Below are 60948 nucleotides of genomic sequence, written 5' to 3'. Positions count from 1 at the left end.
CTTTAGCTGTGAGTCCACAGCTTTAGCTTCAACTCTCTAGAGCTTGAAAGTGCATTTCAGATTTCCACAGCTATAGCTGCAGATCCACAGCTATAGCTCCAACTTTCTGGACCTCTATATCCTTCCCAGACTTCCACAGCTCGAGCTCCAGATCCACAACTATGGCTGTGGATCTCTGCCTTGCCAAAAATCCTGCAAAAATGAGGAAATTCCTTAAGATTGCTACTACTCCTCTACTCTTATAGTATAACTTAATTCTTTAAATTAAAGGGGTGAAATAACATATATATTATCTACAATTACCCAAAAAGAGTACAAAAAGTTGAGTGTGAAACAAGCCTAAAAGACACTCAATAACTGCCCTAACTTAATCTCTTGTTGGTCCCCAACAAGATACCAATCAAAAACCAAAAAGGTTACTTCCTACCATGAGATTTCTTCTGTATCAACAATAGGTAAACACTCAATCAATTCACCATCAAAAACCATTTTCTACTCACTGAGGTGCCCGCAAAACCAATCATGCTTAACCAAAAAGATTGCAAGATAAATCATGACACAAACATTACAAACCAATAATTGAACATACTCTAGAATGACTCTCCAGGGTGAGTGTTTCTCTCAATTCCACTCATCATTTCTATGAACATAAGCATTGATATCATCTCTTCATTACTGCTCCTTGAGAGAAAATTAAGGATCACAAGGACTTTTTAAGGGTTCTACTGAGGCTTGGTTAACAAGGGAATGTGGTTTTTCATATTAACAAGGTTTAAACTTAAAGGAGTAAAATGAAAATGACCCAAACATTCCACCTTGTTCACTCTTAATATTCAACTCCAACCAAATCTCTCAGCCCAAAATCTTCCTCTCATTACATACCCTTTTTCCTTAAAATTTGCTGCCTAGATTTTAAGAGACCCCTCTCTCTTTTAAGACTATTTATACATGTGCTTGTTCATTTTTCTTTTGATTTGATTTTTTTGATTTTTTTTGATTTTTTATTTTTTGATTTTATTTTTTGATTTTTTTAATGAGTATGATAATGATAAAATGAAACTAACAAGCACACTTAAATTTGAGCAGTGAAAATGATGGAGGGGTGACTCTTCCCTTCAACTTGCATTGGCTTACTTTCTCCATTTTCTTTCAACTTGGCAATTCTTACCAACTACCCCAACTTAATCCCCAATTCATTTTCATTTACTCTCAAGAATTTGGCCAGGGTGATCAGTTGGTATTTGGAAAAGGTTTAAGGTGATTTGAAGGTTAAGGCTCAAACAGGTTTTAAAGGATGGATTCAATTATGGCTGGCTGTTTGGCTCTAGGCTTAAAAAGATTTTAGTTATTTACAATGGAATGCCTTGATCCTGTCCAAAACTTTATCACAAGAACAATCATTCAAGACTCAACCAATGCAAACACATATGCTATGATGATGGCTCTCAAAGTATAAGTGTATATGATAGATGCACTGTTTAGTCTCTCTCACTCACCAGCTTGGCTAAATATTCAATTACTGATTTTTCATGCCATGCTAATCAAATATCTCACAACTTCATGATCAAACAAATTGGATGAGTACAACCACAAAGCAAGTCTCAAAACAACCATTTTAAGGTGAATCAAAAGATGTGTTTTCCCTTTTTGTTGATGTAAAAGCCATCTCATTTCCTACCTTTCAACAAACCATTTTTTTTTATTGTTAATTCACAAAAAGTATATAAACCACCAGATAGTTCAAACAATTAACAAAATAGAAACTAAAACAACTGTAATTTAAAATGACATAAAATTAAAGTGGAACTTCTCTTCCTCAAAACAAGGGTGACAGCGACCCTCCATCCTCTCCTTTTCATCATTGCTTGCTCATGCTCCTGCTCCCCACCATGAAGTTGTTCACCTTGATCTCCTTGATCTCCACCCCCTCCAGAAAATATAGGACTGTCCCCAGGCCACTTCAGATGGTGGTGGTGGGGTTGGTGCAACTGAGATTTTATGAGTGGCTTTAGAGCTTCCGCCTGAACCGCTACCTCTTGAATGAACTATCTGAACCGCCACAAGTTGATTATACAAACAAAACACAATTCTTCATGGGGCATAAGGAATGATCAATAAACATTCTAACATGTGAAGCACTAAAGTTATTTCAAAGCCACCAATGAACAAGCAAATATTTCCTATTTTCTTCCATGATCAATGATTTCACACTTTGGATAAAGAACACATATTCACTTAGGCATTTGATCAAGCAATTGATGGACATGATAATGAGAAACAACATGCATGTGAATTCTTTTCATGCAAGGCTCAAAATTCTTCACAAAATGGAACATTTCAGTGACCACCTTTTTCAAAGCTTTCATTATGTTCAAATCAAATACTTTTCTCATTCAGGAATTTCTTCAAACACAAAACAGGAAAAAAATATGAATGCTCATGCATGTCCACATTGAAGACTCAAATACCCAACTTCATGCTTTTCACATGTGTGTACTTCCAATTCAACCAAGAAGATTCAGAAATGATGAAAGACTATGAAGAGAGTTCATGCAAAGTAGAAAAGAGAAGAGAAGAGTGAAGACTTTACCTTGCAATGCCAATAAAAATGGAGTCTTTTGTGTTTATGTGCACAATGGATGATGCAAAATGATGGTTTTATGTAGATAATGAAGAGGGGAGATGAAACGTGAGGAAGTTAATGAGTTCGTGAGTGGGAGAGGAAGAGAAACGAAGAGGTGGAGGTTAGAGTAGAGAGAAAACCGATCCAAAATGTCTCCACTCTTTATTTAAAAGAAAAAAAAAACCTCATGAATTTGAGGTTGGAAATGTATTCCAGAAAAGTGGCGCTAAGGCTGGGATTTTGGCGCTTGAGCGCTGGGATTTATGTTGTAGGGCAGAAACTTGGCGTTAAAGCCATGGGATTGGCGCTTCAGCGCCAAGATTTAAACATATCACAAGCGTAAATCCGAGATATGGCGCTATGGCTGTGGGTCTTGGTGGTGAGAGTATGAAGTTTAATGGAGATTTCAGGGAGTTGGCGCCATAGCTGTAGAAGCTGGCGCTGTAGCTGTGAAAATTTTCATATACAATTGTGCTACAACAGAAACCTAGCGCTATGGTTGTGAATGTAGCGCTTCAACGCCAAGATTTAAACCTCACAAGCTTCAACAGTGATATGGCGCTATGGCCGTGTATCTTGACGCTGCAGCTGTGGAGTTTTTGAACTCAAAAGAGACCTTGGTAGCAAGTTAGCGCCATAGCTGTAGAATCTGGCGCTGCAGCTGTAACGACCCGGCTGGTCACTACACACTGTATAGCACACTAAAACACCAGACAGATAGAACAAGTATATAAATATAGGATCTAGAATATATAAATATACAAGATTCCAGTCTGACTAGAGTTAAAGTGTACCAAGGAAAATTACAACCAAATGCTACTATCCCAAGTAGCTACAAGCAAAAATATCCACACAAGCAAATTAACTCCAAAGTCCGCCGGAGACTCATCCCAAGAAGCCCACCTATTCCTGTTCTGCTCCCATACATAGTATGATCATTGCAGTTCCAACCACATGGAAAACATGCAAGGGTAAGCTAGTATTCTTTAAAAATCAAAACATACTAGTAAAGGATTAGCAATGTAAATAAATCCATCGTTATAATTATCAACACATCTGCACAGCTTATATTGTTCAACAACATCAGCACCGTAATGCGGTTATATCAACACTGCTTAGTAGCAGCAATAGCACCACTCTAGTGGCTATAACAACACCGACTTAGCGGCAACAACAGCACCACTCTAGTGGCTTTAACAACACCGACTTAGCGGCAACAACAGCACCACTCTAGTGGCTATAACAACACCGACTTAGCGGCAACAACAGCACCACAATAGTGGCTAATAACAACACCGACTTAGCGGCAACAACAGCACCACAATAGTGGCTAATAACAACACCGACTTAGCGGCAACAACAGCAGCAACAACACCACCTCAAGTGGGTATAATCAGCATACAGTTCAGCATTATATAGTACAGCAAATCAGCATACAACACAGCTAAGTAGTATTCAACACAACTTACTACTCATAACTCAGTTCAACATCTTTATAGTACAATACTGTTAAAAATCAACATATAATTCAGCTCGACTTAACAACAAAATTTGACACAGTTCAAAAATATTTATTTATTATTAATCATCAAATAATTTCAAAAACTAACTTCCCTTACTTGGATAATCCTGAACCAAAACTCGGGCAGAACCTCCTCCTCTCTCTTCCTTAGATAGGAACCGAAATTTGAGCAGAACCTCCTCCTCTTTCTCCTCTTTTCTTTATTCTGACAGAACCACCTCTACCGGATTCCTCTTCCTCTTTCTCCTCCTTTCCTTTCCTCCCTCTTTCTCTAAGGATTTTCTCTTCCCAAGGTATGAATTTTCATAACTCCCCAAGCCCCTATTTATAGCAATTCTGGCTCACCTACCCGGTACGGCCGTTCCAAAAATCGGAACGCCCGTTCTGGGCTTGAAAAATCTACGCAAATTTTTGAACTGGAACGGCCCGTTCCAAAACCGGAACGGCCCGTTCCCAATTCCAGCAGAACGGCCCGTACTCCTTTTGAAACGGCCCGTTCTCCCTTTAGAACGGCCCGTTTCACAATCAGAACGGCCCGTTCTCCTTGTCGGAACGGCCGTTCTGAGCCCGTTCTCAATCAAGATTTTCAGTGAAATTTTAAAGCTTGGAACGGCCCGTTTTGCTTTTGGAACGGCCCGTTCCAAGTTACCAAAACACCCTTCAAACTTTTAAAAATTGCGAAAATGCCATTTTTAATAATAAATAATAATAATAATAAAAAAAATAAGGTATTACAATTCTCCCCAACAACAAAAATTTTCGTCCTCGAAAATTCACTTACTTAGAAGAGATTTGGGTATTGTTCACTGAACTGACTTTCTACTTCCCAAGTTGCCTCACCCGTAGTTGCATCCCAAAGAATTTTCACCAATTTTATGGACTTGCCACGAAGCTCCTTCAACTTATGATCAATTATAGCTACCGGTTTCTTTTCATAAGTCAGATTTTCCTTCACCTGCACCTCATCCATCTCTACCACATGACTCGGGTCATGAACATACTTCCTCAGCTGGGACACATGAAATACATCGTGTAAGTTTGAAAGAGACGGTGGCAAAGCCAACCGATAAGCAACCGGACCCACACGCTGTATTATTTGATAGGGACCCACGAATCTTGGTGTTAACTTCCGAGTCTTCAGCGCTCTACCCACACCAGAAGTCGGAGTCACCTTCAGAAACACATGTTCCCCCTCAGCAAACTCTAAAGGCTTACGCCTTTTGTCAGCATATGATTTCTGCCTACTCTGAGCAGTCCTCATTTTCTCCTGAATCATCTTCACCTTCTCAGTAGTCTGTAGGATCAACTCCGGTCCCACAACCACTGACTCACCATCCTGATACCAGCACAGAGGAGTCCTACATCTCCTGCCATATAAGGCTTCAAACGGCGCCATCCCAATACTAGCATGGAAACTGTTGTTGTAAGTAAACTCCACAAGCGGTAATACTTCCTCCCAACTACCCAAGTGATCTAACATACAAGCCCTTAGCAGATCCTCCAAGGACTGGATTGTCCTCTCTGACTGACCATCCGTCTGTGGATGATAAGCAGAACTCAGCTTCAGCTTTGTGCCTAAAGCTCGGTGTAGACTCTGCCAGAATCTGGAAGTGAACCTCGGATCTCGGTCGGAAATAATACTGGAAGGCACCCCGTGCAACCGAACTATCTCCCTTATATACAACTGCGTCAGCTTCTCTAAGGACCACTTGATGTTGACAGGCAAGAAATGCGCACACTTGGTCAACCGATCAACAATCACCCAGATAGCATCATTATTTCTAGATGACCTAGGCAACCGCACGATGAAATCCATAGTAATGCTATCCCATTTCCACTCGGGAATCTCAATCTGTTGCATTAACCCACTAGGCTTTTGATGTTCAACCTTTGCCTTCTGACAGGTTAAACAGGCCACCACATACTCAGCTATCTCTCTCTTCATACCAGACCACCAGAAAGTCTTCTTGAGGTCTTGGTACATCTTAGTCATACCTGGATGTATGCTAAGTTTGCTCTTGTGACCTTCCTCTAGCACAGCTCTCCTTAGCTCAGCATCCTGAGGTAGGCAAATCCTGCCTCTGAACCTTAAGATCCCATCCTCTCCCAGCTCAAAGCCTACAGCTTTATCGGTACCCAACATCCCAAGAAGCTTCACCAGTTCGGTGTCTTGCAACTGCTTAAGTCCAACTTGCCTCAAGAACTCATTAGTTATGGTAACTGCCCCACAACTAATGTGATCCTGAGCTAACTCCACACAGAGATTCAAATCTCTGAACTTCTCAATCAACTCCAGCTCTCTAATCATCATACTTGTCATGTGGATGGATTTCCTACTCAGCGCATCTGCCACCACATTGGCCTTGCCTGGATGATACATCAACTGAAAATCAAAATCCTTCAGAAACTCCATCCACCGCCTCTGTCTCATGTTCAGCTCCTTCTGATCAAACAGATACTTCAGACTTTTGTGATCACTGAAGACACTGAATCGAGCTCCATACAAGTAATGCCTCCAAGTCTTTAAGGCAAACACCACAGCTGCTAACTCCAGATCATGAGTGGGATAGTTCCTCTCATGAGTTTTCAGTTGCCTTGAAGCATACGCCACCACTTTCCCGTTTTGCATCAACACACACCCCAGACCCTGATGAGAAGCATCACAGTATACATCAAAAGGCTCACCAGAATTCGGTAACACCAACACAGGAGAAGTAGTCAACCTTCTCTTCAACTCCTCAAAGCTCCGTTCACAGGCATCTGTCCAAATAAACGGCTGCTCCTTCCTCGTCAACTGGGTCAGAGGCGCTACTATCCTAGAGAACCCTTCAATGAACCTCCGATAGTATCCCGCTAAGCCCACAAAGCTCCGTATATCCGTGACAGTCCTCGGGCGTTCCCACTGTAATACCGACTCCACCTTAGCCGGATCAACAGCAATCCCCTTAGCTGAGATCACGTGGCCCAAGAACTTCACCTCATCCAACCAAAACTCACATTTTGAAAGCTTAGCATACAATTGCTTCGCTTTCAAAATCTCCAACACTGTCCTCAAGTGCTCTCCATGTTCCTCCGGGGTTCTTGAATAAACTAAGATATCATCAATAAATACTACCACGAATTTATCCAAGAACGGCCGGAAGATCCTGTTCATGTAGTCCATGAACACAGCGGGGGCGTTGGTCACACCGAACGGCATCACAACATATTCATAGTGACCATACCTAGTCCTGAAAGCAGTCTTCGGTATGTCACCCTCCTTCACCCTAATCTGGTGATATCCTGACCTCAAGTCAATCTTAGAAAACACCGTCGCGCCCCTCACTTGATCCATTAAGTCATCTATCCGGGGAAGTGGATATTTGTTTTTAATGGTCAATTTGTTCAGCTGCCTGTAATCAACACACAGTCGACTACCCCCATCCTTCTTCTTTACCAATAACACAGGAGCACCCCACGGCGAAACACTCGGTCGCACCAACTGTTTTTCCAATAAGTCCTCCAACTGATCTTTCAGCTCAGCCAGCTCAGCAGGAGCCATCCTATAGGGAGCTACTGACACTGGTCCCGCACTTGGAACCAGGTCAATGCTGAACTCCATCTCCCTAACAGGAGGCAACCCAGGCACCTCGTCAGGGAACACCTCGGCATACTCCTTCACCACATCGATACCAGCTAAGATCCTCTCGGTCTCCACACTCGTGGTAGCAAGCAGAAGACAGCACTCTGCCCCATCCCTCAGCAAGGACTCAGCTTGAACAGCTGAGATCAACAGCTCATCCTCCTCTTGAGGGAAGATTAACCGCTTATTGGCACAGTCTATAAGGATGCGATTGGCAGACAACCAATCCATTCCTAAGATTATGTCAATATCCACCAAAGGTAAACAAATCAAGTTCACCTTGTACTTCTTCTCATACACCACAATTGGACAACCCACGCACAATTCAGAAGCAATCACAGAAGTAGAAGCGGGCGTCGACACAAGTAGTCTCAACCCCAACTCACACACAGGCACACCCAACAAAGCAGCACATGCATATGATATAAATGAATGCGTAGCACCAGAATCAAATAGAATCATCACATCCTTACCAGCGGCCTTGCCCTTCCCCTTCACAAGATCAGAAGAAGTCGAAGCCTCAGCACCCGTCAAAGTAAATACCCTACCAGCAGTAGTAGGTCTGTCACCCCTCTGTGTATCAGCTCTCTGTGCACCACTCCTCTGAGTATCAGCCCTCTGTACACTACTCCTCTGAGTGCTCCTCTCTGGTCTATCCCCCGTAGGACAATTTGCCGATTCGTGGCCCATCTGATGACATTTGAAGCAACGGTTCTCCGTGTGTGGACAGTCCCTGATAAAGTGGGGTCCAGCACACCTGAAACATCTCAGAGTGGCACCTCCACTCTGTCTATCTCCACTAGCAGCACTGAAAGATTGCCTATAAACAGAACCCCCTCGCTGTGGTTGGGGCCTGTCATATGGTTTCCTCTGACTCTCACCCTTCTTGGACCCATATGGTCCTCCAATAGTCCTTACAGTACGGTTGCCACCTTCCAACTGCTCAACCACCTTCGCCTTCTCCACTAAGGCTGGGAACTCCGTGATGGCCATAGGCACCACCATCCTCTTCAGCTCATATCTCAATCCATCTGCAAATTTCCTGCATTTCCAAGCCTCAGGCATAACCTGCGGATAAAAACGGGCCAGGTGCTCGAATTTTATCGCATACTCAGAAACTGTCATCCCACCCTGATGCAGTCGCATAAATTCAACCTCCTTGGCGTGCCTTACACTGTCAGGAAAGTATTTCTCCATGAACACTGTCCTGAAACACTCCCAGTCAACGGTAACTCCTCTAGTAACAAGCATCTGATAGGTGCCTCTCCACCAATGCTCAGCCTCTCCCACAAGCATGTACACAGCATATGCTAACCTCCTCTCTGGAGGACATCCCAGTACGGTAAAGATCTTCTCTAATTCACGGATCCAGCGGTCAGCTACCTCTGAATCCCCATCTCCAGTAAACTGCGGAGGGTTACACTTTCGGAACTCAGCAAGATCCCGGCTCTCCTGTGACCCTGCAGGTCTTGCTGCACTAACTGCAGCTCTCTCAACCTCCATCCTAGCAAAATAGGCATTTTGTTGTTGCATAGCCATGGCCAACATCTCGAGGGCACGGGCTATCTGCTCATTTGTCCTAGTCATCTTCTACAAAGATAACAACTTCTTTAGTAAACAGTAACTAAGCCACACAAGCACAACAAATCACCACAACAATTAACACAACAATCAACACAACAAGATAACACAACACAGAGTTTAGCACAACAAAAGCCTAAAGGAACCACCCCCAAAGAGTGTCCATTAGACTCGAACTGCTCTGATACCATTAAGTGTAACGACCCGGCTGGTCACTACACACTGTATAGCACACTAAAACACCAGACAGATAGAACAAGTATATAAATATAGGATCTAGAATATATAAATATACAAGATTCCAGTCTGACTAGAGTTAAAGTGTACCAAGGAAAATTACAACCAAATGCTACTATCCCAAGTAGCTACAAGCAAAAATATCCACACAAGCAAATTAACTCCAAAGTCCGCCGGAGACTCATCCCAAGAAGCCCACCTATTCCTGTTCTGCTCCCATACATAGTATGATCATTGCAGTTCCAACCACATGGAAAACATGCAAGGGTAAGCTAGTATTCTTTAAAAATCAAAACATACTAGTAAAGGATTAGCAATGTAAATAAATCCATCGTTATAATTATCAACACATCTGCACAGCTTATATTGTTCAACAACATCAGCACCGTAATGCGGTTATATCAACACTGCTTAGTAGCAGCAATAGCACCACTCTAGTGGCTATAACAACACCGACTTAGCGGCAACAACAGCACCACTCTAGTGGCTTTAACAACACCGACTTAGCGGCAACAACAGCACCACTCTAGTGGCTATAACAACACCGACTTAGCGGCAACAACAGCACCACAATAGTGGCTAATAACAACACCGACTTAGCGGCAACAACAGCACCACAATAGTGGCTAATAACAACACCGACTTAGCGGCAACAACAGCAGCAACAACACCACCTCAAGTGGGTATAATCAGCATACAGTTCAGCATTATATAGTACAGCAAATCAGCATACAACACAGCTAAGTAGTATTCAACACAACTTACTACTCATAACTCAGTTCAACATCTTTATAGTACAATACTGTTAAAAATCAACATATAATTCAGCTCGACTTAACAACAAAATTTGACACAGTTCAAAAATATTTATTTATTATTAATCATCAAATAATTTCAAAAACTAACTTCCCTTACTTGGATAATCCTGAACCAAAACTCGGGCAGAACCTCCTCCTCTCTCTTCCTTAGATAGGAACCGAAATTTGAGCAGAACCTCCTCCTCTTTCTCCTCTTTTCTTTATTCTGACAGAACCACCTCTACCGGATTCCTCTTCCTCTTTCTCCTCCTTTCCTTTCCTCCCTCTTTCTCTAAGGATTTTCTCTTCCCAAGGTATGAATTTTCATAACTCCCCAAGCCCCTATTTATAGCAATTCTGGCTCACCTACCCGGTACGGCCGTTCCAAAAATCGGAACGCCCGTTCTGGGCTTGAAAAATCTACGCAAATTTTTGAACTGGAACGGCCCGTTCCAAAACCGGAACGGCCCGTTCCCAATTCCAGCAGAACGGCCCGTACTCCTTTTGAAACGGCCCGTTCTCCCTTTAGAACGGCCCGTTTCACAATCAGAACGGCCCGTTCTCCTTGTCGGAACGGCCGTTCTGAGCCCGTTCTCAATCAAGATTTTCAGTGAAATTTTAAAGCTTGGAACGGCCCGTTTTGCTTTTGGAACGGCCCGTTCCAAGTTACCAAAACACCCTTCAAACTTTTAAAAATTGCGAAAATGCCATTTTTAATAATAAATAATAATAATAATAAAAAAAATAAGGTATTACAGCAGCTATGGAATTTAGTATGCAAACTGGGCTCAAACAGAGACGTAGCGCCATGGCTGTGAGCCTAGTGCTGCAGCTGTGGTAATGTTCACATATAAAAGGAATTTGGTAGAGAAATGGCGCTAGAGCGATGAAAGTGGCGCTGCAGCTATGGAACTTTTACACACATAAAGATGCCAACAGAGGGTTGGCACTATAGCTTCAAAATTGGCGCTCCAGCGCAAGGACTTAGAATTGAAATTCTAAGCTAGAAATCACCTCTTCCTAAATCCTATTGAGAGTATACGTTAATATTATTCATTTCCAAGGCACAAAACTTGAGATCTTGAACATGAAAACCAAACTCATTGTACCTCACATTCTTAAACTGCCCATTACTAACATAACATCTCTACCAACTACCAATGCCTTCATAACTAAAGATATATTTGAGTTAGTCTTAAGATTCCAACAGTACAAATATACTTTACTATTATTACCTACTAAACATCAACATCAACATGAAATTAGCCATCAACAACAAACATATCAAAATCTAGACTATTACACACTAAGTATTAGAATACTCAAAAACTCAAGACCCACAAACTGCACAACCAGCAATAAGGCATCAAAAGGAATTCCAAAACATCACAAAGGATTTCACTACTATTCCACACTAGACATCAAGTTCAACATGTACTTAACCATCAAGCAACAATAATATAAACACAGCCACAACCCATCATAACACCACAAACAACATTGAATCAAACCTCCCTATGAACAAAGATATTTCACTCCACACTCCACATTATCAAAATAATCACAGACCCATCACCCAAAATAATGCAGCACCACTAAAAAGCAACAAAATAACATCCCCAAATCTTCACACACAGAACACAAACAGAACCTCAACAAGATCAGCAATGTTAACACATTCCGAAACATGCCAATCATCAAGCACATTCATTCTGAAATCAAACAACTCTATGCACAAAAACTCTTAACTACTCACTATTCAAACTAAAACTTAGAATCTAAAATAGAAATTAAAACAAGAACATGCTAATTTAGTGTCTTTAGCTTGACAATCCTGATTGCTCATGGCTCCTTCAAATGTGTGCTGGTAGTGAATCTCTCAACTTCACCACCCAAATAATGCTTGAGCCTCTGACCATTAACTAACCACGTCCTTCCAGAGGCAGGATCTTTCAGCTCAATATCTCCATGTGATTTGACAGATTTAATTACAAATGGGCCTGACCACTTAGTTTTGAGTTTGCCCAGAAATAACTTCAATCTAGAGTTGAACAGTAACACTAATTGGCCGGGTTTGAAGCTCCTTTTTAAAATCTTCTTATTATGATATGCTTTGATTCTCTGCTTGCAGTGCTTAGAAGACTCATAAGCATTAAACCTCATTTCTTCAAGTTCAAGAAGCTGTAACTTTCTGTGTTTTCTATCTACATTATCATCCAATTCCAGCTTCACTACTTGATCTTTTTCCTCCTTCTTCAATTCTTCTTTTGACTGGACATTGGCAGAAGAGTTTTCTCTTTTATTTAGTGCATCAATAACATCTTGAACCTCTTCATTTATGACCTTATCCAATTCTTCATTAGAAATAAGCAAAGCCTTCTCCAATGGCGATGAGCTCTTGAAATCATTTTGAGCTTCCAAGTACACATCATCTAATACATCAATTCTAAAGCAATCTTTGTTGCCTTTTGGACACTTCATTGCTTCAAATACATTGAAACTCACTTCCTCATCTTGGACCCTAACCTTCATCTTTCCATCATCCATGTCAATGATAACTCTAGCTGTTTTCATAAAGGGTCTGCCCAATATTAAAGGAACTTTTACATCCTCTTCCATATCCATGACTACGAAATCCACTGTAAACATGAACTTATCAACCTTCACGATCATATCTTCCACTATACCATGTGGAAGCTTGATGGATCTATCTGCCAACTGCAAGGTCATCCTTGTGGGTTGTAACTCTACATCTCCAATCTTCTTCAGCATAGATAATGGCATTAAATTGATACTGGCTCCAAGATCTAATAGTGCCTTACCTACTGAAAGATTTTCAATAGACACGGGGAGAGTAAAACTACCCGGATCTCTGGATTTTTGAGGCAAAGATTTTTGTATGATGGCACTACACCCAGCCTCAAGCTCCACAGTTTCTTCTTCAAGAATTCTTCTCTTCTTAGTCAAGAGATCCTTCATGAACCGAGCATAAGTAGGCATTTGTTCCATGGCTTCAGTGAAGGAAATATTTATCTGGAGCTTCTTGATGATGTCCAGAAACCTTGCAAATTGTCTTTCCTTCTCTTTCTTAGATGGGGCATGAGGGTAAGGTAAGTCTTTAATAGGAACAGTGGAAATGACTTCCTTGCCCTTCTTTTTATTTTTCTCCTTCTTTACTCCATTCTTCTCTTTTATTTTCTCACTATCTACACCCTCATTTTTATTGCTTCCTTCCTCATTCTTCTCAATCTCTTCCTCAACCTCCCTCAATTCAACATTTTCTTTTCATTTTTCTCACTTACCCCAACATCACTACCTACCACCTTCCCACTTCTTGTTGTTATGGCTTGGCAATGCTCCTTGGGGTTGGTCTTGGTATTGGCTGAAAATGGGCCTCCAGACATGTCAGCTAATTGTTTAGCTAGCTGACCCACCTGCACCTCTAAATTCTTGATGGATGCCTCTGTATTTTTCTGTTTTTTCATAGATACCTGCATGAACTGGTTCAGAGTATCCTCCAATTTGTTGGTTCTTTCATGCATAGAAGGATAAGCAAGATGATGTTGCTGTTGTTGTTGTGGTGGTCTATTAGATGGTCCAGCTTCATTCCTCCATCCATAACCTTGGTTATTATTGTTCCTCCAACCTTGATTTCCCTGCATATAATTGTTAGTATTATAATTACGAGAATTAAAATTACCTCCTTTTTGTTGGTTGCCCACATAGTTGACCTCTTCTTCATTTGAAGTTTCAGAACAGTGACCATTGGGATGATCTCCCCCACAAAAATCACATTTTAAAGAAGAATTTGCTTGAGTTGAAGAAGAAGCAATAACATGAAGCTGTTGTGGAATCTGTTAAGTCTCAATTATACTTCTTTTTGGATGAGACTTATTGAACAATTCCACTCATCCTCTGAACCATTGCAATATAATTGTTCTCTTTTTGGTTCACTTTGTGTGCATATATAACTAACCCAAATTTAGCTAACAATACCTTAATACACCTCATTTTTGTGCAGGTATTGAGCTAGAGAATTGAGGATTGAAGACTCTTAGGATTGGAAATCTAAGGAGCTAAGGAGTAGAGCAGAGTGTCTGCGCCGAGCGCAACAGTACCCGCGCCGGGCGTGATCGAGATAGAGATTTTCTCTGGAAGACATTGCGCCGGGCGCAAAAAGGAATTGCGCTGGGTGTGTACTAAGGCAGGAAGTGCTTAACTTCCCTGGAAGGCCCTGCGCCGGGCACAAAGAATTATGCGTCGGGCGTGTAAACCCTAATCTGACTCCCCAAGCTCGTATTTGAAGGCATTTTCGGGGGCTTTTCTCCTCATTCACGCAAGGGCGCCCCTTGGAGCTGTAGAAGGGATTCTCAGAGCTTGGAAACGTTCGTGTGTGGATCTTTCCTTCGGTTTCTTCATTTCTCTCTTCCATCTCTATTTTTGCTTTACCCTCATTGTTGAGTGGTTCTACCCATTTTTGTGGGGTTAGATGTAACCAACGAATTCTAATGTAATCCTTACATTTTAATGATATATATACATGTTGTTTCATTCTTTGTTGTGTACGTTTCTATATTTAATGCTTGCTTTGGATTGATCACCCTTTGCATGAGTTAAGGTTCCATTGAGTATTGAGAAATACCATTGAAACTAGTTCTGAAACATATGCCTAGTGGGGATTGTATCTAGGGATAGAGCTTGACTCATTAGTAGTCTTAAACCCTAATCTCTAATGTGGGTGTAGGTATTGAATACTCAAGGGATTGATATTCATTATCCGCACCTAGGCTCTTTCTCTAAGGGATTAGGTTTGAGTAAACTTATGGGTTGACTAAGTAATGTATGTAACAAGAGATTAAGGATTCATTAGTCTGACGTTTGGTGAAATATGACCCTACAACCTCACAATACCATTATACCATTTCTTGCCTCTTCCATTTTCAATCAATTATTTTTATAGTTTTCATTCTAGTAGTCATGATCTTTAATTCACATTCACATGACAAACTACAAATTGGAATCATTCTTTAGTCACGAATAGTCAATAAATGCTTATTTTACCTTCTAATCCCTGTGGATACGATATTTTTACTACTTGAACGACCGATATACTTGCCATGTTTGATAGAACAAAAAGTGAATTACAGTTATAACAAAAGTATTTCAACGGGAATCTCAACACTTGGCCATCTGCTTACACTACTAGAAAAATTCATATTTGTGACGAATTTTGTGACGGAAAAAATAGCATCGCTAATAGTGACAGATTTTGTGAGGGAATTTTAAGTTTTGTGACGGACTAGAATTTATTGACTTTTGTGACGGATTTTGTGACGGAATATATTCTGTCTCTAAAAATCCGTCACAAATTTCGTCACTGAATCAAAAAAAAAAAATTTGTGACGGATTTTGTGACGGAAAAATTTTCGTCTCTAAAAATCCGTCACAAATTTCATCGCTAAATAAAAAAAAATGTTTGTGACGGATTTTGTGACGGAATGAACTTCGTCTCTAAAAAATCCGTCACAAAGTTCGTCACTAAAATGAAAAAATTTTGTGACGGATTTTTCCCTCTCAAAATTCTGTCACAAATAGGTTAAAATATTTTGTGAAAAATTTGTGACAAATTGTTTCCTCTCAAAATATTAAATTTTATTTATGAAACTTTTATATTTAAGAATTATGCATAATTAAAGAAAATATGTTAAATTTTTTTTAAAAAAATAATAAAATTAAAAATATTTTATTTCATTAAAGGACTGAAAAAATTATGAAATTCATTTAATTAAATAAAAAATTGTCAATTTTGAACATAAGAAACTAAGACATTCATTAAAAATATTTAAAAAAAAACTTGTGAAATTAAAAAAAAAAGAATATTAATTTAATTTTGGCTTAATTACATTTTTGATCCCTCAAGTATTGTAATTGTGCAATTTTGATCCCTAAGATTTTAATTGGATAATTTTAGTCCCTAAAGGATTGTAATTGTGCAATTTTAGTCGTTTAATTTTTAATTGAACAATTATAGTCCCTCAAAAATCATAATTGTGCAATTTGAATCTCTCCCATTAAAAATTTAATAATTTTAAAATTTTAATATATATATATATATAATAATAATAATAATAATTTAAAATTATACAATTATTTGCTTATTTAAGTTAACATATACTATAATTTTTATTAATGTAACAAATGATATATATTTATTATTACTAAATAAATAAAATTTATATATTATTAATAATTTAATATTGCTAATAAATTAATATCAATAATATTTTTAGTATATTTATAGATAAATTGATAATTTGATAAATATAAGTTAGTATATATTAATATACTTTTACAAAAATATAAATATAGTAGATATATAAGATATGTATATTTATATTTTTGTAAAAGTATATTAATATATAATAAGTTATATTTATCAAATTATTAGTTTATGTATAAATATACAACAGAACAATCAAAAAGCAAAATATAAACTTACATAGTTTATTTGTTTCTCTCAGGTTCTCTTAAGAACCCACAGAGTACTCTAATCCATACAATAAACATCTTACTCATATAATTGTCTCTTACAATTGCATTCCTTTATGGTGTGTTTGGATGAGTAATTTTACAAATTCAAGGAATTTGAAATTCTTGATATTTGAATTACTTTGATTTCAATTTCTATCATTGTTAAAATATTTTGTTTGGATAAGTCAATTCAATTTTTTTTAAATTTTAAATTGTTAATTTGGATATGATAATATGATTCTATCATGATAAAATTGCTTTTAAAAGGATATTTATATGTTGAGATTTTTAAATAAAATTTTATAAAAAAAATGTTAACCAATTTTTAAATATTTAATAATTTTAAAAATTAATTTAGTTAATATTTAATAATTTTTAAAGTATTTTTGAATATTCAATAATTAAAAATATGAAGATATAAGATAAAATATATAAGTGAAATAAGGGAAAAAAATATGAGGAATTTCAAATTCTTACATTTTTGGGAGAATTTGAAATTCTACTATTTCAAAGAATTTCACAAATGCTTGGAATTCAAATCAAAAGATTAAATTTTTATTTGGGTTTTCTTTCATGAGGAAGAAGACGAACTGCACGAATATAAGTGCAGATGCGCCGAGTAATCGATTACATTAATATGGTAATCAATTACCCCTTTTCAGATTCTGTGCATTTTGCCCCTGGTAATCGATTACACTACTCTGTAATCGATTACATATATCAGAACAAGCAAACACGCACTGGTAATCGATTACATGACCATGGTAGGCCACTAAACCAAAAGCAGCTGATAGTCAGGGCGCAACTGTTTTTACTTAAGAGCGTAGAAGCCCAAGTTTGAGAACGACCCGTTTTGGGCTACTTAAAAATCAAAATATTACAAAAATTAATTTTCATAAATATTCATTATTAAAATACTAATAATTATTAAAAACCTTTAAAACATTCTATAAAAGTCATTAAAATAACTATAAGAAGATAATGTCCACAAATATAAAATAAATAATAATTAACTAATTTATTTATTTATTAAAAAATATCTTTCTAATTTCATAATTTTTAATTTTATATATTTCAAAAGTATTAATTTAGTTATTTATTGAAAAATATAAAATAAATAATATATATATATATATATATATATTTCAAAAGTTGAAATGAAATAAGAGATCAAACATGTTTAATTCAAATCAAAACTCATCTATTTTTGAAATTAAATAGATATTCATACATCTCATGCAACAAGGAATACAACAGAACAATCAAAAAGCAAAATATAAACTTGTATAGTTTGTTTGTTTCTCTCATGGTTCTCTTAAGAACCCACAGAGCACTTTAATCCATACAATAAACATCTGACTCATATAATTGTCTCTTACAATTACAAATGCATTCCCTTAGGTTTCTCATAGGAACCATAGAGATATTAAAATTATACATTTATATTTAAATATAAGAAAAATAACAAAAGAAGCATGTATATCCAGAACGGCCCGTTCTGGAATCACATTTTAAGGTACAACAGCCATGTCTGGAACAAGTTTAATATTGATTAAAAGATAAATAAAAGTATACAAAATTTTAGACTTATAAATTTCACTTTATTATATAAATCAACAAGTTTAATATTTAAAAGATAAATAAAAGTATATATAATTTCAATATATTATTGTAAATTTAATATCTATACTAATATATAAAGGGAATATAATTTTCAGTAACTACTTTGGTCTCCATTTTTTTTGGACCATTATACCCTTTTATGTTAAAAAGTTAGAAAAAAAATTTTTAATCAAATTTAATAATTTGAAACTAATAAATCATTTTTACAATAATTACTTTTACTTTTTATTTTTACATGAATTATTTTATCCTTTATTTATTTTTTAATAACTACTTTTTTATGAGTAATTTTTTATTTTTTTTCTTTTAATTTTTTTAATACAATGCAGACACGAAGTGCCTTTTTCTTGCTAGTAATTATAATAATAATTATTTTATTATCTTTATATTTAATTTATTGTAAAATAATTAAATTATTTTATTATCTTTATATTTGATTACTTTGTACGTTTATTAATTTTTGTATGTGAGTAGAGTAAATTACATTATTTTAAAAAAAATATTGTGTTTTTTGTTATATATTTATGTTAAGATAATTCTATAAGATATAGTTTAGATATACTAGTTTATCCTCTCCTAATTTCTAGTTTAGTTTCCTTAGTACTTGAATCTGAATGATTTTCATGTTATTGAATTGATGGATACAATAAAATAAATAGACATAAAACATAATCAATCCCTAAAGTTTAGGAATTTAGATAAAACTGACTAAGGAAACTAAACAATAAATTAAGAGAGTATAAACTAGTATATCTAAACTATATCTTATAGAATTATCTTAACAATTTATATTGTTTATAATATAAATATATTTAAACAAAGAATTTAATTGTTTCGGTAATAAAAAATTCATACGTAAAAATTAAATTCAATATATAATTTAAATAAAATTAGGTATATACATTCTAAATCAATTATTCATCTTTCAATATAATACTTGATTTCTTTTGGTTATGATATTTTAATATATTTTATTTAAAATATCAATTAACATATTTTATTATTTTTTTATTTAATTTATTGTAAAATAATTAAAATATTTAATTTAGCATCATTAAAAAAATAACCATTATAAAATTTATTTTTTTTAGTTTTATTATTTATTATAATACATTTTAGTTACCGTATTAACCAAAAAATTATTTTTAATTAAAATATATTTTTGAATTTTAGTTAATTCATTATCATTCACTCACTTTATTAAAAAGTGATAAAATTTAATTAATTTTTAATTAATTTAATAAAATAAAAACTTTAAAATAAATATCTAAAATCTTTAACAATTTCTTAAATACAAATATTTATTTAACTAATTTTAATATATACTAAATTTAATATTAGAAAATTTATAAATATTTTAGTTATAATTTTTATTATCTTTTGATTTAATATTGGATTTATAAATGAATATTACATTAACTCCATTGATTATTTTAATCCTTGTATTTAATTTTATTATATATAAAAATTATTTACCTAATATATTTTGAAATTATTTTCATGAATCTTGTTTTATTTCAATTGATATTTTAAAAGTTAGGCTTAATCATTCGATTCAATGGATATAATCGTGTTAGTTTCATTATTTAAAAGCAATTGACTTATACAAAAATTAGTAAGAATTTGTGAAATAATTATAAAATGAAATATTTTTTAGTAATTAAAAAAATTATTATCCTTTGATTTTAATTTACTCATAGATGTTCATAGTATTTAACTTATGATATATACACCTTCTTTTTATTACAATTACACCTACTTTGTTTAAAAAGGCTAAAATTACTGATAGTAGAGCTCGAATCCATACAAATACTTACGTAGAGAAAATCTTAAGTCTTCCCCTTAACTAATTGGGCAAACCACCCGCTGGTTCTTTTTGATCAGTTTTTAATACATCACAATGCGCTTCCTTACTTTTTTCTCTATCAAACAGAATATATGACCGTTTGACAGAGTTTTTTTTATTCACACATTTATTTTAAAGTTTCGTGTTGAAATAAAATCCCAACACAGATTAACATATTTTATTATCTTTTCATTTTAATTTATTCTAAAATCTTGGGAATATTTAAGTTAACATCATTAAAAAAACACCATTATAAGATTTTAAAATTTATTTTTGATATAATTATTTATAAAAAATACTTTTAACCATCATATTCACCAAAAATATATTTTTAATTAAAATATATTTTTAAAATCTAGTATCAGAATATTTATTATGGTTTGATTGGCTAGGAACTAAAATTTGTAGTCCTTTTTTTTATAAACTGATTGAAGAGCCGTAATTTAGTGCTTCAATTCATATCATTAAGGCATTGATTACTTCTCACATTTAGGGTTAATTTCGTGGTTTTATCATGTTTGCTAATTGTCATTTGAATTATGGGCCTAATTGCAAAACTAATCAAATTTCTGTTTCTGGACAGTTTGACCTTCTCTCGGTTTTTTGGCCATATCTGGAGCTACATGACTCCGAATTGAGCAATCTTGGTGGCGTTGGAAAAAGCTACAAATGTCTCACTAATGTGCATCTCCTAATTCGAAGTCTAAGATGGTCAAAATGGAGCCCGAAAATGACCCACGGAATCTGGAAACGTTTTGGGCCTTGTTTTGCAATGTTCAAATCAGTTTGGGCCCAATTTGACCCAAGCCTTCTAGAAGGGCAAAAGGGTAATTTCAAAAACCCTAAAAGAGGGCAGAAGGGAGCCCTCTTCTACCCGCGCCTCCCTCTTTCACCTCCTAACCCTACACATATCCCTTTTCCGCTCCACAAAGCCAAATCGCCATCGGCCTCCAAGATTCCGGAGACGGATGCTTCCGCGGAGGCCGCTAAATCTGAGCACGATCAAGTGCCCTGTTCCGCCATCGCCCCCATCCAGCGCCGCTCCCCCTCTTCCTCCGCCCAGCCCAGCGCCAAGAAGCTCTTCTGCGACCAAGAGGACCTCTCCCTCCACGGCTTCTCCACGATCCACGTCCCCCTCAACCTCCACTCCCTTCTCACCAAGGGCCGTTCCTCCCCGTCCTCTGCCGCTGCGTCTCTGACCCCTGCTGCCCGCCCAGACCCTCTGCCCTCCCGCCCCTCTTGCCCACCTTCCGGAGGAGCTTGTCCGACCTCTCTCCCTTGCCTCTGCCTTGTATCAACTGCGAAGAAAATACTGCACCCGACTCCCTGGTATGGACGGTTCTTGAAAAAGTTTTGATCTTTCTTGGATTTGGAATCGTGGGTTTTGTTTCTTTTTTGATGGGTGTGTGTGTGTGCAGAGGCTGAGAAGGATGAAAGATCGTTTGAAGGAGATGAAGCAGTTGTGGGATGAGGTTATGGAAGATAATGACCAAGAAGATGGAGGAGGAGAAGACTGTCAAGTGCATGAACATGACAAACTCCTGCCTAAGGTATTCTTGATTTTCGACTATGATTCTTTTGTCTTTTTAATCACCAACAAGATATATAATAATGAATCAAGAAAAAACATTTTATCACAGACATTGAATTCTGGTAGATCTGACCTGAAAACATGAAGATAATGTTTTCATGAATTTATCATTCTTGGCAGGACAAACAGAGAACCAAGGTAAAGGAGAGGATTGACAAATTTGTCAAAGAAAAGTTGTTGGACTTCTGTGATGTTCTTAATATTCAAATAAACAAGACCAATGTGAAGAAGGCAAGTCTTGTCATAATAATATATACTGATTTCATTTGAGAAGAGAGTTTAGTACTTTTGGAAATTAAATAATTAAATGGATATGGTTTCAGGAGGAGCTGTCGGCAAAGCTTTTGGAATTTTTGGAGTCCCCCATGTTACAACTGATATTCTACTTGCCGATAAAGAGCAGGTTTATTCTTTATAGATTATTTTAATCAGTTAGACACTTCTGCATGTTTTAAGTTGTAACAAAAGTAATTTGCATCGTTGTATATCATTTCATTGATTGAATGTTAAAATTGATAGTACCTCTCTGTTTTCTAACAAATTGTCCATTCTTTATTTTTTTTAGTTTGAGATTGTTTTCTAACAAAATATATCCATTACAAACACATGAGAAAATCACTAGTCATTAAATGCTTCTTGGAATCTAATTCATATTCTTATCCTTATATTTAATGAGGTTGTGAAGAGTAGAAAGACAACAACGACGATGAGGAAGACTATATTGGTTAATGATATTGTCAAGGTTCTGGAGGGTCCATCTAAGGTCTGTTATCTCTGAGACTATATTTGAATTTTTGTATGATTTGATTTGGAACATGTTGCCTCTATTAATTGTATGTTTGGTAGATAGGTATAAGGTCATCACTATATAAGCAATCTAGCTTAGTAAAATTAGGTTGCTTCATGTGTATTGTTTGAAGGGGTTTCTTTGCCTAAATGTGTGCCTTGTGGATTTTGATCTCTAAATGATGAAAAGTATCATGGCTATGGATATACTCCAATGAAGCTTTATTGTCATAGTTACACTGATAGAGGTCATTCATTATTTTTCATGTGTTGTCTTGCCGATTAAGCACATCATTAATCTTGGGAACTCCTCTTGATGTCTGTATTGTTCTTTTATCTTCATTTTAAATGATATCATGCATTTTCATAAAAAAGACTTGATATTTTTGTTTTGATTGAAATTGTTTCAATAATAGGCTCTGGTAATCGATTACAAGAAATAGGTAATCGATTACCAGAGAACCTTTTAATAAGTAAATTTCGAACATATGATGTCTGGTAATCGATTACATGTATAAGTAATCGATTACCAGACTCTTAAAAACAATGGTTTCCTCAGATTTAGGCATCAACAGTTAGTGAGGGATTCATCCCAGTTTGTGACGGATTTAATCCCTCACAAATTGCGAGGGATTTAATCCCTCGCAAATTGTGACGGATTCTACTTAATTAAAGTCATCACAGTTTGTGACGGATTTAATCCCTCGCAAATTGTGACGGATTCTACTTAAGTAGAGTCATCACAGTTTGTGACGGATTTAATCCCTCACAAATTGCGAGGGATTTAATCCCTCACAAATTGCGACGGATTTTTATTAATTTCTAAACATTTATTGTTACAAATTAGTGACGGAAATTATATTGTTTGTGACGCCTTAATTCCGTCACTAATTGTGACGGAGAAAATAATCCGTCACTAAATATTTTGTGACGCCAAATTTTGTGACGGAATCATTTCCGTCACAAATTCCGTCACTAACTGATTTGTGACGGATTTTTTGAAGTTTAGTGACAGATTTTTTCCCTCTCTAATTTTAATTTTTCTAGTAGTGTTAGTCAGTGCTTCAATCTGTTGAGATAACAGCTTGTTCTGAGCAAGGATTGCATCATTAGTACTGAGATCAAGAACTCCTCTTTTATGAGATTGATGTCTTCCATGTTCTGCTTGGTGATCAGAAGATGCCAAAGATTCTATAATTTGAGTAGCTTCTTCTGGGCTTACAGTCATCATGGTGCCACCAGCTGCGGCATCTAATAACATCTTCACCTCAGGCTTGATTCCATTAACAAAGAAATTGAGTTGAGCTATATCCTCAAACCCGTGGTTAGGACATTTTCTGAGCAATGACTTAAATCTTTCCCAGGCTTCACAAAATGGTTCATCTGCACCTTGCCTGAAAGTAGTGATTTCTGATTTGGCCTTAATATACTTGGATGAAGGATAAAATCTATTCACAAACTTGTTTTCCACATCACCCCAGCTTGTCAAACTTTGATTCGGGTGAGATTGTAACCAAACTTTAGCTTTTCCTGTTAGAGAAAATGGAAACAACCTCGAGTATACAGCTTCCTCATCACCTTCAGGAATTCCCATTGTTCCACATAACTCAAAGAAATTTGAAAGGTGTGAGTATGGGTCCTCATGATCAAGACCAGCAAATTGTTGTGAGCTAACCAAAGTAAGGAAGGCAGGCTTCATCTCCATGGCTCTAGAAGTATTTGGAGCTGCAATGCTAGAGAAATGCCTAGGACCATGTTGTTGTGCATAATCACCTAGGGTCCTTCTAAGAGGCCTAGCTGGTCCATGTCCACCATTATGAGTTCCTGTTCCATCTTCAGTCATCTCTGCTTCAAGGAATGGTTGATTTGATGAAGTAGAAGAACTTGGAAGGTCTTGCTATTGTTTTTGGAGTCTCTCTAACTGTCTAAGCCTTCTTGTTCTACTGTTGTTCCTCCTTGCCGTTCTCTCAATTTCAGGATCAAAATGCAAATCTTCGGCTGGAGTTTTTCCTCACATGCAACTTCAAGAAGTCTGCACAGCAAGGTGAGTCCACAAAACACAACAAGACAAATATCTCTATATATTATAAATATTCACACAATGAATTATTTACACAATTAAAAAATTACAAGATTAAGAATTACTAAATAGCACCAAATCCCCGACAACGGCGCCAGAAACTTGATGATGGTTTTCGCAATCTCAACACTTGGCAAGTGAACCAAGTTTCGAAGTAGTATTCAAATATCGTCTTCAAGGATTTGAGTGTTTAGTAATGCTTGCTCTAATGATTTAAATGAGAATGTTGTTATGATTGTAAATGAGTGAAGATAGGGTAGAACCACACAATAAACTAAAAGTAGTAAAGACAATGGTTAAGAAACAAGGATTGGTTCAAAAGTACTTGCTAACTCGTAGATCTTCTTAAAATAAATGCGATTCTAATTTCATTATTTCCACGTTCATTAAGTAATCCAGCAAGATTCCTCAAGGTTGAATCCTAAAGTCATTAAGCTCAAAACATGATTCCTCCATGGTTTAAGTTTAACACTTCGCATTAAGAACAATGACTTGAACAATGTGACTAACCAAATCAAGTCTATTCCTAAAACAAGAAGTGATTAGGTGCAAGATTCAGTTTGGGTTTTCGAAAACGTTTTCCAACTGGATTCAAAAAACCAAATATTCATACAACGGGTGATCAAGCTGATATAAGCATTAAGAGAAGAATCAAGCACAAATAATGAGATCAAAATGCATATATTTAAGAAGAAGAAGATTTAGTAGTTACATCCAACCAATCCTAATGAGTTTAGCCACACATGGCCATTACAAGATCTAATAAGTAAAAGAAGAGATTACAAAGTAGAAGATGAGAACAAGGGGTTGGACTTCGTTCCCAAATGACCCAGCTGCCCAAGTCTTCGTTCTTGCTCCGTTTCTCCCTTCACGTGCTTCTCAATGTGTTTTTCTCTCTATTTTTTCGTCATCTCCTGTTTCTTCTCTTTTTCCCCTTTTATATGAGCTTCAAAACAGGGCCAAAAAGTAACTTTTACTCCCACAGCTGCAGCTATAGATCCACGGCTATGGTTGTGGAGAGTCCTTCAGGGTGAAGAAACCTTCAAGGCTGCAGCTATGGTTTCACAGCTATAGCTGTGACAACTCCTTCAAGCTTAAGGAACCTCCAACGCTCAAGCGGTGAAGCCACAGCTATGGTTGTGGGTCTCTGTAGTTTTTGCTGGGCCCTGGGTGCTTCCATGGCTTTAGCTGTGAGTCCACAGCTTTAGCTTCAACTCTCTGGAGCTTCAAAGTGCATTTCAGATTTCCACAGCTATAGCTGCAGATCCACAGCTATAGCTCCAACTTTCTGGACCTCTATATCCTTCCCAGACTTCAACAGCTCGAGCTCCAGATCCACAACTATGGATGTGGATCTCTGCCTTGCCAAAAATCCTGCAAAAATGAGGAAATTCCTTAAGATTGCTACTACTCCTCTACTCTTATAGTATAACTTAATTCTTTAAATTAAAGGGGTGAAATAACATATATATTATCTACAATTACCCAAAAAAGAGTATCAAAAGTTGAGTGCGAAACAAGCCTAAAAGACACTCAACAATAGTGACATGACAATTTTTTTGTAGTAACATATTTGGGTGGAAACTTAGACATGATCTTTGTCACTTTTTTTGTAGTGACATATTTGAGTGGGAACTTATACTTGATCTTGTTCTATGATGTTAGGAACTTTAAGCCATTTGTTTTTCTTTTGGTATAGACAGAGGAGCCCCATCAAGGTCGACCCAACATATTTTGAGGCCTAAAGTAAGTTTTGAAGTTGGACCTGGTTTAAAGATGAGAGAGAATGACAAAAAAATCAATAGTCACCCATAAAAAAAGAACTTTTAACAAAAAATTATAATACTAGGATCAAACCTCACCTCAGTCTTTATAATGCTAAGTTTAGACAACGACTAACAAATCAAAGTTAATATTGATACAACTGATTCATTTAGTTTTATAAGTAAAAAAAAATATTTTAAAGGCCTAAAATTAATATTTGAGCTGCCTTATACTTGGGCTGGCCCTAAGCCCCGTTGACTTTGTTAGTTTCTCTGGACTTCATTTAATGAATTTCCAAATTTCCAATATATGAAGCACCAACTCATGTGCAAGCCGTAAATTATCCCAAGTTTTTAGTTTTGATTATATAGAATAAACATTTATTTTGTACATTTTTAGTTAATAGGAAAGTGACAAAGCATTATATAATTTATTTGCATAAATTTGAAAACAGAAACGTTTAAATAAAACAAAGATGCTACTGTTTATTGCTGATGTTTCCATGACGGTTCTGTTCTCAACTTATGAGATAATTTTTGTGATTGTTGTTATATGTGAGATTCTCATTTTATGATAAATAAGAAGGAAAGAAAAAAAGAAAATTATAATATTTATAAAGTATGATGGATCCATTCAAATTAAATCAAGGTTGTTATATATATATATATATATATATATATATATATATATATATATATATATATTAACAAGTAATTAATTTGGTATTTTTTTAGTAAATTTGGTTTGTGTGATTATTAAATTTGTTGTTTACTTTTATTTTGGTTTTTCAATATAGGCATTGGATGAAACATTTTCATGTTTTGGCTTTTTTATTATTGGAGGATGTATATTAACATTCTTGTAATGTCTGGGCAGCACTTATATTGATTAATGAGTTTGAAACATTTTTATATAATAATAAAAATATATTTAAATTAATTATATTTTATCAAATATTTTATATTTACATATTTAGAAAATAATTATAGAATATTTTATAAAATATTAATATTAATATTTTATAAGAATATTATATAATAATAGTCATAAAATAGTAAATATGAAAAAATGTTCTATTTTGCTCTATTTAATTTTTTTATACTCAATCAAATACTAAACATGATAGAAATATGTATGTAATTAAACATAATGTTTTGTTGTGTTCAACAAACACCAAACGCAAAATAGAACACATAATTTCGTTCTATTCTATTGTTACCAAATGCAATATAAATACATTATTATTATGTTTCATTTCGCTCTATTATGTTTCATTTTGTTCTATCCCACTACCTAAAAGATTTACATTAAAATAGTGCCGGTTGGTGAAAGTTAAAGGAAAAGAAAGTCAACTTTAATAAAATAAAAATTAGTATATATTATGAATATAATATTGCGATTAGCGTTTATGAATGACCTATGGTAGACCATAGTGTGATTTACTAGGAAATTGTTTAGGTTTTCAATGTTAATTTTTTTTTCTCGTTAACTATTTTTTTTTCTCAACTTTATAATTACTTATAATAACAATATACAAAGGTGATACATATTTTTAAGATATTTTTATCTTTATACATTTTTTATTTACTTTCACAGTCTTTAATATAACTATTTATTCTATCAAAATTATCTACTATTCTCTTCTTCTTTTAACATAGGTGTGAAGTGTCTTTTTTCTACTAATATATATTTTAAAAGTAAAGTAAGATTGTAATAATGAATGTGTGTAGTACTCCCTATTTTGCATAGTAATATCAAGAATTCAAGTTTAATTAATCATAATAATTCTAAAATGATCTGAAAAGAATCCACAAGTTGCTATTAAAATCAAATAAATACACTGCAGTCCTTCACGACATAAAATAAACGAAAGTGCTTAACATTAACTCTAAAACTTAATTAGAATAATAGAATTCTTAATCTAAGTCCCTTGGTGTTACATTATCATAGCACAATGTGACATCTCACAAGGCTCCTCTTCTTTCACATCATTATTATGATGATCATCACCTACAAAACGCTCAAAAATAGGACAACGAGAAAAAAGGAGTGAGAAACATCTCATTCTAATATATTTATACACAAATATATAAGATAAAGTAATATTCCATAAGCCATATAAAAGTTATGCTTCAAACAATAATAATCTCACAACTTTAACATCAATCCACTTACATTAACACACTTATACTCTACATTCTCAACCTATTGAATTCCACCTCTAAAACTATATATGAACATAACTACTTCGTAACTCAAGATCCCAAAAACTCTATTCATGGCTCAAAGACGTATCCTTGTCGCTCGAAAACAATTACTCATGGTTTGGAGGCAAATACTCATGGCTCGAGGGCAAATACTCATGTTTGTGACACATCTCATACTCATGGCACGTCTCATATTCATAATACACATATCATATGTCATTGTTATACATATCTCTTACTCTTTATTCATATCTCATACTCAATCGTTACACATATAATTTCATACCATATAAATTTCCAACCAATCATCTCATCCCTTACACATGTCGTAACATCAATCCATTCACATATATTCCTCATCACACTCTCACTACTACAAGACACGCTATCTACATCGGTTCTTTAACATCATCTACATCGTTCTAAAATCGATGTAGAAGAGAGTGACGTAATAAATGTATACAATTTTACATCGGTTTTAAAACCGATGTAGAATAGTCATAAATCTACATCGGTTCTTATTATAACCGATGTAGATCTATATTCAGGTTAGCTAGGACCAAACCAGGTGCAGCACAGCCTATAATAACACATCAAAACAAAACACAATCAGGTAACCACCAAAAAAGCCGAAATAAAGGCTTAAACCAAGGCTTAAATCACGCATTCTATTAGAGCCTTCCCTTGCCTCCACCAAACCGAACCACCACACTGCACCTGGTGAACACATCCATCCAGGAAGTATTAATAAATCAAAGGTTAGAGCACTAATGAAGGGAAATTAATGGAGGAAAATACAAGTTAGAAAAGCATAAACATAAAGAGATGGAGAGGAAAGTGAAAAAAAGATGAGAATAAGGTAACCTTTTTGGCTTCTTCCAAGAGGAGAACCCGGTGGGACCGGGAATCGAAGTTGAGGCGAATGAGGCAAAAACCATGAAAACTCAAACCCAATGGGCAATGAGGCCAAAACCTGAGACACACACAAAGTTTTCGTTAGTGGGATCGAACAAGTGAAAAACATGATCCTCTCCGGAGAACTCCACGATGTCGACCTTGCCACTCCAGTTGCTCTTCTTGAGGGCCTCGTAGTAGTCGCACCCTCTCTCCCTCAAAAAGTCCTTCTCGGAGATGAAGATCAGAACCCTGGGGCAGGCCAAAATGGAAAGCTTTGGATCCATAGGGGAGTGAATCTCGGGGTTGCTGGGTCCATCGTAAGCGGGGTAGAGAAACGCCACAAGCTCGTCTTTTTTGTCGGCACCAAAGTAAGGGTGAAGCAGCACCATCCCTTTAACCTTCAACCTGTCGAAGCCCTCCTTGGTGCCCTGCATCACCATGTTGTGGGCGATGTTGCCATCGGTGCTGTCATCGACGAAGAAGACGGCGGAGGGATCGGCGTGGTCATTGAGCCAGGGCTCGGGGCAGGAAGAGTCCAAAAGTCACCACAGGAAGAGTCCAAAAGTCACCGTAGGGCTCGCTCTTGTAGGCCGACACCAGTTGGAGGGTCTTGCCCACGAAGGGCACATTTCCACCCTCAAATGGCGTCGTCGTTGGCGAGGGAACACGCGAGGACCCCTTGGGACTCCCTTCACTGGAAAGGTTTAAGCTTGATGGAAGGAAAAGGGGTTTAAGAGAAAAGGGGTGCGAGGCAGTTACAGGGTAACGAAGGGAACAAGGAAGTTAAAGTTGCTGGTTGAAGAAGGAAAGGGAGGGGACTAGGGTTGTGCTTTCACGGGTTCTATACTACGTCGGTTATTTTGAAAACCGATGTAGATATATTTGTAAATATTTACAAAATTGCCAACGCATATTTAAATTTACATCGGTTTTGTACATAACCGATGTAAATTTGCTTTACATTCAACTTATATTTACGAATATGCCACCGTATCCAATTTTTACATCGGTTCTACCTAAACCGGTGTAAAATTGACGATGTAAAATAAATCTTTTGTAGTAGTGTCTACTTTACACACCTCTCTAAATTAACAATTATAGCACAAAAACTCTCATCATGCATGCTTTGTATACAAAACTCTACATATGGATTCAACTCATACTCATCGTATTCGCTTAACATATCATCTTAATGTAAATTCCATGCATACACATCATCATTATTTCATTCTCATGTCACACATTATCACCATCTCACATCTCATCATTCATCGATGTTTCAAACGTTGTTAAGACGTGCTCAAGTCAAACATCAACATCTCATCACATTACACATAATCATCTCATATTACATTATGTGTAATCATCTCCTATCACATATAAATTTTTCATGCTCAACATAAACAAATCATATCATGCACATCATGTAGAAACATCTCATATTGTATACAGACACAAAGCCTCAAGCACAAGGTGACACAAAAATAATCTTATACCTTCATCATAACTCATTCATGAATATTCCAATTCTATTATCTCGGTGGGTTCCAACTAACTGTTATTTAATTTTCATCAGACTACATGTATGTTTCTTGGAAGAAAACTTGAGCCATCTATGAGTATATATGAGTAGCATAACTCTTTAATCAAGTAGTTAATGTAGTTACATCCACAATATTTAAACTTAAGAATATTAATTATGTTTGAAATAATTTTGCATCAATTAATTGATCTACATGTTTAGCGTAATTAAACTTTTTTTAAAAAAAGTTTTTGTTTAATTTATCTGTTTTAGTCTGTGAAAATTATGAATTACATGTTTTAATTTTAGACGAGGGATTTAAAATTCATCATCTTGTTGTTTTTTTTTTCTTTCTCATTGGTATGATTTACATAATGTCAATTAAAAACTAATTTATATTCATTGAACGTAATTTTTATTAATTAAATATTATTTTAATATAAAAAAAAAAAAATCGAATCTCAGTATCATGTTAACTCTCTATGTTGTAGGATAGACCATGAGGTCAAGAGGGGTGATTAGAAAAGTTTTTTTTACAGGAAAAAGAAAAACAAGATTCTTTCGGACACAATGAATAAGGACAAATCACATATACTTTTTTAATTTTTTAGATATGGAAGCAAGTGGGTGAACTTTTCCTAAAAGTGTACATTAAAATAGTGCAAGTTGAAAAGTTACTCGAAAATTAAAAAAAAAATAAGAAAGAAAGAAAGCCAAATTTAGAATAAAAATTAGAATATATTAGCGTTTACCAAATGGTCTACCCAGGATTTGGCAGGAAATTGTTTAGGCTTTCTTTTTTCAAGAGTAAAGAAAACAAAAGCAGCAAAGAAAAAAAAAACTATAGCCATGCAAAAGAGACACCAAAAATGCACTAGTTTAACGGTAAATTTATTTATTTATAAGATTAAATTTGATTTTATCATTTTTAAATTGTTTAATTTGATTTTTATTTTAAATATTTTTTTTCAAATTGATATTAACGACATTAATCAAATTTAATAAAAAAAAATACAACATTTAACAGGATTTAAAAATTAGAAAATCAAATTAAATAATTTAAAGATAATGAGATCAAATTCAACATTCTATTAATAGATAAATTAAATCAAAAAAATTATATAATATTTGTTTATATAGACAAATTTGATTGCTCTTTACTTATTTAATATTTTTTTATTAGATAATTCCTTCATTTTGTGGTACTCTTTTTTAACTCTAGGTATTTAATTAGTTTTCATTCATGATCTTGATAAGATAAGTAAAAAAAAATTAAATTTATCTAAACAAAAAAAATGTTAGATAAAATTTTATTTAATTTTTTCTTATTATTTTTAAAATGTTTAATTTAGTTCTACTATTTTTAAAATGTTCAATTTGTTCCTCATTTTAAAAATTATTCAATATTGCTCTTTAATATAATTTCATCAACATAGTTAGTGTTAATTTAGATGGAAGGATAGCATTAAACATTTTTTTGAAAATCAAATGACCAAATTAAATTTTTTAAAAATAATGAGATTAAATTTAATCCTAAAAATAAATAGAGATACTAAAAATATAATTTATTATTTTTAATATATCGACTTAATTGTGTTTTTATAACTTTATAAATTCACAAATTTTGTTTTCTAATTTATAAAATAGTGTATTTTGTTACTTTATTTTCAAAATTATACATATGTTGTCATCCCATTAATTAATCACATGAAGTCATTAATTAATCGATAATGTGATACAATGATTGTTGTCGTGACACGTTAACCATTAACATGTTACATTAATGGTTAGATTGTCGTCTATGTAATATAATTAAGATGATAACATAATATATTTTGTCATGTCAATAGTTAAATACATTAACAATTGATGTGTTATGTCAATGATTAACTAAGTCAACTATTAGATGATAAAATGTACAAATTTTTAAAATTGAGTGATAAAATATACAATTCAAAAAATTAGGTGAAAAAATCAAAAAATTATGAAATATGAGTAGAAAAATAAGCATCAACATATTTTATTTTCTTAAATTTAAAGAAATATTAGAAATGAGAACCATGAACATATGTTGTCTTAGTTCAACTAATGATTTTAAGTTAGATCAAACTCATGAAAAATGTGTTAAATATCATAATTGTACTTATTAAGAAAAGGTATTCCTCAAAATTCTTCGATCATCGCCTCCTCAATTCTCTGTTATTTGTCCTCAATCCTCATACTCGCAAATGGTGATTGTACATGCAAAAATGACTATAATGTCAAAGTTAATAAGCACTTAAAATGTATAGGTATAATCTTTAGAATTAGCGTATCTTTTAAAGGTGATATATATATATATATATATATATATATATATATAGAAAATGTTATCATTAATTAATGGATAAGCTGGCATTCAAGATATTTTATTGTTGTATAACGGTTTAACATTACTTTCTATTAAACTTGGATCATGAAAAAATAGTCTGACAAGTCTAGTACTACTCAACCTATGGGAATGTTCCATTTGATTTAGATGAGCATCATCCAAATTCTTGTCATGTAGTTGCGGTTGTATCTTGGATGTGTGGTCGAGAATCAATAACTCTCTTGACATGGGAGCCTAGGACCTATCCAATATATATAATAATAATAATTTTATTTGGTTTGAACAAAATGTTTGGAAGGAAGATGTATATGTTGTATATAAAAAGCCACCAAGTCCCACCAAACACCTGTGTGAAAGAGCTTTGCATTTGTAAACAACTTGACTCTTGCATTCTTTCGCAGCACACAGCGATGTCTACTTACAGTAGCCCTATTGCATCAGGACCTTCAGTATCACAACCAAACGCTGCATTAAAGTCTGAGCAATCAACACCTGCTCTTACTCTTCCCATTCATCACCATCCAAACTTGTTTCCAACTTCTCAGCCCAAATCTCAAACTGGTTATGCTAGAAGTGGCATTAAAGTAAGTCCCTTTAATATCATATTTTAACTATATTACAGCAACAACTTAATTTAATCCAATGCCTTTTATTTTAGGTTTACAAGAAGGGGATGCCAATTGCTAGGTCAGTGAACCTTACACAATTACGTGGTTACGATGAATTGATTCATAAATTGGATCAGTTATTTGAATTTGGAGGTCAATTGATTTCTCCACAAAAGAATTGGCTTCTTGCCTACACTGATTATGAAGAAGATATAATGCTTGTTGGTGATGATCCATGGGAGTAAGGACATCTAATTATACATCTTTCATTTTCCTCTTATCATTAACTTAATTTGTTAATTCTATATGTAAATCAGGGAATTTGTTGTAATGGCCCGTAAAATTTATATCTACCCCAAAGACGACTTTCAGAAAATGATGTAAGTTAAAGGATACATGGGAGAGATTGCTACAACAGATCATATATTATAATCATCTTCCATCTCTCTATCCATGCATTCTCTTCCTCACCAATCTATATATATACTACTGTTTTTCTTATTGTGAGACATGTGCTTTTGAGGAAGTACGGACATATAGTGTGTCATTTTCTTACATTTGTGAAAATAACTCTTACGGAGAGAAGTTGAAATTTTGAGATTATAATTAAGTATGTTGTACTTGTTGATTTTAGTTAGTTTTGGTTCAGATGCAAGTGATTTTCACATATGCATTTCATTGAATTTAGATGTTATATTATGGGAACAGAATTAAAATTTATTAATTTTACAATGACAAAAAATAAGGTTTATAAATTTTAGAAGAGTGAAAGATAAAGAATTATTTTTAAAAAAAATCAAAATCAAAACTCATTCATTTTATAAAAATAAAAAATATATTTAAGTCTATTATAATGTAATATTCTAGATAATACATCAAATTGATGAGATGCATGGGAAACTCCTAAATTTTTGTTGCATTATTAGCTTTAATTTTGACTTAATTCTTTGGCTTAACGATCATGAATACAAACTGTTGCATGATAATCAATAATACTCTTTTACAACCATTAGCAACAACATAGTATGTGATTTTGTTTTTTATTTAATTTATAAGTCATGATAGCAGGTATGATGAAAGATCAATTAAAGAAATTCATAAGCAGGAGAATGAAAACTTTTACAAGAAATTCCATGGTCACATACCCAAGAATGATGAAAGATTGCCTGAAGGATCAGATAATGAAATGCAGAATCAGAAGAATGACACTTTATGTAAGCAATTTCGAGGAAAACAGAAGATAATTGATTCTGAAAGCTCATGGCCCTTATTAACTTCAAGTTCTGACAGAAACACTAATACAACATTGTCAAATTCACACGATTATTCCGGTCCCTCGTGAATTTATCATGTATAGTTTTCGTTAATAACTATAATAAGCTAATGCATTTTGGTTTTTGATTTCAATATTCATGAGAACTGAAATTATGAATGAGAGGAAACATATAGAATTATATATCTTAATATTGGGAATGTAGTTTATTTAACTATAATGTGTCAATAAGAAAATAACATTTTGTTGACATTTCATCCGGTAGATAGTGGTGGAGCTAGAGGAGAAATTTTGAATCCATTTGGGAAAGCCATGCTTCTGAAATCAAGTATAGAGTTTCTTAGCTCGAATGAGAGGGAAGTAATCAAGAATAAAGTTTCCAAAACAATAATATCTTTGAAAAGTTTCAAATATATCCGCAAGTTTCAGTTCATATTACAGACTATACAAAGATGAGAAATAAAGACTTGTACCTCATAATCATCACCACAGCTACAGTTTAATGAGATCAAACACCATACAACATCAACCAATTAATTTATCAATAATTCAAGTTATAACTTACTTAACTACTCATCCTTATTTAGAGAAGGTTAGTGTTCTCTGAGGACTCAAAAGAAGAAAAAGAAAGAAATTTTATTTTTTCCCTCCAAATTCTTTAAAGAATGAACTTTTAAATTTTATTTTATATATTTTTTCTTAACAGGTTAATTTGACCTCAAATCAGAATAACTAAAATTTATTAAAAAAAATTAAATCTTAAAGTTTTACAAATAATAAAAGACTAATCACAACATCGATGAAATCAATAAAAAAAGATTACAATTTAATAATAAAAACGTACCGTGTGAAAGGGGAGACTTTGTTTATGGTAAATTTTTGTTTCTTTTGTCGGCATAGCTTTTCCATTAATCACTTCTTTATTTCTTTGTGTTGAAAAGACACGTTTTTCTTTTTAGTCAAAAAGAAAAACAAGATCTTTTTCAGACACAATGAATATGGACAAATCACGTATACTTTTTTTAGTTTTTAGTTATGGAAGCAAATGGGTGAACTTTTTCAACGAGTTTACATTAAAGTAGTGTAAGTTGAAAAAGTACTTGAAAAAAAGAAAAAAGGCAAATTTAAAATAAAAATTAGAATATATTAACATTTACCAATGGTCTACGCGGGATTTGCCAGGAAAATGTTTAGGTTTTCTATTTTCAGGAGTAAAGAAAACAAACTCAGCAAAGAAAAAAAACTGTAGCCGTGCAAAAGAGACACCCATGACATTGGTTAAGACACGCGGGACAGTTTCACTATTTTTAATAGACTAAATTATTTTTTATTTATTTCTAAAATTAAATTTGATTCTATTATTTAAAATAGTTTAATTTGATTCTTTATTTTTTAAAATGTTCAATATTATCTTTTGATACAAATTGATATTAATGACATAAAAAAAAATTAGATAAAAGGATAATATTGAATATCGTTTAAATTAAATTATTTAAAAATATTTATACAAAATTAAACATTTCATAAGTAGAGAAATTAAAATGAACAAAAAAAATTATTTAACATTTGTGTGTCCAAGTAAATTTAAATTTTCTTTTAACTTATTTTATTAGATAACGCATTTATTTTGTGATCATTTCTTTTAATTCCAAGTATTTAATTTATTGCACTTATGATTTTATTAAGTAAAAAAATTTAAATTTATTTAAATAAATAATATTAGATAAATTTTTATTCAATCTGATCATACTATCTTTTAAGATATTCAATTTGCTTTCACTATTACTAAAATTTTTAATTTGTTTTTCTAATTTTTAAAAAAAATATTCAATTAGTGTCAATGTGGATAGATAAACAACATTGAACATTTTTTGAAGATTAAAGGACCAAATAGAATTTTTTTAAAATAGTGGAACTAAATTGACTTAATTATATTTTTATACCTATATAATTTTACAAATTTTGGTATTTAATTTTTAAAATTGTGTATTTTGTTTCTTTATTTTTAAAAGTTTGCATATGTTGTCATTCCATTGATTAATCGCATGAAGTCATTAATTGATATATCTAACATAATATATTTGTTATTTTTGTGACATGTTAACCATTGACATGTTACGTTAGCTCCTAAATTGTCTATGTATCATAAAATGATAACATGATATATTGTGTTACGTCAATAGTTAATATCATACATTAGCAATTGATGTGTTACATTAGTGATCAACTAAGTCAATTAATAGGTGATAAAATATACAAAATTTTAAAATTGAGTAATAAAATATCTAATTTAAAAAATTAAGTGACAAAAATTATAAAAATAATGAAACATGAGTAGAAAAAAGTGCGATTAAGTCTAATTTTTTTAAGCATCAACATATTATTTTTTTTACTTAAATTTAAAGTAACATTGTGCACATGAACCATAAACATATATTGTCTTAGTTTATTCAATGATTTTGAGTCTAATTCAAGTCCTAAAAATGTGTTAAATATTTGGAGAAAAAAGTTTTGTAAATCATGGTAGTTTTATCCGGATCAATCACAAGACATAATCGGCTCCCACCAAACGCCTGTGTCAAAGAGCTTTGAAGCTATAAACGACTTGATGTTGGAAAATATATTAATAGAGCACAAATAAATAATTAAATTTATTAAAAAAGTCAATATCAATAATATAATAAATGTATTTAAATTAAAAATAGAACAATCAGTAATAACTAATTAAATATAAAGAATAAATTAAATAAAATAAAAAAATAGAATAACCTGAGTTGAAGCATGCAGAGCATTATCTTTAGAGAAAAAATGTCATCACTGTATTAGTAATTAATATTTATAGTACACTCTTCTTTTAAAATATGTTAAGCCGTTAAATTGTTGGAATGCAGTAAAAAAACTCCCAAATCAAAAAACATCACTCTAAATATATTTGGTAGTAAAAGTAATTTTTAAGTAGAAAAATGAGTGAACATAATGGATCTTCGTATTTTTCTTCCGACACAAATATTTATAAAGATACACTCCACGTTATTCTAAACGGAACACAAATAAAAAGAATGCAATTGCGCAAAGCAAAATGTTGCTAACGTGCAACAACTAAAATTTAATAACATTAAAAACAAAACATCATAAGTTATTGCCGCAATATCCGTTAAATCACTAATGGATAGCATTTTAAAACCAAAAGAGAAAAAAATATTCTAGGTCAAATGAAATGAACATGGACACAATAAAAATTTAAACAAAAATAAAATTATATATATATATATATTCAAATATTAAATTATAATATTAATTTCTAACATTCCCTCATTAATTTAAGATTTAAATATGGAAAATATTGTGATTCAGGAATTGTGTGTATTGTTGTACACATACCAATCTTATTAATACAATAAATGATAGAGATATTAATCTCTAATATTATGGAAACTAATCTAATCATATTCCTAATTGATAGTAAGGATAATAACCGTAATATATGTATCCATAATATCTGTAATATATTCACAATATCTATAACACTCCCCCTCAAGCTAGAGCATATATATCATATGCACCAAGCTTGTTACAAATGTAATCAATCTGAGGTCCTTTAAGCGATTTTGTGAACACATATACTAACTAGTCACCGGAGGCGGCCGGAGGCAACGATCAGAGGTGGCAACTGAAAGCGGCGATCAGAGGCGGCTATCGAAAGCGGCGGTCGGAGTGGGCGACCGAAAGTGGCGGTCGGAGTCGGCGACCACCTGAAGTGGCAATCGGAGTCAGTGACTGGAAGCAACGATCGGAGGCGACTATCAAAAGCGGCAGTAAGAGTGGGCGACCGGAAGCGGCTGTTGAAGGCGGCGACCGAAAGCGGCGCTTGGAGGCAATGACCGGAGGTGGCTATAGAAAGTGACGGTTGGAGTCAGCGACCAGAAGCGGCAATCAGAGGCGACAACTGGAGGCGACTATCAGAAGCGGTGGTCAAAATTGGCGACCGAAAGTGACAATCGGAGGCAACGACTGGAGGCAATGACCGGAAGCGGTGGCGAGTGGGTCTCGCCAGAGCTAGGCGCGTGGGCTACACACACCAACAACGGTGGTGGCGTGTGGCGGCATCTTTCTTAGAGCGATTTCCAGCATTGTGTTTGCCGGAGGAGGGCGCACCTTTTTGCCCTATCAACGGCCCCTACGGTGACGGGGGCAACCACAATGGCCGGATAGCGACGGCGGTGGCTACTATTGCAGCAAAAACAGAGCTCCCAAGATCTGGAGCTCTGATACCATGTTGTAATTCAGGAATTGTGTGTATTGTTGTACACATACCAATCTTATTTATAGAGTGAATATAATAAATGATAGAGATACTAATCTCTAATATTATGGAAACTAATCTAATCATATTCCTAATTGATAGTGGAGATAATAACCATAATATATGTATCCACAATATCTGTAATATATTCACGATACCTGTAACAGAAAACAATGGAAGATGAAAAAAAAACCTTAAAACATTTTTAATGGAGCAAAATATATTATATTTTTAGTATAAGGAACCTTTCGAGTTTGAGCCTTATTCCTAGTGTATACGACTTCCACTTGAGAAAATATAGAGACATGATTGTCTTGAGCCACATCTTTTTAACTAGATTTTAGATCATAACACATATAATTAAAGTGTTTATTTGAGTTCTAATGAGTGAAGTGCGTTACGGCCTTGCACATGTATTTTGTTTCGTCAGCATCACTTAGAAATTGTTTATATCTCACAGTAGCGGTCCTACCACTACAAGAATTTCGCGAATTAGCGAGGGAATTTAGCGAGGGATATAAACTCAAGTTATTTGCTCGCTAATTAGCGAGGGACCAGCGAGGGAAATATTAAATGCAATTAGCGAGGTAATTTGGGTTCTACATTTGTGAGGCAATAGCGATGAATTAGCGGCAGAAATTTGTGATGGACTAGCGAAGCTGTTTGCGAGGGAAAAGCGAGGGAATGTAGCGAGGGAATTGCGAGGGATACGTATCCGTCGCCAATTAGCGACTTGAATTTAGCGAGGGAATAGTCCTTCGTAAATCCCTCGCTAGTCCCTCGCCATTTTGTTTAGCAAGGGATTTGCGAAGAATCGTTCCCTCTCTAATTCGTAATTTTCTTGTAGTGTACCATCACACTCACTAAGTGAACCCTTCCGAGGGTGGTCTATGACACTTGTAACGTAGCAAGTTGTTTTAGAAAGTCCAATATAGGTGATTTAGTAGCCCAGAACGGGCTGTTCCCAATCTGGAATGGGTCGTTCCAAGCTATTAAATTGACCTGTAAATCGTTGTTGAGAACGGGCCGTTCTGGAGGGAGAATGGGCCGTTCTGGTTGGAGAACGGGCCATTCTGGATGGAGAACGGGTTATTCTGGAGGGGAGTACGGGCCGTTCTGATTTTAAAACGGGTCGTTCTGCATGTGATTTTTGCACATGATGAAGGGGTGCAGAACGGGCCGTTCCGGATTCGATACAGGCTGTTCTAGCCACTCCAGAATGTCTATAAATGGAGGTTGTGGGCAGTTGAAGAAGAAGGATGTTTTAGAGAGAAGTTCTAGAGAGAAGGGCTCTGGACTAGAAAGCTTATTTTTGAAGGATTGAAGTTCCGGGTTGAGCTTCAAAAAGGGAATTCCGCTTCTTAGCTATTATGAGCCAATCTTCAGGTAAGGGAAGCTAGATTTGTAAAGTTGTTGGTTGTATGTGAGTTGAGAACTCATTTGGGTGCTTAGGTTGATTAGTATGAGTTGTGTTATGTGATGAAAATATTGTGTTACTAATATATGATTAAATATTTATTAATGAGTTATTAGAAATGCATGTTGTAGTTAAGTTGTGAAGTTATTTACAAGTGTTGATTTATGATATTGTTGAAGTTGTTTAAAGTTGTTTAAAGTTGTTAAGTTGCCTTAAGCAGATATTGTAATGACTATAGTTGTTTAATTAAGTTGTTTGCATGTTGTTAAAATTATTAAAGTTGCATAGTTGTATAATTGAATAAGAAGTTGTATAATTACATTGAGATGTATGATAAGTAGAAAGCAAAATGAAGAGATGCATGTTGAGTATAAAGTTGTATGTTGTGCCATTTGTTGAAAAGATATTACTTTATGATGATTGAGTTGATTGTGTTGTTTAAAATTGAAATGAGATGTTGTGTTGTTAAAATGTGTTGTCAAATAACGTTGATGAGTTGTTGTGCTGATATACCATGTTGTTTAAGTTGTAAGTTGATTAAGCTGTGATGATAAGTTGTTGATCACTAGGACTAGAGGAGATGTTTTCGAAGTTGCTCATCCCATTGTGCGGATTGAGATAGTTGTGGTGCTCTGAGAGCCCAATTTGTTGAAAACCCTCCTTGGGAAGTTGTCCCTTGGAGTGGACGTTGTGTTGTTCTCCTCTAGGACTTAGTTGATCCCGTGTGTGGGCAAGGTCGAGGCACACGTGTATAAAGCGACCACGGTATAGGGGCCAGACCGAGCTATACTGATTACAAGCGGCCAGATGTTGAGATACATAGTACTAAGGTGATAAGTTGAAAGTTGTTTTAAAAGTTAAAAGTTGTTTTAAAGTTGAAAGTTATTTTAAAGTTGAATTCCTTAGTACTGTGTGGGCGACATGGAAATAGTCGATCCATGTCATGGTTGAATGACCAATTTGAATAAGGTATCTAGTTAGAGATATAGTGTTTGACTAGGTACTAGAGGGTGCGTGGTACTTGGAGGACAGTGGGTGGGCTAACTCCACATGTGGATTGGTGAAGCTAGCCAAGGCAGTGGTAGGCTCATACCCAAACCCTTCTGTCCTGACAGTGGTACTGGACCTCCAAGTCTAAGTGGCACACCTGAGAAATCGCCTATTGTTGTCTATACCTAGTTCTCTTCGGAGTTCCTAACGTTGTACTATACCTAACCTGATTGAGATCGATCAAACGTTGGATTCGGTAGGGTTTATGCCACCTAGACTGCTCAACCTCAGTTGTTAGAGATCTCCGAGTTAAAATGTGTAACGACGCATAAGTTGTTGATGAGTTGATTTGTTGTTGATAAAAGTTGTATCTATGGTATTATGTTGTTAATTTGTCATTGTGATGTATGTTGTGATTGTGTTGTATGTTGATCCTGTTGAGGATGATGATAGTGTTTTTATATTGTAAGTTATTTTAAACATGTACTTGTTGAGAGGTGTTGATACAGCATAGATATGTGGAATTAAGTTGATATGATGTTAAGATATATATATATATATATATATATATATATATATATATTGTATGAGTGTTGTTTATCTTTTGTGTCAGATGTGAAGATGATCTTAGAGTTGTGTTTTATATTTAATATTTATGAGTTGTTTATTGTCTTTAGCTTACCCTTGCATGTTTCCATGTGGTTTGGACTGCGATGATCATACGTTGGTATGGGAGTAGGGCAGGGATAGGCTGGGAGATAGCTACAAGAGGCCACAGGAGGTACCTGGAGATAGATAGATTTTTTTGTAGATACCTTATAGTAGTATACTTTGTTGTATATAATTGATTGATGTTGGTTGCTTGATTAGCAACTTGTGTTGTAAATATTTTATAATACTATTTTAGTATGTATATTTCAGTAGTGTGTGAGTGTTGTTTTGTAGTGTGACGGCCACGACGGGTCATTACAACACTCACCCCTACAATAGTTGTCATTGGATTCATTAAGAGGTATTTTCAATTTTAACACAATAAATATAAATATTTAAAGAGTTAATCACCTATACACTGTCAGTGTAAAGTTTTTTACACTGGCAACCGATGATATCTTTTAATAGTGTCATGTTAGTTGTTTATTTAATGAAATAATAATAAAATAAGCAACTTTAAAATATATGATTAGTTGCTGTGTAAAAAACTTTAAACTGGCAGTGTATGAATGATTACTCATATTTAAATACCTAAACCTTATTATTGTCACAATATAATTTATAATAAACCCCACCATATGAATGAAACATCCAATAATTTTGTAAATTATAATGGTGTACTTTAGTCAATAAGCAAATTCATTATTATCCATTAAACTCCATTTATGGGATCGCCATTTATTTGGAGATGGGGTGTCCATTGTTGCAACTAGTTGATGGGCTTTAGTTTCATTCCCCTTAGACATGACAATCTAACCCAGTCTCGTGGGTACCTGCTCGAACCCGCGTTAATTTGGATGGAAAAAATCCATGTTTATTGAGTTCGGGTTTGAGTTTGGGCTTTTCCCGATTGATAAAATTGGGGTTGGGGTGGGGACGAGAATGTTAATACTCGCCCTACCCCGCCCCCGCCCCTGTACCCGTCCCCGTCCCCGCCCCTGCCACTGCCTCGCTTAATAATATAATTAAAAAAATTTATATATATAAATCAAAATTAAAAACCTTTATATGTAAAAATTTGTATTATCTTGCTTTTCTTTTCTTTTTTTATTTTTTCATATTTATTAAAAATAGAAGAAAAAAGAAGTTCAGGAGCAAGGGTGGGGGTGGGGCGGGTTGGGGACAAGGATGGGTACCCAAATTTTACCCTCAATAGGTATCGAGACGGGGGTAGTTTAAATCTACGAGGGTGGGGAACATAAAACCCTCCCTCACCCCGCCCTGTTGCCATGCCTAATTCCCCTTGATGATCCAAGTACTTGTTGACGTGCCAATCCTTTTGTGAGCAAATTCGCAAGATTATTTTTAGACTTGAAAAAATCAATAGAAATAACATTGTGAGATGTCAAATTTCTAATAAACTTATGTCTTATTCTCAAGTGTCTTCTTTTTTCATTAAAGTTTTTGTCGATAATTTTAACAATAACAACTTGACTATCATAATGCATTGAGAATTTGTTCTTAATTTTTTTTTGAAAAACCCATTTACACCCTATACTTTTGCATCCAAGAGGAAGGTTAGTCAAAAACCAAGTTTTATTGACTTTAAGAGAATCCATTTCATCATTAATGGCTTCTTTCCAAAAAGGTGCATCAATAGATCTTATGGTTTCACTATAAGTTTTAGGATCATCTTTAAGTAAGAAATAATAAAATTTAGGACCAAAATCTTTAGCTTTTATAATTCTTTTACTTATTCTAGTTGCAATGTTCTTGTTAACATTACTACTAGAAGGTAAAATAGAACTAGAAACATCAGAAATAGGTTTAGATAATTTAATTTTCAAAGGAAAAACATTTTCAAAAAAAAAATAACATCTCTATATTCCATAATTATATTATTAGAAATTTTAGCAACTCTAGAATTAATAACTAAAAATCTATAAGTAGTACTATATAAAGAATATCCAAGAAAAACACAATCAATAGTCTTAGGACCAATTTTCCTTTTTCTAATTAGTAGGAATATTCACCTTTGCGGGATACCCCACACTTTGAGATATTTTAAATTTGATTTTCTATTTTTCCAAATTTCATACGGGGTTTTATACAAATTTTTATAAGGCATTCTATGAAGTTAGAGGAAAAACACATAGAAGTGGGGTTGAATATGTGTGTGAAGGTTAAAAAAAATCTTTTCGCATAAGAGGCTTTTTCATATTTCATACTGACGTTTTCAAACTTAAGATGAATCTCACGTTTATTTTTAATATAACTTTTTAAAACAGATTTGCGTCTGCAAGTTTTATTGTTTGCACGAGAGTGTTCCTTGCAATAATAAGTTAAACAAGAGATGTTTTCCGTCTGAAAGATGTTGTAGTGTGAAATAAGCGGTGAGTAAGATTTTCAATATCACTACTAGAATTTCTCTTATTACATGCGACTTTTCCTGTGAATTTTTCATAAAAATTTGCAAGAAACGTTGCTCCTACAAATTTTTCTGCGAAATTTTATTTGCAGGTAATACCTTCATGGATAATATATTTTTGCAAATTTTAAAATTTGTAGGAAATTTTCCTGCAAAAAAAAATTCCTAGGAAAAAAATTTGCAAGAAACTTTCCTGCAAATTTTTTTACAAGAAATTTTGCAGGAATATTTGTTACGAAAAAATTTAAAAAAATTACTATAAAATTATATATTTTAAGAATTCATAATCTTTTATTTTCATGCCTCATACATAATCTTTTAAATTCTAAGATTGTAGATTATAAGCCTAACACTCAACCATACAATTCAACTTGTAAGGTAAGTGTTATCCCAACTTATATACTCTTTAATTATTTTATTTTCAATTGACGTGGAACTTGAAGATTTTTTAAAATATTAAACTTATGAATTTAAATATATTTTTTTATTTTTCCTGCGAATTAAAATTTGCAGGAAAATCCGCAGGAAAAGTTACCTACAAAATTTTTCTACTCTTTAGTAAACATTACTTGCGAATTTATTTTTGCAATAAAATCTGCAAGAAAAAAAATAATATTCTTACAATATTTTCTGCAAATTTTTACCATGGAATTTTTTTTCCATGATTATTAAAATTGTAGCAAAATTTGTAAGAAATATCTATAAATTATTTTTTGCAAGAAAATTGGCAAAAAATTTCTGCGAATATTTTTTTTGTAGGAATATTTGCAAAAAATTTCTGTGAATATTTTTTTGCATGAAATTTTGCAAAAACTTTCTACGAATATTTTTTTGCAAGAAAATTTGCAGAAAAATGAAACTTTTCTAGTAGTGTATGAAATACCAAATAAATAAATTTGCGTCTAGGAAAAGTAAAACAGTGCAAAGAGTTTTATATTGATTCACTCAGACTGAGCTACGTCCAGTCTCCTTCAATTGAAGGGTTCCACTAGATTTTCAATTAAGTACAAGTATTATCATCACTTCTGGTTTGTCAAGTATTGTCGACCACTTCTAGCCCGCTAACTTCACTCGTTAGTGCTAGTATTCTTTGTTCAGCCTCTTCAGACTCTTAGTGAGTATTCTCAACCACTCCTGGTTCCCGAGTATTATCAATCACTCCTGGTTCATTAACTTCACTCATTAGCATTAGTATTCTTTGTTTAGCCCCTTCAGACTCTTAGTGAGTATTATCGACCACTTTTAGCCCGCTAACTTCACTCATTAGCGCTAGTATTCTTTGTTCAGCCTCTTTAGGCTCTCAATGAGGATTATTGACCACTCCTGGCCCGCTAACTTCACTCATTAGCGCTAGTATTCGTTGTTCAACCTCTTCAGGCTCTTAGTGAGGATTATCGACCACTCTTGGCCCGCTAACTTCACTCATTAGCGCTAGTATTCTTTGTTCAGCCTCTTCAGGGTCTTAGTGAGGATTCTTTGACAAGCCTCTCCAGGCTTATACAAGTATTCTTTCCCTAGCCTCTTCAAGATTTACAAATGATAGATAATTTGTTTTAAGTGTGTGGTTTACTCTCACAGAAAGGATACAAAAATTTACTATACTCACTAAGGTTTATGTTCCTAAGTTACACTTAGAATTCCTTAATCTATAGAGATAAATACAATAATGTACATTTGACTATGTATGCTCTGTCTATGGTTTCGTTGCTTCTTGGGCTTGGAATCACTCTTTGCCAGCCTTTCCAAGTTTGGAGTCATGACATATTTATGGCCTCTATAAGATCTGTCCGTTGCAAGTGTCCTTGAAGCAGAAGGTAGTCGTTCATGACTAGTTCAATTTCTCATTTAATGCACTTGATTTTGCATTAAATATTACTTCCTATTTATAAATATTGCGTGAAGTCTTCTACGTTTTTGTTAGCTACAGTGTTTGACTTTAACTGTGACCTAGGTATTTCTTGTCCTTTTTTCGGTCATCGTAGCTGCAGAGGCGTTGTCTTTACCTTTAAGGTAATGTACTTTTTCTGACATACACATGCTTTGATTTTTAGGCTTGCATTTCTTCTTCTTCTTTTGTTCCTTTTAGCACGCGATCATATTGAGAGCTCTTGTATGATTGTAGACGATGCCTGAATTGTCCCTTGAGACTTGATTCTTCATATGCTTGCATGATAGTCTTCGTCTGCGTCTGGTAGTCCATGTGTATCTCAAGACTTGATCTTCGTCTGAGCATTTGTCATTAATGCTTTGACTTCCTTTGGTTTGGTCAATATTATAGATGGACAAACTTCATTTTTGTCTATAATGCTTTTTAGTCTGTGTTGTCCTTCGTATGATATGTAGTTGACTTTTGTCTGATTCTTGACCAGCCTTGGTCTGAATCCTTATGTTACGCTTTATGTTGTGCTTGACACACCTACATCTGATATTTGATCCAACATCTTCTGGTGCTCATGTCGTATTTCATCTTGCATTTGACTTTGCTTTGTCTGATCCTTTTGTTGTGCTTTGTCTTGACTAATCTTCGTCTGGTACTTGAAGAATTTTCGTTTGTGGTCTGTATGAACTTTTTCTCGTTCTTGAATGTGCTTCGTCTGGAGCTTGATCATTTTTTTTCTTGTGCTAGACTTGGCTTCGTTTGACCTTTCCGTCTGATGCTTGAAACTTTTCTTCTTTTATCTTGGTTCTAGTATAAGAAATGACACATGCTCTGTTTGCCTGTACTTATGTTTTTCTGAAACACTAACATACATGTTAGAAATAACAATATGTATTATATTTGTTTCATTCAAAACTTTACTAGAAATTGTTTTGTCTCACTTAACATTCTATTCAAAATATGACATTTAGTAAACTCACAAATTATATATTAGGTAGACTAATACTTATAAGCATAACATTTATCATGTCTAACAAAGTACGATTTTTTCTTTCAACAATTTCATTAGATTGAGGAACATAGGGTGGAATAATTTCATGAATAATATCATATGATTAAAAAAATTCACCCATTTCATTAGAAGAATATATTCTCCCTTTATCATAATGAAAATTTTGAATTTTCCTTTCTAATTGATTTCCAACCTCTACTTTATAAACTTTGAATTTATCAAATAACTCACTTTTATGAATTATCAAATACACAACAATATTTTGAGAAGTCATTAATAAAGGTAATAAAATGTTTCTTTCCACCATGAGTAATCACACCATTGCTATAACATATATTACTATGAATGAGTTTAAGCAAACAAGTTTCCTTTTGAACAAAATTTTGAAAAGATTTTCGAGGTTGTTTAGCTTGAACACAAACTTCACATTTTTATTTCAATTCACTAAAAAAATTTAGGAATAAAATCAAGAGTATTCTTTTAGTAGATTTGAAGCTAACATTTCCAAGTCTATCATGCCAAGTATAGAACATTCAACATTTGAAACAAATAATAAAGAAATGCTATAATGTTTATTAATGAAAAATGACATAAAATTAAGTTTAAATAAACCACCACAAATGACTTAAGTCCATTTGACATGTGGAACTTAATAGGATATATCAAAATGACTTTATTTTATTTAAGTCATTTTTGTAAAGATTCAGTGTGACTTTATTTATGGGTCAATCGAGTCCAAATTTACAACTTTAATTAATATTTGTATTTAAAATAATTACATTACTCTAACTTGAAATTTTGTTTGAAAAAATGTCTTCCTTATTTATATACAACTTTCCATAAACAACTTTTTCAATAAAACTTCAAATTTTAACTCTTTTTTTTTTTTCACTCAAATCAAGTTGCATCCTAATTATTTTCTATCTTTTCGCATCAAATTACAAATATATCATTTACTGACTACACAATTATGCGAGATAGTATATATGTGTATAAAAAAAAAAAGAGAAAAAAGAAATGAGTAGAATTATTAACCGAAATTTCATAAGACAAATGAAAAACATAAAATAGTACGCTTTATATGAATAATCGATGAGAATATTAATTTTTTACTTGTAACTAATTTGATCTAATTAAACACCTGTCATGGTCGCAGTGGCTATTAGGAGAAGGAGAGCAAAACCCTCAATTTCTCTTTGTTCTCCTCTCTGGTCTCTACGCTGGCCCTTAGCGGCTCCCCTGGAGGTAGGGTGATAGAAAGTGAAAAATATGTTCTTAGAAAGTGAAAGTATGATCATAGTAAAGGAGAGAGTGATAATGGAAGAGCTTGTGAAGGGCCAGGAAGCTGCTACCCAACTCAAGGGTCTTTTAGAAAACCCCATTGGGAGTGAAGACTTTCTCTCACCAGAGCAACTCTTGGAGAATGTGCTCTCATCTTTTTCACAAACTATTTCTATCATTAAAGCCTCTTCTTTCCAACCACCTCCTCCTGTTCCTGCTCCTGCTCCTGCTCCTGCTCCTGCACCTCACGTTCTCGGTTCCGCCAGTTATTCAACTTCTGGAGATGACAGTGTAAATTGGAACAGATCCCAACAGGGTCAAAGCGATGAAAGAGATAGTCACAGTATAAGGTTATGTGTTCTCTTTCTCATCAATCTATCATCTATGTAGTGCCTGCTTTAATTCTACAAACCCTTATTTCCCCGCCGATCGATTCAACGGATATATAAATATTTCTGTATGTAATTTTTTTTTTCACATATGCGTTTTTATTGTCTAGCTAGCCGGATGTTATGTATATATAAATTCCTGAATTTTTGTTCCACAGGAAGGGGAAGGGTGCGCAGACATGGACCGCAGTCTTACAGACCACTGACGACGGTTATGTATGGAGGAAGTATGGAGAAAAGCAAATTCTGAATTCTAAATTTCTTCGGTACGTAATTGAGACTCTATTTATATATATATAAGTAAACATGATTATTTATACATAATTCATTGCACCTCACATAACTGTTTTTCTTTGTTTGGTTTCTTTCCCTATCTCCCAAGAAATATGTGATAGGACCTTGGAGCTAGATTTGGCTCCAAATGAACAATTCGAACCTCAACTGCCCAAGTTATATGGGAAATTAGGGGGAAGAGAGAGGATATTGAGTAGAATCAAAATGGGCTGTTATGGACATAGAACAATTTGGATCTCTCCAGGAGCTTAGCTATAGGGAAAGTAGGAATATTCATTTTCCTATGATTCTTGTTTTTAATAAAAAAAAATTCTAAAACAATGCTTCTATCTTATATTTAAACAAGTTTAGAAATTATTTTTCATTTTTTGAATTCTTATCAAAATTACTTATCGGAGAACATTTTCCGTAGTCTCTTTCTGACTCATACCAAAACCAGAAATTATACTCAAGCTGATGTGCCAATGTGAGGGCCGGGGCTAGTAAAAACCAACTTAGGGGACTGCTTCCTACTTGAATGCTCAAAGTACCCTATCACGTACACATATACAAAAGATGATACAGTACTAGAAAAAGTTAAAATTAAGCTTTTCTGTAGGGGAAAATTTTCCTCTTATAAATAAAATATTAAAAACAATTGTCTTATCCTATTAAGGTCAAATTTCATAATATACATTTATGGAAGAAAAATATAAGAAATTTCATAAGCTAATTTTTTTTCTTCCATATAAGTGTTTCTTAAGAATGAGAGAATTTATAACAGAGTAATAGTTGATAGTGTATTTTAAATTAAAATTGAATGGAAAATATTATACTTAGTGGAGTACAAGGCTTGTATGATAGCTTGGAGGAGGATACTTACAATTGGAAGTTTGAGAGCTTATTTATAGTGTGTGTAAGTTGGTAATTCTAGAGTTTTAATAGTTTAATATTTTTTTATACAATTATCTCAAATCCTAATACTTATTTCTAGACTTTTCTTACGATTTTTGAAATTTGTAATATGTTTTGACATCCTTCCTTGATACAAATTTCAGAAACTTTTGAACATATATAGTTTGTAATTTGTTCTTTTGTCTTATAATATTTGAGTTGAATTTGCTTTGTTAGATGTATTGCAAGTTTCATAGATGGTTAGATCTCTTTCTATTTCTTGAATTTCTTCTTGAGGTTGTTGTATTGGAACGAAAATGTTTCTAACAACTTTTTCTTCTTCCCATTTTCAAAGAGAATTTTTATCAACCTCAATATCTCGACTAATGTTGAGCTTCTTCATTTATAGGTAGTGGACTTAGTAGCCTTTTGATTGCGTGCGATACAATAAGTAGTCTTGTCTTCTAGTTTGTGTCTCTTTTCAATAGAACATAATAGCAGATAGATCCAAATACTCATAAATGTTTAGCCGATGACTTTCTCCCACTCTAAGCTTCAATTGAAGTCTTGTCTTGAATTGTCTTGGTTGGACATTTGTTATGTAAACTATGGTGTAAACTACTTCAACCCAATGTCTTAATCTTCATAGAACTTGTTGAACTCGTGTGGATTGTACTCTTTGCCTCAATCACTTCTAAATACTTTTATAATTTTTTCACTTTGTTTCTCCACAAAGGCTTTAAACTTGAATATTTTGAAGACTTCTATTTTTTCTTTAATAAAGTAAACCCATGTTATGAAGTGATATTATCTTCATCGGTTTGCAAATATCAATGTGGATCCATTCCATTAAGTCTTTTGCTCTCTGTGCTTTTCCAATGGAAAGCTATAGTCTATGTTCTTTCTCAAGAAGACATTTTTCATAGGCTTCATTATTTTCTTTTAGAGTTGAAAAACCTCTCATCATATTCTTTTGATATAGTAACTTCAAGGCATGAGTGTTGAAGTGGCCAAATCTACGATGCCATTGCCATGAACCATCAACTTGCACTTGCGCTTTGATGGAAACGTTTGTAGCATATTTGAAATTTATTGGAAAACCTCTATTTTCTTTCTCCATTTTACCTTGGGTTATTTCTCGTCTTTTGTTATCATAGATAATGCACATGTCACCTTTAAAGTGAAAAGCATAGCATATCTCCATCATTTGACCAATGCTCAAGAGATTTTCTTTAAGATGAGAAACAAGTAGAACATCATTAATGAGTCTCATACCTTTCTTAGTCTCTACAATAACGATGCCTTTGCCTTTTGACTCTACCATGGTGCCATTTTTCGATTGTACTTAAACTTTCACAAAGTCATCAATTTCTTTGAAAATACTGTAATCATTAGCACTGTGGTTACTGCAATTGTTATCAAAGTACCAATTGCCACTTGTTTCATTACTAGAATATGGGTTGGCATAGAAAAAAAAATGTATCTCATTGTCTTGCTCTTCAACAAAATTTTCTTGTTGTCTATTTTTGTTGTGATAATTCTTTTCAACATGTCCAAATTTCTTCTAGTATTGACATTGAGGCTTTTCATGATGCCAACAATTTCTTTCCAAGTGATTTATCTCCTTATAGATGTCACATGGAGGATATTTGCTTTGATTGAACTTAAAGAAACTTCCAAAAAATCTAACATGAAGTACCAAAATAAGTGGTACATCCATTAAGCATCTCTAATCACCGTTGGATTTATTAATAAAAAAATTGAGGTTGAGATTTTTTACTGGAAACCTACTAAGAAGGTTCTCTGATCTTTCCCATTCCAAGCCTACTCCTCATTCTCCCAATCCAAGGTATCATGTCGTCATGGCCAAACTAGATCGAGAAATGCATAGCAACAAGCAAATCAAATTGGAGGAGAAACACACCATAGTTTTAGCATCAACTTGTTGACATCGGTGTCACCCGATCCCCCTTAATCGCATCTTTTTTTTTTTTTTTTTTCCTTTGGTCTCTCCACCGTCAAGCGTTGGTCTTCTTCGTATTGTATCTCGTTTTTGCCTGATTATTTACATGATTCATTTGTTAAACTGTTAAGACAAAATAATGACAATTAAACTTTGTTCTGTCATTGATAATCATCGAGTGAGATCTATTTTGGATTTCAAATGTTTTTGTTTAATTGTGGATTGATTCAATTTGTGTTACTCAATTGTTAATGATTCAATATGGTGGTCGTCGTGTGAGTGGTGACATCACTGTTGCAAGGTCGAGGGAGATAGAGGTACGAGGTGGGTGACACCCCCATTATTTCCAAGTCAGGGGAGAAAGAGAGACGAAAGTTGGAGAAGATTTTAAAATAGAGAAAACAGTGGTTGAATATGGAAAATGGTGTTGTTATTGCTGCTTGTGACGACCAAAAATCAATGTAGTGTGAGTGGCGCCTTTGTTGGGAGAAAAAGGAACAAAGGTTGGAGAAGAAGTTTTTGAAATGGAGGAGACGAAGGTTGGAGATGAAAATGAGTCTCGTTATCACACATGTGATAACTAGAAATCATCTCAATGCTGTTCATTTTATTTAGTCATGATTTTAATTTTTTAATTTTAATTTTTTCGGTTAAAAACCTACTAGTACCAGTTATTTTATTGCTTAATAGGTGGCACACCAGCTTCAATACTTCACTGTAAAAGTGTTTATAAAGCTTTTAAATTTTCTTTATTTTTAAAGATTTCCTCACTGTTTTTATTTTCTTCATATTTTTTATTTCATGACCATAATTTGAGCTTTGATTGAAAGGTATTTTTGGTAGACTCTTTTTCATGCTTTTTCAATATTTGTTCATAAATTTCAAGAGAGTCCATTATTTGTATCATTAATAAGTTGGACAAATTTTAGTTTGTTCAATCATTGTTGCAATTGTATCATATTTATGGATAATAAAAATTTGAATTTTCACAACAATTTTTTTTTCAAGAATATTTTTTTCATTGCTCTCATTTGACTAACTATTTAAATAATAAATAATAGTCTTTTATGGTCTCAAACTCTTGCATTTTTATTAATTTAAACTCGCATCCTAGAGATTGAAGTTAAACATTATTTGTCTGGTTACTTCCTTCAAACTTCTCTTGTAGTGTGTTTTAAGTTTTTCTCACATGTGACACCTATTATTCTTGAAATTATTTTGTCATTAACTACTTATTGAATTGCAAATAATTCCCTAGAATCCTTCTGCTTGTTTTTCTTCACTTCTTTTTTTTTAGCTGCAGTAAAAGTTAAAATATCTTCATAAATAATAAAGCCATCTTCACAATATCTCATAAATTTTGAGAGAAAAAAAATCTTATTTTGATATTACAAAAGTCATAATTTTCTCATAAGATAGAGATATTAAGATAGATATTGGTTGATTGCTAATGATCATAAATAGAAAAAATATTTTAGAAGTAATGTGGAATATAATGTTTGAAGTAATTAAAAATATATCTATACTCAGTAGATAAATGAACGTAACTTTGGTACTGTTAAAAAAGTTTAGACGAGTAATAGTGGATAGTGTATTTCAAATTATAGTTGAATGGAGAATATTATACAGAGAGCAGTACGAGGCTTGTATGCTAGCTTCGGAGGAGGACCCTCACAATTGGAAGTTTTGGGAAGTTTATTTATAGTGTGTATGTTAGTCGTCTATTGTCCCATGATGATTCTAGCTAGCGACAGAAATTCTAGAGTTTTAATAGTTTAATATTTAACTAGAATTATATAGAATCTTTCTACCTATTTCTAGACTTTTTTTACAATTCCTGAAATTTGCATCATGCTTTGATCTCTTGCAGAAGCAACTCTGCTAAAATTTAAGTAGCCCATAAAGTGGACTAGTGCTGATTTGGCAGTAATGTGACACAGGGAGTTGTTTATAAGCAACTCCCATTGCAGATGTTCTTAGGGAGTATACTTGACTATATAGATCATAGTTAAAAATTAAATTCTTAAAAATGTTATTTATTATTTTTATTGATAATTATGTTATTAAATAGTATAAAATATTCATCAATTTTATTAATAATTATTTTATCAAAAATTTAACTAATTATTTTTATTTTTTAGTTAATTAGTCACTTACTCGAATCATATTTTATTTTCTTTATATGATTTGATGTTTTGTTTAAAGAGATCAAACTTTGTTTTACTTCAATCAATAACTTGTTATTAACAAATATTATTTTAAATAAAACTTTAGTATTATTTTTTAATTAAAATTAATTTTTTTAATAAGATACGTAATTGTACAATAATAAAATTTCCATTAAATAGATATACATATTAATTAAATGAAGTCAAATTCTAACTACATAACAATACAACAGCAAGTTTTATCGTATTATATATTATGACATCTCTTCATAATATTTCCTCCGATATCTTTCTGGATCTCCCTTTCTTTTCTTTTTTCTTTTTTCTTTTTCACATAGCTAATCGTGCAATCTATTTTCATTACCTATGGCAGTGACAATTATTTGCACGCATCCAAACACATTAACTAATATTTTTTTTATATCTATTATTTGACAAGTAATATATCGATTTTTTCTTGTATACAAAGATTCTAAATTCTTTAACACATTAACTTTAACATATACTGATCTACTTCTACATTTTTTCTTGTTTTCCTTTGGAATACAACATTCAATACTAAAGTATATAGTAATACGATAAAACTTTTCTTTAAACTTGATAGGTATTTTATGATTCTTCTATTAATGTGTCAATTTTCTAAATGAACAGGTAATTATATATATAATTACCAGACCAATTTCTGTTTCAAGATTAGCCATGTAACTCACTTTGTACTCAATGATAATTAATTTGTAGGAGTTACTTCAGATGCGCTTACAAGTTTGTTGAAGGTTGTAATGCAACCAAACAGGTGCAGCGGTGTGAAGAAAATCCTGATATGTACCAAATAACATACATTGGCTTGCACACATGCATTGCGTTTCTCCTCAATAGGTTATATATCAATCTTCTTCCATCTATCAATATATTCTTTGAGTTAATCACTTATACACTGTCAGTATAAAAAAAATTTATACTGACAACTAATTATATCTTTTAATTATATCATGTCAATTAAAAGATATAATTAATTATCAGTATAAAAAAAACTTTACACTAACAATGTATAAGTGATTAACTCATATTCTTTATCTTTCCCACTAATCTATATATCTATTCCATAATATTCTTCTATTGATTCTTTGCATGTCATCTTGTTGCTCTTTATGATATATAGTTTTTTTTTTCTAATTTCATAGTCCATATGTTTTATAGTCGAATATGTGAACCATAATTAAATAAAAGAAAGTTTGAGCATGTGTAGTATTTAGGAGTAAAATGATAAATGTATTTATAATATTTAATTATTATATCTTTTAATTTGAAAAATATAATTTAAACAATCTAATTTCCCTCTGTCTCTCTTTTATTTCTTTGATACCAAATTACTTTAATTTCTTATTTACTTCTCTTCACTTATCTTTTATTTGTTTTCTTTTCTCTTTCTTCTATTTTTTACTCCTTTACCAAACACAGTATTTATGTAAATAAATTTAATGAGATAAGATTCACATCTTGAATCATTGAAAAAACATTTAAAATTGTGTTCCAAAATAATAAAAAAAAAGTGATCATTATTTTAAAAGGATAAAATTAATTCAAAATTTGAAAAATAAAGGACTAAAATAAATCTTTAGAAAGATAAAGGAATAAAATAAATATTAAAAATAAGAAGAAAACTGATAATATAGTTTAGCTGGCACATATGTCTGAACATAGTTTTGTCTCATTGCTTTACAACACGGAATTTTATATTGGGTAAAATTTAAAATACATCGAAATTCATTTTAATTTCTATAAAAAATAATATATTTTTTATTCTTGTATTTATCAAAAGTGTTGCAACTTTTATTTTATTTTCAATGGGTTAAATTGTTGGGCTAGTCCTTAAATTATTTAAGAATTTTTAAGTTAATTCTTAAATTAAATTTTAAGTGGAGTGAGTTCAATGCATGAGAGCTTAAGTTGAATCCTTAATTTTGTTATTCTAATTTTTTCATATTAATAAAAAAATGTCTTTTAAAATCCTATATGAATTACTCTCTTAAAATCTTCCATCTAAACATACTAGAAAATTTTTAGATATTTTAATGAACTAAAACATGGTATACTATTTATGTTATCAAGAGAAGTTGAAATTTTGAGGTTATATATGTTGGACTTGTTTATCTTCAGATATGTTTAGAATTAATGCAGATAATATTCCTTTATGTTGATTTTAGGTTCAGATCCGAAAGAATTCCTTGTAATTTTTCACAAATGCATTCTATATATTAATTCTAGATGGTATAGTACGATATGTTCTATATAATAAATGACATGCATTTGCTATATTCCGGAGTTGTTGTTGCATTATTAGCTTGAATTGACTTATTTTTTTTTGGTAATGATCGCGAATTCAAACAGTAACATGATGAAGAAATTCATTTACAATCCTTACCATTATAATTATTAGATTTAGAGAAATAATCACATTTTTTTAAAAGCTCTCGGTTAGAAGCCAATTTTCGTTTTTATATTTAATCTATAACACATTATCGCAGGAATGATGAAAGATTGCATGAAGGATCATATCAAGAAATGCAGAATCGGGATAATGATAGCTTATATAGTCAATTTCGAGGAAAACAGAAGATAATTGATTATGAAAGCTCATGGTCCTTATTAACTTTAAGTTCTGACAGAAACACTGATACAACATTGTCAAATTCACACGATTATTCCGGTCCCTCGTGAATTTATCATGTATATAGTTTTCGTTAATTACTGTAAGTTAATGTATTTTGGTTTTTGATTTCAATACTCATGAGAACTGAAATTATGAATGAGAGGAGACATATAGAATTATGTATCTTAATATTGGGAATGTAGTTTATTTAACTATAATGTATCAATAAGAAAATAACATTTTGTTGACATTTCATCCTGTAGATAGTGGTGGAGCTAGAGGAGAAATTTTGAATCCTTTGGGAAAGCCATGCTTTTGAAATCAAAAATAGGGTTTCGATCTTAGCTCGTATGAGAGGGAAGTAATCAAGAATAAAGTTTCCAAAATAATAATGAGAGACTCTTCGGCACCCTTACATTTTGGGGGGTTTTGGAACCTTTTCTAAGTGGCATAACTATACTGGTTAAGTAAGCCAAGTCACTTATATGAATAGTAATTTTTTAGAAATTCTAAAATAGTTCTAAATGTTAGGTAAATTCTTGGATGGACCACTTATACAAGTAGTGTATCATACACCCTATCACACAAGATTAAAGTTTCTAAATTTTTTATTAAAATATTTTTTTTAAAATTATCCAAAAAGCACATGTCCCAATGCACTGGTGCAACTGTTTTTCAGGTTCGAAACGGGCCGTACTAAAATAAGAATGACCTGTTCCAGATGAAACAATAACACATGAAGAATGGATCAAAACGGGCTGTTCCAGAGGAAAAAATAACACATGACGAATGGATTAGAATGGCCCGTTCCGAAATCAGAACGACCCGTTCTAGTTCAACTATACATGTGTTATTTTTGAAACTGGAACAGACCGTTCCAGATTCAAAAAAAACACATGACCAGTTAAACCAGAACGGGCCGTTCTGATTTTGGAACGGGTCGTTCTGGCCAAATAGGTCAACATATGGGACAATAGACGTAAGCACACATAGATGGGTCATCCAATGCAAGGCCAATTGTTTCACACATAAGAATACATGGAATGGTAAATGGTCAATTCCATCTATTTTCTATCTATGTTACGACTATTATCACAAATCAACATAAATCCTAAACCCTAAACACATTTAACTATGTATTTCTTAATTGATGAAGCATTGACAAGTAGATACATCTTGAGAAGTAGATACATCTTGACTACCTTTCTCATATATTTGGTAGTATAAGAGTTTATATTATTTGGTCTTGTATTATGGGCATAAGGTTCTTTTTACTTGGGCTTTACATGGATGACCACCTTTCTCATATATTTGATAGTATAGGAGTTTATATTGTTTGGTCTTGTATTATGAGCCTTAGTATAAGACTTTTTGGGTTTTAAGCTTATTGAGCCTAATTTTGGGCTTCATGGGCCTTTGGGCTTTTGATTGGTTTAAAGCTTAGTGAGCCCAATGGGTTTGGTGGGCCTAGAGTTTTCTTTACTTGGACTTTACATTGATGACCACCTTTCTCATGTATTTGGTAGTATAGGAGTTTATATTGTTTGGTCTTGTATTATGGGCCTAGGGTTCTCTTTACTTGAGCTTTACATGGATGATCAGCTTTCTCATATATTTGGTAATATAGGAGTTTATATTGTTTGGTCTTGTATTATGGGCCTTAGTATAAGACTTTTTGGGTTTTAATCTTATTGGGCCTAATTTTGGGCTTCATGGGCCTTTGAGCTTTTGATTGCTTCAGAGCTTGGTGAGCCCAATGGGTTTGGTAGGCCTAGAGTTCTCTTTACTTTGGCTTTACATGGATGACCACCTTTCTCATATATTTGATAGTATATGAGTTTATATTGTTTGGTCTTGTATTATGGGCCTTAGTATAAACTTTTTGGGTTTTAAGCTTATTGGGCCTAATTTTGGGCTTTATGGGCCTTTAGGCTTTTGATTGCTTTAGAGCTTAGTGAGCCCAATGGGTTTGGTGGGCCTAGAGTTCTCTTTACTTGGGTTTTACATTGATGACCACCTTTCTCATATATTTGGTAGTATAGGAGTTTATATTGTTTGGTCTTGTATTATGAGCCTAGGGTTCTCTTTACTCGGGCTTTACATGGATGACCACCTTTCTCATATATTTGGTAGTATAGGAGTTTATATTGTTTGGTCTTGTATTATGGGCCTTAATATAATACTTTTTTGGGTTTTAAGCTTATTGGGCCTAATTTTGGGCTTCATAGGCCTTTGGGCATTTGATTGTTTCAGAGCTTAGTGAGCCTAATGGGTTTGGTGGGCCTAGAGTTCTCTTTACTTTGACTTTACATTGATGACCACCTTTCTCATGTATTTGGGAGTATAAGAGTTTATATTGTTTGGTCTTGTATTATGGGCCTTAGTATAAAACTTTTTTAGTTTTAAGCTTATTGGGCCTAATTTTGGGCTTCATGGGCCTTTGGGCTTTTGATTGCTTCAGAGCTTAGTGAGTCCAATGGGTTTGGTGGGCCTAGTGTTCTCTTTACTTGAGATTTATATGGATGACCACCTTTCTCATATATTTGGTAGTATAGGAGTTTATATTGTTTGGTCTTGTATTATTGGCCTTAATATAAGACTTTTTGGGTTTTAAGCTTATTGGGCCTAATTTTGGGCTTCATAGGCCTTTGGGCTTTTAATTGCTTCAGAGCTTAGTGAGCCTAATGGATTTGGTGGGCCTAGAGTTTTCTTTACTTTGACTTTACATTGATGATCTCCATTCTCATATATTTGGTAGTATATGAGCTTATATTGTTTGGTCTTGTATTATGGGTCTTAGTATAAGACTTTTTGGGTTTTAAGCTTATTGGGCCTAATTTTGGCCTTCATGGGCCTTTAAGCTTTTGATTGCTTCAGAGCTAGTGAGCCCAATGGGTTTGGTGGGCCTAAGGTTCTCTTTACTTGGGCTTTACATGGATGACCACCATTCTCATATATTTGGTAGTATATGAGCTTATATTGTTTGGTCTTGTATTATGGGCCTTAGTATAAGACTTTTTGGGTTTTAAGCTTATTAGGCCTAATTTTGGGCTTCATGAGCCTTTGGGCTTTTGATTGCTTCAGAGTTTAGTGAGCCCAATGAGTTTGGTGAGCCTAGGGTTCTCTTTACTTGGACTTTACATGGATGACCACCTTTCTCATATATTTG

At 33.5% G+C, this 60948-nt stretch overlaps 4 protein-coding genes and 1 non-coding gene across 9 annotated transcripts; 4 read left to right on the top strand and 1 right to left on the bottom strand.

Moving 5' to 3' along the window:
• Positions 1-12224: 12224 nt before the first annotated feature.
• Positions 12225-14148, bottom strand: LOC145952195 (uncharacterized). Its single transcript, XM_083064419.1, has 3 exons — positions 14083-14148; positions 13685-14038; positions 12225-13469 (listed from the first exon to the last, which is right to left on the bottom strand). Exons 1-3 carry the CDS (start codon positions 14146-14148, stop codon positions 12225-12227), a joined length of 1665 nt encoding a protein of 554 aa, XP_082920545.1.
• Positions 14149-21112: 6964 nt separating this feature from the next.
• Positions 21113-23084, top strand: LOC145952194 (uncharacterized). Its single transcript, XM_083064418.1, has 5 exons — positions 21113-21209; positions 21419-21711; positions 21801-21932; positions 22094-22204; positions 22297-23084. Exons 1-5 carry the CDS (start codon positions 21113-21115, stop codon positions 22399-22401), a joined length of 738 nt encoding a protein of 245 aa, XP_082920544.1. The 3' UTR covers positions 22402-23084.
• Positions 23085-24075: 991 nt separating this feature from the next.
• On the top strand, positions 24076-24181 carry LOC145952230 (small nucleolar RNA R71). Its single transcript, XR_014429909.1, has one exon. It is a non-coding gene; the product is annotated as a small nucleolar RNA R71 (small nucleolar RNA).
• A 9702-nt stretch (positions 24182-33883) lies between these two features.
• On the top strand, positions 33884-35615 carry LOC109795197 (uncharacterized). Of its 4 annotated transcripts, none has more exons than XM_083063889.1 (4): positions 33884-34184; positions 34259-34449; positions 34526-34588; positions 35265-35615. In XM_083063889.1, the coding sequence occupies exons 1-4, from the start codon at positions 33888-33890 to the stop codon at positions 35548-35550; spliced, it is 837 nt and encodes a 278-aa protein (XP_082920015.1). In that variant the 5' UTR covers positions 33884-33887; the 3' UTR covers positions 35551-35615. The 4 variants fall into 4 exon arrangements, with proteins under 4 accessions (XP_082920015.1, XP_020210222.2, XP_082920016.1 ...); XM_020354633.2 differs by having other exon boundaries at positions 33885-34184; positions 35277-35615; XM_083063890.1 differs by lacking the exon at positions 34526-34588 and having other exon boundaries at positions 33885-34184.
• A 13815-nt stretch (positions 35616-49430) lies between these two features.
• On the top strand, positions 49431-58034 carry LOC109795541 (putative WRKY transcription factor 70). 2 transcript variants are annotated; one of them, XM_083063718.1, is made up of 4 exons: positions 49431-49792; positions 49990-50097; positions 55868-56005; positions 57655-58034. In XM_083063718.1, exons 1-4 carry the CDS (start codon positions 49431-49433, stop codon positions 57845-57847), a joined length of 801 nt encoding a protein of 266 aa, XP_082919844.1. In that variant the 3' UTR covers positions 57848-58034. The 2 variants fall into 2 exon arrangements, with proteins under 2 accessions (XP_082919844.1, XP_082919845.1); XM_083063719.1 differs by lacking the exon at positions 55868-56005.
• The last annotated feature ends 2914 nt before the right edge of the window (positions 58035-60948 follow it).

Source organism: Cajanus cajan, chromosome 9, assembly GCF_000230855.2.
Source record: "Cajanus cajan strain Asha chromosome 9, NIPB_CcT2T_4, whole genome shotgun sequence".
NCBI classification, from domain to species: Eukaryota; Viridiplantae; Streptophyta; class Magnoliopsida; order Fabales; family Fabaceae; genus Cajanus; species Cajanus cajan.
This window is presented reverse-complemented; position numbering and strand designations above follow the sequence as displayed.

Coding starts and splice junctions, on each gene's coding strand:
- LOC145952195 (XM_083064419.1), bottom strand. CDS start 14,148: ATGGTCACTGTTCTGAAACTTCAAATGAAGAAGAGGTCAACTATGTGG. Junction 14,039..14,082: donor GGGCAACCAACAAAAAGGAG/GTAATTTTAATT, acceptor AATTATATGCAG/GGAAATCAAGGTTGGAGGAA. Junction 13,470..13,684: donor TGGTAGGTAGTGATGTTGGG/GTAAGTGAGAAA, acceptor GCCCCATCTAAG/AAAGAGAAGGAAAGACAATT.
- LOC145952194 (XM_083064418.1), top strand. CDS start 21,113: ATGACCCACGGAATCTGGAAACGTTTTGGGCCTTGTTTTGCAATGTTC. Junction 21,712..21,800: donor ATACTGCACCCGACTCCCTG/GTATGGACGGTT, acceptor GTGTGTGTGCAG/AGGCTGAGAAGGATGAAAGA. Junction 21,933..22,093: donor ATGACAAACTCCTGCCTAAG/GTATTCTTGATT, acceptor CATTCTTGGCAG/GACAAACAGAGAACCAAGGT.
- LOC109795197 (XM_083063889.1), top strand. CDS start 33,888: ATGTTTGGAAGGAAGATGTATATGTTGTATATAAAAAGCCACCAAGTC. Junction 34,185..34,258: donor ATGCTAGAAGTGGCATTAAA/GTAAGTCCCTTT, acceptor CTTTTATTTTAG/GTTTACAAGAAGGGGATGCC. Junction 34,450..34,525: donor GTTGGTGATGATCCATGGGA/GTAAGGACATCT, acceptor TATGTAAATCAG/GGAATTTGTTGTAATGGCCC.
- LOC109795541 (XM_083063718.1), top strand. CDS start 49,431: ATGTTCTTAGAAAGTGAAAGTATGATCATAGTAAAGGAGAGAGTGATA. Junction 50,098..55,867: donor CTGAATTCTAAATTTCTTCG/GTACGTAATTGA, acceptor ATTAATTTGTAG/GAGTTACTTCAGATGCGCTT. Junction 56,006..57,654: donor ATTGCGTTTCTCCTCAATAG/GTTATATATCAA, acceptor ACATTATCGCAG/GAATGATGAAAGATTGCATG.